The sequence below is a fragment of the Biomphalaria glabrata genome, chromosome 10, assembly GCF_947242115.1.
Source record: "Biomphalaria glabrata chromosome 10, xgBioGlab47.1, whole genome shotgun sequence".
Lineage (NCBI taxonomy): Eukaryota > Metazoa > Mollusca > Gastropoda > Planorbidae > Biomphalaria > Biomphalaria glabrata.
In genome coordinates this window covers 34,771,416-34,838,794 of record NC_074720.1, presented here as the reverse complement: position 1 = coordinate 34,838,794, position 67,379 = coordinate 34,771,416, and the positions used below count along the sequence as shown (strand labels likewise).

At 36.0% G+C, this 67,379-nt stretch overlaps 2 protein-coding genes across 5 annotated transcripts; both read right to left on the bottom strand.

Annotated features, from left to right (window-relative positions):
- Window positions 1–12,038: 12,038 nt before the first annotated feature.
- On the bottom strand, window positions 12,039–41,110 carry LOC129928724 (uncharacterized). 4 transcript variants are annotated; one of them, XM_056044425.1, is made up of 13 exons: window positions 40,884–41,105; window positions 39,582–39,719; window positions 37,943–38,147; window positions 36,633–36,721; window positions 34,642–34,760; window positions 34,373–34,520; window positions 32,320–32,435; window positions 23,153–23,290; window positions 22,432–22,683; window positions 20,632–20,764; window positions 16,533–16,675; window positions 14,183–14,311; window positions 12,039–13,894 (listed from the first exon to the last, which is right to left on the bottom strand). In XM_056044425.1, exons 1-8 carry the CDS (start codon window positions 40,924–40,926, stop codon window positions 23,180–23,182), a joined length of 969 nt encoding a protein of 322 aa, XP_055900400.1. In that variant the 5' UTR covers window positions 40,927–41,105; the 3' UTR covers window positions 12,039–13,894; window positions 14,183–14,311; window positions 16,533–16,675; window positions 20,632–20,764; window positions 22,432–22,683; window positions 23,153–23,179. The 4 variants fall into 4 exon arrangements, with proteins under 4 accessions (XP_055900400.1, XP_055900399.1, XP_055900402.1 ...); XM_056044424.1 differs by having other exon boundaries at window positions 23,143–23,290; window positions 40,884–41,104; XM_056044427.1 differs by lacking the exons at window positions 12,039–13,894; window positions 14,183–14,311; window positions 16,533–16,675 and adding an exon at window positions 16,738–17,075 and having other exon boundaries at window positions 23,143–23,290; window positions 40,884–41,104.
- Window positions 41,111–45,250: 4,140 nt separating this feature from the next.
- On the bottom strand, window positions 45,251–67,032 carry LOC106076201 (uncharacterized). The gene is made up of 13 exons (XM_056044535.1): window positions 66,860–67,032; window positions 66,057–66,194; window positions 64,996–65,191; window positions 62,142–62,230; window positions 59,316–59,431; window positions 57,260–57,407; window positions 55,182–55,291; window positions 54,907–55,045; window positions 53,878–54,123; window positions 50,585–50,717; window positions 50,077–50,219; window positions 48,860–48,988; window positions 45,251–46,357 (listed from the first exon to the last, which is right to left on the bottom strand). Exons 1-13 carry the CDS (start codon window positions 66,999–67,001, stop codon window positions 46,287–46,289), a joined length of 1,800 nt encoding a protein of 599 aa, XP_055900510.1. The 5' UTR covers window positions 67,002–67,032; the 3' UTR covers window positions 45,251–46,286.
- Window positions 67,033–67,379: the final 347 nt, after the last annotated feature.

Genomic DNA, 67,379 nt, shown 5'->3' with positions numbered 1-67,379 from the left:
TGTCCCTTTGAAAGCCCTGTTGCCTATTTGTCATAATTTGTGTTTTTTCGACACTGATTTGCATACTATAGTCTGCGGAATTCTTGTCAATGCGTATCGCCAAGTCAACCTTCTAGTTTTCTGTCCCTGTCAGACTATATGTCATCAGCAAAGAGTAAGTTAGTCATTAGTCTTCGTTATCTTATCTTATATAATACAGATGTTACTTCAAAAAAGAAGATGATTACGTCCTACGCGTCATGCATTTAGTCATGCATATTAACCAATGACTTAAATTCTGCTAAGTCACTGGTCTTCCTGGCTAGCTCAGGCAACCCATTCCATGCTCTAATAGCACTAGGGTGAAGGAGTATTTGTACTAATTTGTCCTAGCATACGGGACGAGGTATGTGCCTTTTTCTTTGTGTCTTTCAGAGTATTTTATTAAATTTTGTTTTTGTATTTGAAGATTATGGTTCAGTGTTTTATGTATAATTGCTACTTTACTTTTGAGTCTTCTGTCCTGAAGGCTTTCTAAATTTAGTGATTCTACTAAAGGTGTTACTCTGGTTAAATGTGAATATTCGTTTGTTATGAATCTCACTGCTCTATTTTGTGTCTGTTCCAGTTTTTTAAATTTTATCTTGAGTTGAGGGGTCCCGTACGGAGGATGCATATTCTATTATTGGCCTAACCAAGGTTAAATGACATTTTAGTTTTATGTTCTTATTTGATTTATAGAAATTTCTTTTAATAATGCTTTGTTTGATTTTTTTTATAGTTTCATCAATATGTGAATTCCATGACAGTTTTTCATTTATTATAACACCTAGATATTTTGCGTTTTTAGTCTGTGTTACTGGTTTGCCATGAATAAGATAAGTGGAATTAATTTGTTTAAGTTTTTTATATGCTTACTGTACCCTTTGTGACCTTTGAGAGCATGTTCCAATATCCTTTTAAGTAAGACATTAAAGTAGACAGCCTTGTTTCACTCCGAGGTGATTCTCCAGGCCACGGCGCTAGGAGCCATAAGTGAGAGATTTATGGGTTAGAAGTTTGTTATAGAGTGTGCCTGTGTATGTGTTTCTTTGGTAATGTTGAGAAGAATCTACGGATTGTTTGGTGTGAATGCAGTGTGAATCTTACAAGATAAGCGTCTTTGTTGTTAGCTGTCATGGGTAGGCCAGACGACTCTAGAATGCCAGAGTGAACAGACGTGTTTTTATTACATTTGTTCAAAATACCATTTTATATTATTACTGTCTATTACATTTATTTCATTTCCTCTCAAGTTAAATTTGTCTAAATTATAATAAAAGTTAGACTCCATGTTGCTCACAAAGAAGCTATTCAAGTTATTTAAAGTTAAACTATACTACGCCTACAGCGGTTTAGTTGTCTACCTGCAGTTTTGGTCTACAAGCCAACGACCGGCAAAAAAAAAAAAAAGAAGACTATTGTGGTTGTCCACCGAAAGGTGCATCATGCCGGACCATCAAAGGTACAACCCCTTTCCACTGCCCCCTGCTCATACAATGCAAATATTTAGTTTTTATTTATTTTTGTTGAAAGAAAATCTTACATGTCTAAAAAACGTTTGTACCTATGAACGCATAAATAATTGTCTTTTATAAATTTTATATTATTGCATTATTATTGTTTACACTTTTACTAATGACACCACACAGACCGAAAAAAAAAAGCATTCACAAAAGTATCATTGTAGGTGCACAGTCCAAACTTTTTATGCATGTATCTATTGCGGACATTTTTTAAGTAGCATTATTAGTTTGAATTCTCTTCTCGATTTTAAAAAGGTAGAAATTTTGTAAACGGATAGCATGTATTTCAAAAAATGGCTTCAATGATCTTCCAATAAATTGTACAGTTTATGTATATCTTGGGGGGAAGAAAAAGCTTATTGGCCATACAATGAAAACCTTATCAAAATATTATTTTGAAATTAAAGCCCTCTGGAGTAGAGGGTTTAAACTCAAGACCCTTCTTGCATACGCTCATAAAATTTTGAGTATGTAATTTGCTTTTTTTTTTATTGAAGAGGTATTTTTTAGTATCAAAATCCCGTTGGAGATGGTTTTAAACTCATCATCTGAAGGGGTTTTAAATTTAAAGCCCTCTGGAGGAGGGGGTTTACACTCAAAACCCTTTTGGCTACGCTCATAAAATTTTAAGTGTGGCATTTGCTTTTTTTATATTGAAGAGGTATTTTTTAGGTTCAAACCCCGCTGGAGAGGGGTTTTAATCACAAAACCCCTCTTGGCTACTCTCATAGAATCTGGTGACTGATGTACGCTTTAGTCTTATATTGAAGAGAGGATTTGATCGTAAATTAAATTCGGAGGGGGTGACTTCCCTTTTCGATATAAAATCTGAAACAAACTACAGTCACCTAATCTTTAGAGCGTAACCAAGAGATGTTACAAATATCTACCATTCGCTAGGCTCCATTAATAAAGTGCAGTGAAAAGTCATCTGCCGAAATTTTAAAAAGACTAAATGTGGCTCAACAAAGATGACTAAGACGGATTTTAGGAGACAGTTATAGAGATCGGGTCTCAATCAAGGAAATCCTAAACCGAACAGGAAGTCGACCCTTTAGTAAAGTTGTTGCAGATCTAAGCATAATGTTTTTGGGACATGTTCTCCGACAAAATGAATTACGCATACCCAGAGTTGCGATGACTCGGAGGCCATTACGAGGAAAGAGCAAACAGGGACATCCTAGTAAAACTTGCCATCACACTTTTATGAAGGTCCTCAGAGCAGGTGGACACCGGTGGGAAGTGGATTCACACATTGCCAGTGATAGATTTTTGAGGAGGCAGGTTGCCGCCATTGCACCGAAAGGCGCGGGAGGATCTAAGTCCTAAGTAAGTAAGAATAGCAGATTAGGTTTTTGAACTAAAAATTTTAATAGCAGAATAATGCAGTGTAGATACCTCAGAATATGCATTTTTTGGCTTTAAATACCGGAAATAATGCTTGGGGGCGGGGCTCTGCCCCGAACCCCGCAGGGGTAGCCTACACCACTCCCCCAGGCCCCCTTGCTGGCAAGGGCGAGGTGTCTACAATTTTCCACTAACTCCATGAGAACCTATTCTATGGTACAATAAACGCCTTTCGAAAAAATAAAGGGTCAAAATGTAATAAAAATCTGTTTTGTATATATATATATATATATATATATATATATATATATATATATATATATATACACACACACACACACACACACACACACACACACACAGAGACAGACAGAGAGATACATATATATATCTATATCTAAATCTATATCTCTCTTTCTCTCTCTCAATCTCTCTCTATATATATATAATAGATAGATAGATATAGATATATATAGATATTTCATTTAATATATATATATATATATATATATATATATATATATATATATATATATATATATATATATATATATATATATATATATGTGGCGGGGGGAGGGGGAGAGAAAAAAATCCTCAAGCTGGAAAGGGAAAAAAGATTTATTGCATTGTGCACCAATACAATAGCCCCACTTCAGCCTGTCAATGGCAAAATTAAAAAAGCTACGTTTACCGTTATTGCAAAGTTGTAGTAGGAACAGGCGTCAAGAATTTACGTCATGGAAACAGAGATAATGGAATAATTATTGACCTTGGATTAGCGTTCTTACATTCTATACAAACGTACAACGCTTTCCGCGTTGATAACAAAAATGTTTATACAGAAAAGGGATAAGCACACAGACGCACACACATACACACACACAACTCAGTATTGAATAAATATTTGAGGACTGATTTCAATGCAGTACTAACAACAGTCAAAGACAAAATTTGACTAGGAAAAAAAAAATTCATATGTGAGAAAATGTTCAACATCTTCGACTCTGTTAAACGGGCTCAAACCTGAAGTGCTATGTTAGTGAGACTTAGGAGGTGGAAAATAGTATTAATAATAATGAAATATGCATGTGTCTTGGTAATAAATCGCTTGGTTATCTACCCAATTAAGGCGGTTTCAGTTCGAATCTTTGAGGAGACGTTTTTTTAAAGATTATATCAACTGACTCTGTCTGTCTGTCTGTTTGTCTGTCTGGTCAGGGTCGTAACTAGGGATTTGGGGGCCCGGGGGGATTGACCTCTTTGGGGGCCCCTTGCATTTTGACATTCGACATATGACATGTGATAATGTACGCAAATATATATAAGCTCAAAATCAAATTGGTTCAGTATATCAGTAAACTTAACAAAAAATAATCATGAAGACTCTTTTAATGAATATTGCCGTTGTTTATTAGTTAAATAATGTACAAGTGACAACTCTCAATTGATATCGCTTCACGTCGTGCATTCTGTTCAGCAAAGACATCTATAACAACATCTACATCGATACTTTCTAGTATTTGTGACTTCACTGACATTAAAGCCATGATAAGCCTTTCTTGCGTCATTGTGCTCCTGAGATAGTTTTTGATGAACATAAGCTTTGAGAATGATCTCTCACATGATGTAATGGAAGTGGTCTGAGTTAGCGGTATTCGGAGGAGGTTGCAAAGTTTGAGCACACGTAATTACCATATGAAGCCTTTTTACCTAAATATGTCTATTGGTGATTGTATTACTGGTTTGTTCATGAAAAGTGCTCGTGCATCAATGACATCATTTAAAAAGCGATTTTCCATTTATTTCATCCTACAAACAGGAAAAGTAACACAGTTTGTCATAAGCGTGTCTTCATCTAACAGGTGTCTTGGTTCAAGACGAAACCCAAAGGTATCCATTTTCTTTCCAGCCTTTGGAATCTGCCCTTCATCTCCATATGAAATCTGTCCAGCACTTCTATCGCAACACGTTTGAATTGCAGTTCTATTGACAGTCCTACATTAGAACTCAACTTCCCATCAAGTCTTTTCTTTCTTTTGGTTGTTTTGATTACAGGGAATCCATAGTATTCACTACCTACTTTTGCTTTTTCGATGGATTGGGTTTTTGTCAGTTTCTCATCATTTTGCAGAAAGCATGAAAGGGTACTAATTTCTTTAGCAGCTTCCCGTATATGCAGTCCAGACTTTTGTAGTTTCTTCTGAACTATATTAATTGGGCGCAGAAGCTTTGACCAGAATTCAAGATATGCAAAAAATTCTTAATTTTCCACTGCATGAAGAAGATTCTGTGCTAATATTATATGGTATTACGTCATTGTTGGTTGTTTATGTTTTGTGCGAAAGCAAAAGGATTCAGAGCATACAAAAGTGGGAAATATCCATATCTCGTTATGCTCGAGTATAGAAATACTCCGATAAGCGGACTGCCGTATTCACCTTCACAACTGCTGACGAGTAGAAGACTCAGGGAATCATTCCAACTGATCCCAAACTATTGAAACCATCGGTAGCTGAAAATGCAGAGACATTACTCAACGAACGACAGATGAAAAGCAAAGTGAAATACGATGCAAAAGCTAGACTACCTAAAGATTATTCTGTCGGAGAGTTAGTCTAGGTCAAACATGGCAGAAAGCAGTTGTCATAAAAAAACATTCAGCACCCAGATCTTACATCATAAAGACAAACGATGGAAAAACATACAGAAGAAATCAACGCTTTTTGAATAAGAGTTTCGATGAAGACATCTCTGGGTACTATGAAACCGATGAAGACAATGAACTGCAAACTGTTGGAACAAACGAAACAGACAATTATAGACCAATGTCTTGAGAACTTGTTGTGCCAGTCAAGACAACCGGAAGTGGACGAATTGTTAAAGTTCCTAGTAGACAGGGCCGGCCTTAGGCCTCTGCAGCCTATGCGGTCGCAGTGGGCCCCGCGCTTTCATAGGCCCCGCGCTAATTCTAAGTATTAAATTAAACCATTATAACGTAAATAAATTAGCAGGGTTTTCCTGACCTCCTGATTTTCCAGGGCCTCCAGGAAATCCCATGAAAAGGCAAAATAAGCGATAAAGTCCTGAACTTTTTTGAATTTATTTAGATCTCCTGAAGAATAGACCAAATTGACATTTTGGGGTGCCAATAAATAAAAAGTGGCATTGGGAGCTTTAATTTGATAAAAATTTATTGCAAAAACGAAAGTAGGCCTATTTTCTAATTCAAAAAAAAAATTTTTGACATTATGCTTATCCTTACCCAGACAAGGCCCCGCGCGATCCGTTTCGCATAGGGCCTCGCAAATGCTAGGGCCGGCCCTGCTAGTAGATATCACTCTTAAGAACTTTAAAAGGAAGGATGTGATAATTACTTCAATAGGAAGGATGTGCTAATATTATATGATATTACGTCATTGTTTGTTGTTTATGTTTTGTGCGAAAGCAAAAGGATTAGATGGAAATAAAAAGGGAGTTTCTATTGAATGGAGGAAAGATTAATAGAGGGGTAATAACTCGAGTGTGAAGTTTAATTCTGAAATTATAGACGCCAAACCCGAATAATGGACTATTTTAGCATTGTTAAGAATAACTTTTAGATCTGTTATACTCGATTCTGTAAATTTTGCTTCAAGGTTAATTAGTGTAGCCATAAAATACTCGCCATTTAGATCTATTAGTAAAGGTAACAAGATACCTGGAATTCGCTGTATATCATGCAGTTTTATTCGTGGCAACAAAGTTTAAAATGTAAAATTAACTTTAAAAAAACCTTTGATCTCTGTGGGAAAAAATATTTTTAAAATGTCAACAAAGTCAACGTACTGATAGACCTAGATCTAGGTTTAGTCTTTGTGATAAATTTAATCCATAAATGTTGAAAAAAAAAGACACCTGTTGACACTATTTGTCTATCAAATATATTAATTTATGTATTTAAAAATTTAATTCTCCCCCCCCCCCACACCCCCCTTAGTTACGCCACTGTGTCTGGTACAATTTGTGTACATGTTGTTTCTCCCACTTACAATCCCGGATTACGTTGAAACTTGACATAATTATTTGTTGCAACTAGTTAAAACATGAATGATTCAAAAATTGATCAAATAATTATTGGTAATTAATTATTATGTTTTGTATCAAAAAAGGAGAATAAATGCTACTGTATATGTTAGGTTACTTTACTTAATACTTTTTGTTAAAAAAAAAATTCCCACTGCCCTTCTCGGATCAAGATGAAATTTCGTATTATTATTCACACTCAATGACAATACACGAATCAATTAAAAAAAACAAGTTAATTAATGAATTAGTGATAATTAATTTTGTTTTATATAGAAAAAGGCAGCTTATTTCTGCAGTACTGAGATATATGACATTGATTTTGCGGTTCTTCACCTTAGATAAGCTTTGTCCCAGGTACTTCCTCCACCCTGCTCCACGAGTCCTCTAGAGACTTTGCACCAGAGTGTACTTAGAATGCAAAAATAGCATTGACCTGTTGTTCCAAATGGCTGCGAGTTTGTATGACCTTCTTATTTTATATGTGTTTTTGCTAGAGATGGGAAACGAACCGAACCGAACTCGATCCTTACTTATGACCGAACCGAACCGAACCCGAACTTTGAAACTGCTTGGTACGAACCGAACCGAACGAACCCTCCTTATCTTAACCGAACTAATTTTGCAATTTGTACATCCTTTTTTTTAATTTTTAAAAAAAAAAAATAAAAATTACTTAAATATTTTATTTAAATTCTATTGATTCCATTATACTTTGAAAACTTTGGAGGGGGGGTATTTTGAAAACTTTAAAAAGAAAAAAAAAGCGGCGCGCTGGGGTTCCCATAGGTTTTTCCGTATGTGCCGGCTCCCCCCTGGCATTGAATTTTCGCGGGCTGTTTGCAATATTGGTTTTGAGTTGAATAGGCGCCCTCTAATTAGATCTAGATCTAGACTCTAGTTCCTAGTAAGTACAAAGTCAACATTAAAATATTGTCACTTTTATTTGAGATGGCTGTTAGTTGAGAAAAGAATAGTTTGGGCCAATTAGAGAGTGTAGATATAAATCTACAATAAGTTCATTTGTGTTCTAGTTTAAAATAAATTTTAATTATCTTCTATTAAGTGATTTATTTTTACAAAATTGTGAAGTATTCCATATTGGAATATTATCAGTGGCGTAGCAAGGGTGAGGGAGGGGGGGGGAATGGAAAATCTCCCCGGGCCCCCACTTGAGGGGGGCCTCAAATGACTGTTTTTTACAATATTCAATATTACGCAAAATGCAGGGGCCCCCAAAGAGGTCCAGCCCCTCCCGGGCTCCCAAATGATGAAAAATTCCTAGCAACGCCACTGAATATTTTTACTATTATTTTGTTTTGCATCATTGATCATCAGTATTTTTAATGCAGCGTTTCTCAAACTTTGGGTCCTCCCCCGTGGGTGGGGATGGCGAGTACCTTGAATTGGGGTATGGGGAGACGCAACTTCCTGACAAAAAGGGGTGTCATAGAGTGTGTGTGTGTGTGGTGTCTGGTGGCGATAAGAAGAGGTTAAGCGACTGATTTGTGTTTATGCATTGAGTATGATGAAATTAGCGTAATGCAAATGTGAAACGGCAGACAATCTTGAGACCTAGATTTCGTTTAAATATCAGTATATTTCATTAATATTACATCTCTATCAAAAGTTAAATATGTGAATATTGTAATAACAGTTAGGCTATATTGAGTTGTTCACATAAGAACTTTATTTTAAAGTTTATTAAGTTTATATGTTATTATAAGGCTTGTCTTCGAGTCCGAAGATTAGTGAGGAATGCAGTTTTTCCCATGGCTGCGCAGTCCCAGATGTGACCTATATGTTTTGCCACATCCAGAGCAAGCATAACCACTGTCCGCAGGTGGTCCATTTAGTTTTTCTTTTCGCGTCTGCGTTTGTCCTCGGCAGCGGATTTTCTTTTGGTCTCAAATGTGTATCCCGCGGCCTTCGGGAGTGAACTGCAACTGACTCGTTCTAAGGCCGCATGCAACCAGGTGCTCTCTTCTATGTCAGCTAAGCAAAGTTGACGCCTAAGCTGGTCTTTGAAGCGTTTCCGTGGGGCGCCTCTGTTATGGCGGCCACCTTTTAGCTCACAAAAAAAAAAGACTGTCTTTGGCATACGTTCGTCTCCCATACGGGATACGTGCCCTACCCAGCGTAACTGCCGGACCATAAGAAGTCCCTCTATACTATCCTTACCGGTAAAAATATAAAACGCCTATATTGGTTCAATTGTACTAGCTGTTCGTAAGCGACAAACCAACGACCAACTAACAAGGAGAGGGGGCATAGAAAAAAAAGTTTTATTTTCAGTGTAACTTATCTGAATATTAGTATAATTACATGTTTAAAAATTAAAATATATTAAGTAGGAGATGTCATTTTATCTTCTAATAAGACCTTGTCAACTGTAGATTGCTTTTTGCGAGGCGCGTATGCACAATATGGGTCAAAACGTTTTGAAGAAAACATTTTAAAACATCTCCGCTATTGAGATTCTTCTGCATTTTTTGTCTCAGAATAGTCGAATTTCTACCGTATATTGCAATTTATTATAGTGACGACTTATGTGTGAAAAAAAAATCCTCGATAGAGACGTCTTTACACGAAGAATATTTGTTTTTTTATTATGATGAATTGTGCGTTCTGAAAGAAAACACATCGATATTAGCCTTTAAAAAAAATATCTCTTCTTACTAAGAGAAAAAGGTAAGAATACGCTTAGCGCCGAGTCATGCCCCAAATTAAACCACTTGCCGACTTGAGCAAAAACCTGCCGCATCTTCAATTCTATCTCCATTAAGAATTTTTTACATTGCTTAAAATGTATGTAGGCAACATTATTTTGGAAAAAATATTGCCCATAGGCCTATTATATGTTGCAAAGTATTTGTTTTATGTAAAAATTAAACTTAAAGTGTTTTATCTGATAAATTGTATTAAACCTTATAACTTAATTTTGCTATTACATAATTTTATAACATCGAACCGAGCCGAACCCGAACTTTAGACCTGACCGAACCGAACCGAACCCAAACTATACTCGTCATCGAACCGAACCGAACTCGAACTTAAATCTGACCGAACCGAACCGAACCCGAACTTTAAAAGTTGGGTTCGATTCCCATCTCTAGTTTTTGCTCCATTATTTTAAACGTGGCTTATATCTGCTTTGCGCTTTGTTCCTAAAATATAGGTTTTTAGACATTTATATAAAATAAATATGTTTACCTTCTAGTTCACATTTTTTTGCAGCGCGGTGGGTAGGATTTAGGATTTAAATCTGGGACCATTTTAACCACACGCCAAGATAGCAGTTCCTAGAATTGATTATGTCAAGAAAAGATGTAATGGTGAACAATGGAATGAAACAAAGATCCTACCTTTTTGAACAGCCACCGGAATCTTAATTAACTTTAGTGAAAGACTTTTTATTTGTTTATCCTGCCGCCCCCTCCACTTTCCACCGATAGCCAGATAGTAAAACGACAGTTGGGAGAGTTCAAATCTTCAAATGATATTCCTTTTTTCTGAACTGATAAAGTCATTATAAGCTGATATCGCAGTGTATTTCAATACCACAATAGAATATCCTGTTTAGAGAAACAGTCGTTATTTCATTGGCCCGGACTGACAACAGTATTAAGGTCAATCTACTCGTTCCAGATAGGGGGAAAAACATGCATTACCATTTGATTGGCTTGTCAATTACAGCCATAGACATTACGTCCAGTAGACTCCATATCAAGGTCCCTGGTTCAAATCCTGGTGAAGACTGGGCGCCTCTGAGTCCACCCTGTTCTATAGAGTACCTGACATAAGTTGGTGAAAACTAAAGGCGGTTCGTCGTTGCGCTGGCCACATAACACCCTAGTTAACCGTGGGCTACAAAAACCAGTGACCTTTACATCATCTGCCCTATAGATCGCAAAGTCTGAAAAGTGGAACTTTACCTTACGCTAAGTGAAGCTTTGTGTCAAATGAAAAACATATGATACAGCATTTTATTAATGTTCATATCACTTCACTCTTACAAATTAAAAAAAAATGTGGTTTATATTGCATTGCCTGCTAAAGAATTAGATTAAACTAATCTAATCTAAACTAATCTAAACATATTTATTTAACAATAAAAATTCGGCTTGTCCGAAGATTTATGAGGAATGCAATATTTTCCGTGGATACGTTGCCCCATCTGCGACCTACATAATTTGTCACATCTAGCAGGGACTTAACCGTTGTCCACCGAGGGTCGATTTTGATTTTCTTTTCGCCGTCCTCGTCTGTCTTCGGCAGCGGATTTTCTTTTGGTCTCAAATGTGTATCCAGCGGCTTTCGTAAGTGACCTCCAAAGCGAACAACAATACACTGGCTTTTAGAATGTGCACTCAAGGTAACATTATTTAATCTAAATTGTTATTAGCATCTTCATTGCACGGTTTTGTTATCAAATTAAAAAAATATTTTGAGAGATGAGTTGAACTTTACGAAATTAAAACAACAAAGAAAAAATAAGACTACAAACATATTAAAAATAACTTTATTGCTAAACACACAAGTTGTTAAATTAAACCCATTAAAGCTCTATGTAAGTGGACTAATTGAAAGCCTATGCGTACATTTACATAGAGATCAAGCCTTTCACATATTTAACAAAGAGCAACGGTTGAACAAAATGGAGAGAATCGACAGTGTTTAAGCTTTTTGGGGCTGTCGAAAGATTTGTTTTTTCAAGCTCAAGTCCTGGTGTAGTGCATGTTAAAATATCTAGACTTATATCTTATGTGGTTTTGTAAAATGTTTTACATGTTTCGGATGTTCCTTCAGAGTTGAAGATAGTTTACTTCCTAGTCCAAACCTCCCGCAGAACGACGGGGGATGGGAGCGGGCAGGGTTTGAACCCTCGACCGTCCCGTCGATAAATCCGAACGACAGTCCAGCGTGCAAACCGCACGATCAGGCAGCCATCCATTGCCATTAGCCAAGGAAAATTTGTAAGCATTCGTTATTGCACAGTCTACACAATTTCTTCGTTGACAGTTGGACATCAAAAGAAAGAATTAAAAAAAAAATACTTCCAGATCTAGCAAATCTAGCTTAATTAATAAACATCAAAAAATATATATATCTATATTTGATGATGCATAGGATAGCATTTTTTGAGATCCGACCGGAGCTGGATTTTGCTGGATAGTAAAATAAGATATTCGGCCGAAGCCGGATACCGTACCTACATGTCTGGAGAATAGACTGTAGCTGGAGATACTATCCGTTGCAACCATAATCTATATAAATTATTAATTTTTCAATGCTGCAGTCTGCATAAAAAAATATTAAGCCGCCTGCATTCTAAGGTGTCTGTCTAGCACAACCTCCAACCACATTTACTTTTCTTGGCTAAGTTGAACTTTTTTTTAAAGTCCTGTCCACGTAGAAAGGTGAATAAATGTACAGTGTCTCCAACCAATTCGTAACCTTGGGGTAACTACAGTCCAGAGTTTAACTACTCAGTTCCTCTCACATTGTGTTGAAAACTGCTCAAAATAGCCTGGTTGAGATATGAGCTAGATCTAGGTCAGTGAAGTTATCTTTGCTTTAAGATATAAATATCAAAATCAAAATATCACAGAAAGAAAAAAAATTGATTTTGACATCTTAGATGATAGGACTCACTTTTTACCCCAGTCATAATATTTCAGTCTCACAAATTAAGCATAAAACACGCGTAGATAGATCTAGCTTTAAAATTAGTAATAATTGTCCATTATCGGTCAGTAATTTAGTTTACGTACAACAATAAAAATATTCGTATAATAACATTTGTAGCAGCATTCCTTATAAAATCATTTTTCTAAAAGTCGGTAATTCAAGTATACAAGTATATAATGAGAATGATAATAATAATAATACTAATAATAACTATAATAATAATATACGACATCAAAGAGCTGGGCCGACCTTAAGCTTAGGTAAACTTCTAGGGCCTCCAATTGGTGAAGGCCTTGCACATGAACAATTTTTTAGAAAAAGTTGTGAAACCTGTATCAAATCTCAATCATATCAGAGATATGTCTACTATCCTAGCTCGAGGTACCTACCAGGGTCGGTCCTAACAATTGCAGGGCCCTATGCGAAACGGATTTCAAGGGGCCCAGTCTGGGTAGGAATAATGATAATAATTGAAAATTAAGATTTTGTATTAGAAAATAAATTCGTCTTTGCATTTATTTATTCTTTACTAAGTACAATCTCACGATCAAATTAACTTTACGAGTCTTGCGTGTAGCGCAGTCATGCAGTATATCATCAAAATTCTGACAATTTTGTGTATTATCAGGAGATTTATATGATTTCAGGAGATTTCCATGAGCCAGTGGAAAATCAGGAGGCCGCGGGAAATATAATATGTAATATAAGTTATAATGGTTTAATTTAATACTTTAAAATTAGCGCGGGGTCTATGAAAGTGCGGAGCCCACTGCGGCCGCATAGGTTGCAGTGGCCAAAGACCGGCCCTGGTACCTACAATAGCTCGGGGTGAATAATAATATATTTTAATTAGACCAATGTCGCACATTGTTGCTTCCTATTGGTATATATATGAAAACGTCACTTTGAGTCTGGTGTATCTAATCGCAAAGGAAAAGCAGGGTATGCTTCAGGTGTTGTATTTAATTTCGTAACTCGTCAGCATTTATAGTGGTAACGAAAGAATTGTAATTGGGTTATTTTGTTTGTATGATGTTTATTTTATTTTTTCTATTTTATTTGGGGACAACTAATTCACTTTGACTAGGGCCTCCAATTACCTAAAGCCGGCCCTAAAGAGAAGTACAATAAAATGTAGATAAAAGAAATTCTATAATACTTTTATTTATCTTCAATCACGTTCTACACCAGTCTTTGAATAAGTGCCAGAACTATGATGACTGTGGAGCCGATGTTTGACATCACACCTATTAGGAATGAAATTTTAAATGTCGGATTAAACAAGACAAAAACTTATTAGCTTAATAATTATTTTCTTAACTTTTTTTTTTTTTTTGCAATTTAAAACATTTTTTCAATGTAGCTTTAGGGTATTGCATTTATTTTATAATTTGATTACTACTTTATCAAAGGTGCAGTTTTTTAAAAAATTACATTGAAACAAAGTTGTCCCTTGTGAATGAAATGGTTTTTGAAAAGCAGTGTTATTTAAAAATTGATTTAAGAAAAAAAAAGACATAATAGCCCCCACTTACCTGAGCATACCTCCCCCTTCTGTGAGTAACCATCAGAACATTCACACCTTTCATTGACGTCACATTTCCCTGTGTATCCCTTCCAAGGTAAAACACAGTTGCTGTCTTGATAACAATGTCTGCCAGGTTCTGGACAAAGACAATAGGACAAGATTCACCTCAGTTGTTAAATAGTTATCATTGCAAAATCTTTAGCTGTTTAGGCATGTCATATACATGATATAGAAATGGTCAATATTGAAATCAATTACTAAAGGTTAAGTAACGTTTATGTACAGGTGGAAAGATAGTAGAAAGCCGGAGCAAAAGGCAAGCCATACGAGTGACCGAACCCAAGAGTACAACTTTAACAACCCCCAAGAGTACAACTTTAACAGCCCCCAAGAGTACAACTTAACAACCCCCAAGAGTACAACTTTAACAGCCCCCAAGAGTACAACTTTAACAACCCCCAAGAGTACAACTTTAACAACCCCCAAGAGTACAACTTTAACAACCCCCAAGAGTACAACTTTAACAACCCCCAAGAGTACAACTTTAACAACCATCCATTTGAACTGAGTCGATAAGAAAAAGAAAAACGTAGTCGTTCCACTTTCCACAGTATCTGGATGTAATGAAACCTGATCCCAAAGCAATAGACATCAATGTTGCCTACTTTGGTTTGTAAATGTCAAGAGAGTTGTTTCGACGCTCTAGAGACTCTAAGCCAGTAGAAGCTCCCTTAGGCCGGCCTGACTGAACAATTTTTCTGTTTGGAACAAGTCCAAGCGGATGTCTATGTATCACATCTGTAATTTCAGAGAATCGGAACATAGGAAGCTCGGGTTAGAGACGAGGCCGAAGGCCATTTCCTTCACCACTAACCGTATGGGTGTCCACATTTATAAAACGGCCCCTTGAACGGCGTGTGGACTGTGACATGGTTGTTAGAGCTCTTTTTCAATCCCCGGGCGTTCAATGAACACGGTTCTTAAGCACTCAAAAGTCTTTGTTTACTCCCCAATTGGCCTCCTAGGACCAATTTCACCCGAACGCCAGTATGGGGCTGTGTAGCGTAGTCCGGGTGACTACTGCAAAACATCGCCTTAGCCCTAGACCGCACTACGTAGCGAGATATTGTGACAAGAAAGTTATGGACAGTGAAAGAGCCATTCTCTTCGTTATGGAAGAAACGCAAGCCAAATGAAAAATGGTTGACCAGGTGACACCTTTGTCTGTGCTGTATGTGAACAGCAGCTTGTCTCCATACTATGACCAATAGAGTCATGTGAAAAAGTTCTTTACCAGATAATCCATAAGCGTTCTACAACTGCACGAGGCCATGAAAAAATCAAACCAAAGCCAGCAACGAATTATTCGAATCGAACTAAACAAATATTATTACCAAGTTAAGTCGTGGTGGCCGAGTGGTAAAGCGCTTGGCTAACGAACCGAAGGATCCCGGGTTTGAATCTCGGAGAAGAATGCGATTTTTAATATCCGCATTTTAAGGGTGCCAGAGTCAATTCAACTCTAATGAGTACCTCTGACATTAGTTGGGAAAATAAAGTAGTTGGTCGTTGTGCTTGCCACATATCATGCATTCGTTATCCGTCGGCTATGGAACACCATCTGCCCTATAGATCGTAAGGTCTCAAAAAGGAAACTTTTTAAAGTCTAAAAATACTTTTTTTCTAAACGAATCACTCTGACCAATGTACACTTATATTTCTATTTCTCGCAGTTGTCCACCTTTAGAAAGCGCCAAATTATTAATTTCCTTTCGTTTCTTTAGTTCTAAATCGTTCACGACACACATACACACACACACACACATATGTGCACACACACACACACACCCATACACACACATATGTTGTTAGGCACTTAGTTTATATTTTAGTTATGTAGAGACGCACCATAGTAGACGTATATTGAACGGGACTAGTGACGTTTAGACTTAGTTGGGTTTGAGGCTTCTTAGAGACAGAAAATAATTTAGCGATAGGATTCTAAAGGGTAAAGGCGTGTTTTATTTACAGAGACTTAGACTGTGGCCTTTTCATGGATTAAACACTTGTTAAACTGTTCAAAGGATTTCAGACTCATCTCTCTACTTGTTAAATCGATGTTGTCCGTCTGTGTTATTAGTTCATAACACTAAAATACACCCGAACAAGAAACTCATACATCTGCTGAGTAATTTGTCATAATCTGACAGGCATCAACAGTTGACTACAATACAGACTGGCATTCATCACAATGTGCACACACACACATACAGACAAACTAGTTATTTCCCCACCAAGTCAAGATAACATCATAAAAATGTGCATTGTTCTAATGAACGAGATGTCAAGAGACTTACTTATGACAGTGACTTTTAGGGAATCACTTGCTTCACTAACCAAACCTTTGTACTTAGCCGTACACACATACTCTCCATTGTCACTGCTAGTCACAGATGTAAGCATGAAAAATTTTTTCGACACGGAAGAGCTTGAGCCATTACTGAAAAAAAAACAATAATTAAAAACTTCTATTCAAACAAAATAATGAAGTTTGAGTTACTCGGTGAATGATTAAACTGTTTGTGGTATACGATCTTGATTGTCATTCGGTGGTATCGATGGTCCAAAGTTCGAGACCTACCCACTGCCATCCCAAGTCGTCGATGCTGAGAAGTTTGGACTGGGATGAAATTTTCTGAGGACACCAATAGCTTGTTGCCACGTCACAGTTCTGAATGTGACTGAGATCAGCCCAGACCTACGGTTAAAGTAGGTCATAGCACTGACCCACGCAGCCTGTTTGCAATTTAGGCAAATAGCTCGTTGCCAATAATTCGGGTCTGACGACATCGCAGGTCAGTGTTGAAGCCTTCTATGACGATTTGTATCTGATCAGCGAACTGCAGGCGATAAAGTGTGAAGAACGAACTGCAGACGATAAAGTGTGAAGAACGAACTGCAGGCGATAAAGTGTGAAGAAAGAACTGCAGGCGATAAAGTGTGAAGAAAGAACTGCAGGCGATAAAGTGTGAAGAATGAACTGCAGGCGATAAAGTGTGAAGAAAGAACTGCAGGCGATAAAGTGTGAAGAATGAACTGCAGACGATTAAGTGTGAAGAATGAACTGCAGGCGATAAAGTGTGAAGAACGAACTGCAGACGATAAAGTGTGAAGAACGAACTGCAGGCGATAAAGTGTGAAGAAAGAACTGCAGGCGATAAAGTGTGAAGAATGAACTGCAGACGATTAAGTGTGAAGAATGAACTGCAGGCGATAAAGTGTGAAGAATGAACTGCCATTGGGCAAAGTACTCGTATGAACACCCAGAGTTTGTTGTCAAGTCCTTTGAGCTGGTAGTGTCTGTTTTCATGGGTGTAGTCAGGGGGTTTCGGGTTTATACTACTCAACTCTTGAAATGAAATATTCCCCCCCTCGGAAATATTTTACACAATAATGTGTTTTCCTACCAGTCGCTGGGCTCCATTGCTAAAACAAAATCTACAAGAATTCAACAAAAGGCTTAGGGGTCACGTGCTTGGCTTCCGAACCTGGGGTACTGGGTTTGAATCTCGGTGAAGACTGGAATTCTGTATTTCAGGATTTTTAGGGCCCCCTGAATTCACCCAACTCTAATGGGTAACTGACTTGTTGGGGAAAGTAAAAGTGGCTGGCCGTTGTGCTGGCCACATGACACTCTGATCGTTCACCATTGGCCAAAGAAACAGATAACCTTAACATCATCTGCCCCATAGATCGAAAGGTCTGAAAGGGGAAACAAATTTTACAACAGCCTGAGAAAAACTAAACTACATTCACCTAATTCCTGAAGGTGTGTGGGGGAGAGGGTTTAGGCTCACATTTACTTAAAAATATGTAAAGCAAAACCAAATTCCATGAACATAGACGAGGAGGGGGGCAGTTGATGTTTACCTTCTCCAAACACACATAATTATTAATATCAGGTGACCGAGCCTCGCTCGGATGAATAATTTGTTAAGGAAGGATATATACCCGAAGTCATTTTGAGAATATTTTTGTACCAGGTGGCCGAACCTCGCTCAGTTAAATAATTTCGGAAGGTTATATACCCGAAGTCATTTTGGGAATATTCTTGTAATTACGAAAATGAACGATCGGATAAAGACTACTAATCTGAAGAGTTGTTTTAGTGTTCTGTTAGTTCTAATTGTAGGCCTAATTGAACATGTCGATTAAATTTAAAGTCTTTTAAGTCCTCCTACAGTCTAGAAAAACTACAGCTCAAGTCCGTCTTAAAGTTTTGCAATCCATCTTTGGCGTAAAACTATTGTAGGCTTACTATTATTGGCTTGGAAGAAAGTCTTTGCAATGTAACTTCTCTACGTTATAGGGTAAAACATGCACTTAGTGACAAAGTAAAATGGCGCATTTTTTCTTATTAGACTTAAATCATGGCATTAGTTTTCTAAAGAAACGTTTCCGTGGGGCACCTCTGTTACGCCAAACAATATGCTCGTTACCCATACGGGATACGTGCCCTGCCCAGCCTGACAGTCGGACTATAGGAAGTTCATACCGGTTTTTGCCATCCATCCATCCTTGTGGTACTATGGCCTGCTTTTACACATCCATCCATTCAGATCTCTCCTGGCCCTAACTCCAAGCTTTTTACCGAGGTTTATAGTTAAATCAAAAGAGGCTGCAGTGTACTCAAACTCGTTGACCGCTAGATGGATATCATGTTTAGTGTGAGCAAGTAAGGCGTAGAGAAGCTGTGTTATGACCAGTTCCTTTGTTTTGGTACAGGAGAGGTAGACACTGAAGCATGAACACATGGTAATAATTCACCAGCAAAATAATAATAATAATAAGGCTTGTCTTAGAGTCCGAAAATTAATGAGGATTGCAGCTGTGACCTACATATCTTGCCACATCCAGGGCAAGCATAACCATTGTCCGCGATGCTCGATTAAGATTTTCTTTTAGCGTCTGCGTCTGTCCTCGGCAGCAAATTTTCTTTTGGTCTCAAATGTGTATCCGCGGCCTTTGTATAGAGGGAATTCTTTAAGTCCGACAGTTACGCTGGACAGAGCAGTATCCTATATGGGAGACGAATCTTAGACGAACGCATGCCAAAGGCAGTGTTTTTTTTGGTGAGCTAAAAAGTGGTTGACGTAACACCGAAACCCTTAAAAGACCAGCTTATGGCGCAAACTTGACTTAGCTGACATAGAAGAGAGCACATGGTTGCATGCAACCTCAGAACGAGACAGCTGGAGGTCACCAGCAAAATAAACAACAAAGTAAAAGGTATCTACACCGCTCTACACAATTAAAGTGTAAACAACTTATTAAGCACTTAAAACACAATAACTAATCATATATCGGCACATTTAATTTCATTACTTTTCTTTCATAGTTCTATAATAAATCAATCTACATTAAGATGGTGCGCAAATGTTTCATTAGGTCTATTGATTCTTTAGAACTCGTTATTGTTTGCAAAGAAATATTTTAGTGTACTGCGGTAAGCCTAGTGACGTAAGCAGCGTTTTTCCCGTTTACGTCATGGAAAATTTTCATTCATAAAACATTCTAGCCAAAACTAATTTTTCGATAATGAGGCATTTTCAAACCGATATAACGGTCGACCTCGAGTTTTCCCGATGTGGCCAATGAGTTGAGAATTTTTTTCTCACTATTATGCACATACCATGAACTTTTAAAGAAAATCGTTAGAGCCGTTTTCGAAATAAAATTTATATATATATATAAATATAAATATATATACATACATACATACATACATACAAGAATTGCTCGCTTAAGAGTATAGGATTTTAAAAAACTACAGCAAAACTACAATTACAAAATAATCAATTACTGTAACCAGGCTAAAATTCCTTCCCTCAAATAACAAACCCTGTGCTCAATTAATAAAGTGAATTTACCTCAATTAAACCTACATGAACAGAATAAAAGAGGCATCTTCATCCTAGTGTTAGGGGGGTGAGCGAGACTGATGCTCAAACATGGCTGATGATAAACCAAAATTAAATTTGATATTGTGTGCATAAAAGAGGAGTTGTGGTTATTATCAGTTTGTTATCCATAGTTTCTGATATGTCTCCTAAGACATTTTGTCAATCCAAATGTAAGCTTAGTTCCTTGAACTAACTGTTAGTACTAGGGACATACGCGAAGACTGATGAAGTTGTAGTATTTCACTTGGATAGCAAGACCCAGCTGCAACCTACACATTTTATCACGCCTAACGCAGACTATGCAGGATGGATTTAATTTTCTTTTTTTGACATCTTTCTCTGCATTAGGCTATAATTTCATTGTGATCTCAAAAGCGTGTCCTGCAACCTTTGTAAAAAATCTCTTTCGAAAACCATGTTCTGTCATATGTTCTCCTTGCCCAGGAGCTAAGGAATATGTGTAAGTGAGTTACATTGATAATAAGTTACTTACACTGTCCACTGATAAGTCATTCCATCTGTATCTGATTCAGTATAGCAAACAAGCCAATAGTTACCATATTCCCCAACCCTTGAATCGCAACCAGATTCCCCAATGGTCCGGATAGTCGGTTTGGGAATTGTAGCTAAATGAAAAAAAAAAAAGTATGATTAGACCTATAAAAAAATAGATACAAAATTATTTTCGAAAGTTCCAATGTCACTAGGTGTAATTGATCCGTTTAGAAACGATAGAACTTTAAACATGTCGGATACACGACAAGACGGCGCTAAACTAAATAGGGCGACCAAAAGTAGCGTGACTACACATGTATAATGAAGTATGTGTTACACCTGTGTGTTAATGTCTTGTCAGAATTCTAGATTGAAGAAAAGGATTAAATCCTTGAATCTCACTGTCGCGACGCAAGGGATGACGGGATTTAACATGTCACGTTTATTATCTCGATAATCATCATCATCATCATTTCCTTTTCGTTCCCAATGGAACATAAGCCCTCAGTAAAGACATTCCACTGTCCACAGTCTCTTTCTAGTTTTTACAAAGGTAATATCAACTCAATCTGTCTGTCTGTCTGTTTGTTTGTCTGGTAAAATGTTTGTACATTTTAATTCTGAGACACCCAATCTTGGATTTCGGAATTATTTCTTTTACCTGATAACATAAGAATCAATAAAGAAAGTTAATCAGCTATTGGTAATTAATTATTTTGTTTGGCATCTCGAACAAGGTAAAGAAATTGTACTTGAACCAATTTATTATTTAGGTCGTTCTTTTTTTTTAAATGCTATTAAAAAGCGATCACAGTAAAATCCACCCAGATAGCCCTTTCTTTCTACCATCCCCCTCCACACTTTTTTTCCCAACTGCTCCAGATAAGTGTTAGGATCCTAGTGTATTGAGAAAGCTAAAAGCATGAAATAACGCTAAACAAAAACATTTGGTAAAAAATAGAATAATTAATCGCACAGATGTATTGTTGTTGGTCTAGATCTATTACACATTTAATTACACGACTGATTCAAACTCATTGATTCAATTACTTTCGTATAGAGCACATTTTATGTTGTTCTTATTTTAACTAGTTTTAATAGTCAGTATGTGTTAATCATAATCGTTCATGTACTTTATGTTTAAGTCACATGATGTAATGCGTAAGTATTCCAGTCTTTATTAACTTGTTTACACCAGTCTACTGAAGAACAGAAGAAACACCATACACCCAACTCTAGAAACTGCCACAACCCATACGTACAAAATACCCTCTTTGAATGCCCAATCTAAATCACCCAGGACAGATCCTACTTCCACAACGTACTTAGACTTAGGTCCTTCCGCGCCGTTCGGCGCATTGGTCGGCAAGCTGTCCCCATTAAGATGTGTCACTGTCTGAAGCCTCGTCCCACCTGATGTTTACTGTTCTGACATCCTCCATAAAATTGTTGCGCCAAGCTATACGAGAACGTTCCACGGCATCGCACTTTTTGGAATGCGTAGATCCTTTTATCGGAGAACATGGCCCGCAAACAACAACCCGGCATAACAAACATTCTGTATAACAGTGGGAAATAGCTGAGCCATGGCAGGTTTTATAAAATATAACATTCAGCATAAAACTGCCTAGAAGATGGTCGTGTAATACCTTGGGGTAAATGAAGGCCAAGTTTCAGTATGATTAGTTCATCCTGGTTCAGTTAAAAGTTTGATACATTGGCCAGTTTATTATTCAATCATGAACTCTATAACTACGTACTAATTATTTGTACGATCATGCAATAAAAAAAAACTTACTTTGCACTTCAACTTTTACGCCCTTAAAAAAAGGCCCCAAATCACTGGCATCTATACCACACGAATAGATGCCGCTGTCTGTTGTATTGACGTTGTCCAATTGAAGCTTGCGGTCAAACTGTCGCTCTATTAATGCAGAATCCTTCAACCAAACATACTTGACTGTCTCCAGGAGAAATAAGTCTCCGCAAGTAATTATGACACGACCACCTTTTAATGGTTTAGATGTACTTGCTGTTGGTACTGTATTATCTATAAATAAAAAAAAATCTTTCAATATTAAAATAACCTTTTTTTATATAGATCTACATTTTTCTTCAACATGATGTTATTTGTCCAACCAACGCATCGGATATATATGGCCACTGAGAGGCAAAAATGTATGATACAATTTAGCGAATCTATCAACATGTGAAGACAGTGCTCCAATACCATAATGTTATTTTAACTATATTTAAGCTTATTCCATTTGTTAGAACAAATTCTTACAAGTGCTCCTTCTTCCCTAGTGCCATTAGAGTATGGAATGAGTTGCCTGAATCAGCCAGGAAAATAAAAGACTTAGAGTTTATGTCACTGATCAACATACGTGGATAGCTTTGACACATAAAATGAGTAAGACGTAATTATCTTCTTATTTAAGTAACATCTGTAATTTAAAAGAAGATGAGATGTATAAGAAATCACATTAATGATGAGGCTATTGCTTACAGGCACTCACTCTAAATCTATTACGTGAAGAGACCGCTTATTGGCCACTTAGCTGAGCTGTACATGTAACATCATACACTTCATAACCTCCATCATGTACTACGAGGTATGTTGCACTGGTTTCACTCGGTATTTCTTGACCATTTAACTGAAATGAAATTCAATTTTATATATACAATAGGATAGAATTGTTTATTAGACAATTTCTTAAATTCAGATAAAGAGAGTTTGTATTCATATAAGCTCAGAAGTAGTTAGAAGCAACGAAAAGCAAAACAAAATGCCGTAGATGATGGTCATGTATTTTGTATTGGACCATTTGCGATTCTCAAATCTTTAGCCAGAGTGATCATTTTCTGAACTTTCCACAAATCTACATTAGCTAGAAAATATAATTTATTTCTTCCAAAAATTGCAGAGGGAAGAGATTCTTAACATGCTGAGTTCGTATTCCATATGAAGGTATTCTCCTCGTCCCTCACATTGTAAAAATATATAAAAGCAGAGTGATAACTTTATGAATATCTCAATGTGTCTCATGCAAATTGTAAGCCGATATATTGAAAAGTTTTGCTATTAAACGCAGGAGTTCAGTTCTTCAACAAGCTCCCCCCCCCCAAAAAAAAAAAAAGACAAAGAAAAAACAAGCAAATAAAATAATCATAAAAAAAAACAAAGCTTATCTAAAGGGGAAGAACTCCATCTTTAAAACTATATCTACCAATAATGTACAAGTTATTTCCCTTATACGAGATTTTTAAAAAAATACCAATAATTAATTGACTTAATTGAGTATTTTTGTTTATTGATTCATGTTTTGTTAGGTACAATAAATAATTGTTTAAAGTATCAACTTGATCGGAAAATGCATGAGGGAGAAATAGCGTTAACAACCATTAAAGGGGACTAAACCCAACACATTTAGCCACATCTGTGAATACTGAAGTATTAGTTGTCCTTGTTGCTATTAAAATAAATTAATGAATTACCCGTAAATTGTTGTCTATAGTTACTTTTGTAAATTGATTCATGTCTTGCTATGTCTATGAATAATTGTGAGATGTTTCAGCTTGATCCGAGTCTGGGTGGGGGAGAAATAACGTGTACACACTTTTTACCAGACAGACAGACAGAGTGAGTTGATATACGCTTTGTAGTAAGAGAAAAGATAAGGGTCGTTCAAGAAGTTGATGTTTCCATGCGTCGCTTTCCCCAGTCGTCGCCCCACTAGAGATGGCACTTGTCTTTCGCAGTCATCATGTGTGTTTCGCAATCATCATGTTATCCAGTGTGTGGACATGTATGCGGTTTGCCTTGAGTAGGTTTAGATGGCATATATTTTAAAACAAAGTAATGAAAATCAAAGTATTTATAATAAGGACAGTATATTAATTTAAAACAAATATTTCTATCAGAGACTTAAGTTTATCAAGTTAAATGAAATACTAGGAACAGTGACGTAGCTGGGTGGTGAGGAAGGGGGAGAATTTGAAAATCCCCCAAATGAGTGTTCAAAATTGTTTTTACATTGAATATTAAATATTATGCAAAATCCAGGGCCCCAAAATTATGTCAAATTCCTAGCTACGCCACTGACTAGGAGAGGCTAAACATATGGTATGTGTGGACAACTTTGAACAGATAACATTCTCTAGTTCATACTGAGGAAAATGCAGAAAGATGATAGCATTATGATAACCCTATGCCTGAAAGGAAATGTTGGAGTCGTTCGTTTAGGTCAGAAATCGATAAAGTAAAGTGCCAAACTTGCCTTTGGATGTCATGTTAACCACCCGTAAACAACTGTCGTAAAGATGGTGATTGTAATTATACACAGGTATTGTTTACTTTACGACAAACACTCTATTTGAGAAACAGATACCTTATATAGGAATGCATTTCAAACATTGCGCGTATGATTGAACTACTTCAAACCTATGACTATGATTGGGCTCTACATTTATTTTACAAGTATTATCAAAGCGTTAGCTGTATAACTGTATAACTGTATAACTGGCTGAGGGCATGAGAAAGCGCTTGACTTCCGAACCGGGAGGGGGGGGAGGGTGACCTTGGATTTTGAGGTTCGTTACATCTGACACACCCATTAGGTCAACAAACTAAACTGAGTACCTGGCATAAGTTGGGGAAAAACAAAAGGGGTCGGTCGTGGCGCTGTCAACATGACACCTTCGTTAGCCACAGAAACAGATGATCTTAACATCATCTGCCCTAAAGATCGCAATTTCTGAAAGAGGGAATACTAAAACTGCATTTTTTGTTGTTCGTATGGTCAGTCTAGTTAAATATGCTAAGCATAGGTTGAGAAAGTAACTATGATTAAAGACAATTTGCTTTGGTAGCTGCAGCTGCTTGCATTAATAATAATAATAATAATAATAATCTTTTTTGCCCGCATGGAAATAATTCTTATATTTTGTGCAGTACACCAAACAAAAAAAAATTATAACTATAACTCACTCATACTTTACATGTGACAAAGTTGATATCAGATAGTTTCTATTTAATGATTTTATGGCGAGGATAACAAAAAGAATGTTTTGTGTCTGTTTGTCTTTGCTATCGGTGGCTTGTATCTCTTTTGTAACGGTAAAATCCTGACCCAAAGGGGGATTTTCTATTTCTAGAATATTATTTTCATTTCTAATAGGTAGGTTTTTTTTCTTGTTAGTATTTCTGAAGTAATCAAGTTAGTTTTGTATAAGAGGAGCACATTTGATATTAAATATTTTTGTTGTTTGTGTGTGTGTGTGTGTTTGTGTTGTTGTTTTTTACAAACTCTGTGTCTGGTAAAAAATGTGTACGCGTTCTTTCTCCCACACCCAATCTTGGAATCTGCAGCCATGAACCAATAGAAAAAATTAACCTATTAGTTAATTAACGTTTGAAAATTTATTATTTTAATCGGTATCTTGAACAAGAGAAAGAAACAGTATTAGTTGAATGAGTCCCTCTGAGGAGTCTTGAGTCCTGAGTGATAATTTTTTAATGCCTTTAAAAAACGATCATGTAAACATTCATCATGTTACCCCGTTCTTCCCTCCCCTTTCACGTCTGGTCCAGACACGTGATAGGTTCATGGCGTAGTGAGAAAGTTAAAAGCTAAAATCTAAACAAAAACAATCGGCACAGATTTATTATGTACAAACCCCACACACATTAGATCACATGGAACTAACAGTTTTTGTCTGTGTTTTTAGCAATGTAATCTTCTGAATAACAAAAATTTGGATGTTACACCCTAAGCATCATATTCTAGTGTAGTTTGATTGTCTCTATATAGTTGTCACAGATCACATTATAGAATTGTGTGTACATTTCTTATTTAAAAGAAATATAAGCCCTCGACATGAGTCTCGGGATTTAATCCTCAAATTTAGAAACTTGACATTTCAAGTCAGGATTTACCCAAGGGACGTAATTAGTATGTTTGAAATATATTGGTTGATTTGAATTTAAACAAAGACATTTTTGAAAAGAGTTAGCGCCAGAGAATTGGCGGTAGTAAGGAAGTAAAGTCAGTCGATAAAATAATGCCTTTGTAGACAGTCGTGTTTCTAAGAGCTCTATTTGAAAAGCCTTTGTAATATGCTCATTGATTTGTAATTTGTACATAACTGTACTTACGTTGTATTTAATAAAGTTCCAGAGTTTTGTTTTACCAAAGAATTGTCAATTGTGATTCTAGATCTTCATTTTTAGTTAACTATTGAATTTAAGTAAAATCCCCGGCATCACAACACATCGTGACATTATACCATCAGAATGTTGTGACATAATTGGCACTCTCCGACTAACAAAAGTTCATGGACAACTTTTAACGAAATTTATTCAAGATCTAGGACCAATTTCTAAACTCTTCAAAGGAACTTCATTCTTATTTAACGGAGGACAGAATTTCTGTGTTTAACAGGTCAGTTGGTTATCGATAATTCTTTTATAAAGATTTTCGTTAGAGTTACGTCTAACTCACGAAATCTATTATTATATGTAATTGGCAAAAGGAATAAGACCAATATACATAATAACTGGCATTATTAAAAGACCAGTTAAGCAAATAACTGGCATTATTAAAAGACCAGTAAAGCAAATAACTGGCAATATTAAAAGACCAGTAAAGCAAATAACTGGCAATATAAAAGACCAGTAAATCAAATAACTGGCATTATAAAGAAGACCAGTAAATAATCATTTGAGCAGCACAAAGTAAACAGAAGACCAGATTTAACCAACTGTTAAACCAGTAAAAAGTACATCGGCTCAATAGATCTATATATTCAATCATACGACTCCAGTAACTACAAGTCTACTGTCAAGAATTTATTAGCAAATTGAGGCTTCAAGAACTTTGTCACTAGATCTAGACCTATATCATTATTATATCTGAGATAAAGCCAAAATCCAGATATTGAACTTTTTGCTCCAATACAAGAAACTAACAAAAAATTAAATATGGCTTCCAGTTCTAGAACACAACGATTCTTCGAATTAATAGAATTTGCCAAAGAAAAGCAAATTTCAAAGCCAGACCAGTGGGCAGAGAAACAAGAAGAAAAAGAATATCAAGAGCAAGAATCTGAAAAACGCATACAATAAGAAGAAAAAAAATTACAAGAATCTGAAAAACGCATGCAATTAGAAGAAAAAAAATTACAAGAATCTGAAAAACGCATACAATTAGAAGAAAAAAAATTACAAGAATCTGAAAAACGCATGCAATTAGAAGAAAAAAAATTGCAAGACGCCGAAAAACAAAGGCAAGAAGCCGAGAAACAAAGGCAACATGAAAAAGAAAAAATGGAATTCGAAAGGCAAAATAAAGAAAATAAAGAAAGCATTCCAATTCAAGGTCACTCAAGTATGTTTGACAAATACAGATTAATGAACAAAATATCGGCTTTCAACGAAAACATTGACAATATGGACTCGTATCTCATAAGATTTGAAGAAATAGCTACAACATCCGGTCTACCTGAAGCACATTGGTCGAGCTCACTCCTCACCCTTTTGACTGGCAAAGCTGTCAACATTTGCTCACAACTGTCCATCAATGAACGCAGCACTTACTCTGATTTCAAGGAAGCTCTACTGCGCCAATACGGAGCAACTTCAGCCAACTATAGAAAGAAATTCTATAATGAAAGGCCACAGCAAAATGATGATCCTCAAATTTTTGTAGCTAATATGTCAATGTGGTTTGATAGATGGGTATCCATGGCAAAAATAGAAGAAAGTTACCAAGCTCTTCGTCAACATATTATTATCGACAACATCACCCATGCTCACTCAGAAGATATTCAATCCTACATTATAGAGAGAAATCCTACTGATATACAGACATTAACCAAGATCATCAGACAATATAGAGCAGCCTATCCAAACAAGTCAGTCAAACCATCTGTTGAAGAAAATTTTGTCTGCTTTGCTCAAGACAAAAATGCAAGATATAAGTCAGAGGACAAAGTCAAATGCAACAAATGTCATAAACTAGGGCATTTCACATCTCAATGCCGCAGCAGAACCACAGAATGTTCATATTGCCATAAAAAGGGTCACCAAACTCATGAATGTTGGAAAAAACAGGCAGTCTCCAAAAATCAAAATTTTGATAGACCCACATCACCAACTCAAAGATACAGCAATAGAGAGCAATACAATCTCAACAAAGCACCTGGAAACAATAAACCAGATAACAACAAACCTCGCTACAGAAGTCATTCACAGGACTCCAGACCACAATATATGCCAAACAGAAGCTCATATAACAGAAGCTATTACAATGAGCACTCAACTATGACAGTCATTGCAAAGTCCAATGGTCTCAAATTTTATCCAGGCTTTGTAGGAGACAAGAAGGTGGAAGTTCTTCGTGACACTGGAAGCACGTCCACATTAGTACATGAACGCTTCGTACACGCAAACCGTTTCACAGGCAACCACTTCCAAGTCACTGCATTCAACGGAACTGTCAGCAAGTTACCTGAAGCCATCATTTATGTTACTACACCATTCTTCAGTGGTCAAACAAAAGCATTAGTAACACCCAATCTACCAGTGGACCTAATCATTGGAAACATAGAAGGAGTTAAAGAATGCACTCCTCAAGAACTTGCTGAATGTACAAATGACATAGAGCAAGGTCAAAAATGTTTAGCAGTAATGACAAGATCCATGTCCAGACAACAAGAACATTTGGCACCTGAACAAGTTAGCCAAAATAATCACATGGCTACCTCAGTTACGCAAGTTATGCAGAATGCAACAGAACCAGTTACTAGTCCAGTAGCCAGCAACAATCAAGAACACTCAACATGGACACCCCCAGTTACATCAAGCCCATCCCTACCGGTCATAAGTCCACCTCCAATTCCCGAATGTCCATTGTTGAACTTTGAAGAACAAGACGACATGCCCAGAGTCTCTAGCAATGATACAAGAACTCTAACTGGTCAAACTGAAGTCCATCAAGACAAGTCATATTTCACACATGATGACTTCATACATCAAGACTTGAATAAGACTGCATCTGCATCAAATACTATGATATGCATTGAACATTTTTGCTACAATCAAGACAAGTCTCAAGAACCAGAAGCAGAAACTAAAGAAACTTATACTCAATCAACTTTGGCTATAACAGACAAAAGAAAAACTATGCAACTTGACTCTAACACTCATACAAGTATTCCTCATTTGAAAGAATGTGAGTCAACTCAAGAAGCCATTACAACCATGAACATTGGAAGTCAAAGAATATTACAGGAACACATGAAATCAAGACATTTTGCTCAAGGAGATCAAGTCAAATTACTGTTACCAGATTCCAGTAACAAACTGTTTTACAAATGGCAAGGTCCATTTACCATCACCAGAAAGATTTCCAACCTGCTTTATGAAATCAATGTCAACAAGTTTACCAGAGTATTTCATGTTCATATGTTTGAACATTACCATGAAACAGATAATGAAGACATCAAAGCAGAAGTTGAACATTTTACAAGCTTAGCAACTATTCCTGAGGAAGAAGAAGAAACATCATCAACATCCATTCCTGAGATAGATGTTTCATTACCAGCATCAAATAACATTGACATTCCCAAGTTCATCACTCTGGATGACATAGCACTACAGAAAGTGAAGGACACTAAAGTGTTTCCAGACCATGCAGATTTCTTTACCGGTGTTTCTGAAACATTCCCAGTACTGCAATTTGAAAACAACTCAGAGAGCAACAACATTGACAACACTAAGTTTCATCCTCCTTCTACTCAAGGGGCAACTTTTCTTCAGAAAGGAACAAATGAACTTCTTCAACATTGCTGTATTGACCGATTGAACTCAGACATGTTCAGTCATTGCTCTATTGAACATTCTAATGCAAAGCATTCTGCTACCATTGTTCTACAGCGTCTAAGTTCATCAACCAGAAAATTGAGTTTTGGTTTCGGACAGTTCTTATTTTCACCAAACTCAAACGCGGTTCAGTCAGACATTATCTGTGAGATCATTATGACATGGAGACAACAGCTTCATAAACTGAAAGACCTTTTCTTCAAGTTTAGAAAACGCACATGCACATCCATGTCGGCAATTCAGAAGGGTTCCGAACTTTACATTTCTACTCTACATATGTACTATAGCATATTTAGTGCCACTTGATCCATTATCATTCATACTCGTCAAGGAAGAACAGTATTCAGTTGTACTTAATCAATTAATTTGTTTACTCACTTTTTCCACAGGAGTTCTATATCAGATGTTGTATTTATTTCAGCACCAAGCAACCCACTGAGGAAGGTCACTCATTCAAGATACTTTTTTAATTATGTTTCAGCATCTTTGCATATGACATGCATCAGACATTTTAATTTTTAAATCATGAGCATTTTATTTCAGGTATTTTATTTCAGGTATATTATTATTGCATATATCCTATTATGATAGTACAGATACATGACAGACAATTGGAATTTTTCATGTTGAGATTTATATCACATTGAGTATTATTTTCTCAGAAGATTGTCATGTACTATCACAATTATTTTTTTCTATGTCAATTTTTCATATGCAATATATTTTTTTCCATGTACACATTTTCACAAATGAGTTATAATGTCATTTTTAATTTCATCATAAAGCTTCATAACTTATTCAATTCAAGATTTATGCTTTGTACAACTTTTGATATTGTTCATGACAAGCATTGTCTCATTTTCATAACCACTTGTATAGTGAAACAGGTGTTCAAAGTCATCAATAATTTTATTCACTGCATTGACATATTTTTTATCTCCAAGTTGACTTTATTTTGTCATATGTTACCTCAACCATTTTTCTATAATTTCATGTATGGTATTTTGTGTATATATAAATATTTTTAATACATATGAGCATTTCTATTACCATACAAATGCTAAATGGAGAGGGGGGTAATATGTCACAGATCACATTATAGAATTGTGTGTACATTTCTTATTTAAAAGAAATATAAGCCCTCGACATGAGTCTCGGGATTTAATCCTCAAATTTAGACACTTGACATTTCAAGTCAGGATTTACCCAAGGGACGTAATTAGTATGTTTGAAATATATTGGTTGATTTGAATTTAAACAAAGACATTTTTGAAAAGAGTTAGCGCCAGAGAATTGGCGGTAGTAAGGAAGTAAAGTCAGTCGATAAAATAATGCCTTTGTAGACAGTCGTGTTTCTAAGAGCTCTATTTGAAAAGCCTTTGTAATATGCTCATTGATTTGTAATTTGTACATAACTGTACTTACGTTGTATTTAATAAAGTTCCAGAGTTTTGTTTTACCAAAGAATTGTCAATTGTGATTCTAGATCTTCATTTTTAGTTAACTATTGAATTCAAGTAAAATCCCCGGCATCACAACACATCGTGACATCATACCATCAGAATGTTGTGACAATAGTCATAAAACTTCCGATGTTATTATTGATGAGTTTCGAAATAAGAAATTAACCTAGTTTTTTTTTATATATATTTTCGATGAATCAGGACAAAAAAAAGAAGTATTTTTATTTTGAATTCAAGTTCAATCATATCATAACGGCTTATCGTGAACAATCGAAAATTTGGTTCTTATCATTACATCTTATCTTTGGAATCAACATGCAAGAAACAATGAAAAACTGACCTTCCAAGTGTAAGTGATTGGAGAGGACTGAAGATAAATGGCGCTGGGTGTCAGGGCGCAAACAAGTCTCTGGGAAGTTCCAATTCCAACGACGACACTAACAGATGATATGCTTGCTGAAAACAAAAATTTTAACTGGACTTTGTATTAACAAAACAAACAAAAACTTTTAGACATCTTTGATTCTTTTTTTTTTTTTTTTGTTAAATCGAGACTCAATATGTCACGTTTTTTAATCAACTATTTTTTGTTACTTATTCTTTAAAAGTTCACTGACAAAGAATATACAGCCGCGTTTTAAGATATCTTGCATGATACATTCGAAAAGGGAATCGGAACTTCAATGGCATCCCAATCAAGCCGTTGACACTTGGGAAGAAATTCTCCCAACGGACAGGCGCGGATCAGGTCGTTCTTCTTCCCAAGTCCTTTCTGAAGGTCCCACGTTGACTGCGATCCTTACAGGTTTGGGTCGTGTCATATACGTAGCGCATGGCCTTCAGTTCAAATTCACACTTAAAGGCCGCGATTGGACCCCACGATGACCTGCTAACTTTCGTAAAAAAAAAAGCTAAAAATCTATGGCCAAATTACGAGGTCTTTGGGGCTTGCAAAGACCTTCCTTCAGGGAACAGTACCAGGAAAAAGAAGAAGAGGCAGACAGAGAAAGCGATGGGAAGAAAATATAAAAGAATGGACGGGCTTGCCATTGAAAGAGGCTCTATATAAGGCAAAAGACAGAGAGGAATAGAGAAAGACGGTCGACAAATCTAGCGTGGGGCCCCAACGGTCCAACAAAGGGATAGGCGGATAGGTAAAGGTAATGGTCTTCAGTTTACCTTCCACTCGTTATAAGCGGCCGAAGGAATTTCTTCACATTCCTAATCTGCTAGTACCACAAAACCATGTAAGGACCGCTAATTCAGATGCTACTGATGACGACCCTCACTGGCGTAACGAACTTTTTACAATGGATGCCAGGTCTGTGTTTCCATACTTTTCCTGGAGGAGATTAGAAAAAAATTGCTCAACAGAGGTAACCTGGTGGAGGCCATGTTCGCTACCCATTGTTCGTCAGCCTCCACTAGCAGAAGTTTCCACAAAGTCACCATGTTGAGGTCACGTGATCTGGAATTTTCGGAATGCACAATACAAAACTTGAGAACCACATCTAATGTGAAAACACCTTTTTTAAAAATCAGAAGTTATTTTGTTGAGTAAAGATTGTCTTTCTAAAGATTAAAGAGCAGCACTTTGATGTGATAAACATATTGTTCAGCATAGAAGAAAAATCGGTGTCAACGGGAAATAGATTTAAGTTCTCTTGGTCTGTTTTCGGCATTCGCTTTGGAAAGATGTGTAACATTACGGTATTGTCTAATGAAAGAATGTTCGTCAGGAAATCTGTAGTCACAGATATAAGAAACTAATTTATGTAAAAAAATGATTTTGAAACACAAATTTGAAGATTAATTTTATTATATAATGAAATCAATGGACCTTCTTTTGTATTTTCATGTGTCAAAGTAAAAAACTATCTGCGCAAAGTGTATTTCTTAAAATTATATCTAGATCTAAATCCTTTCGATCTTTTTTCATGTCAACATTGTAAACAAAGCCTAGATCCATAAATACTGTTTTGAGGGTCTTAAGTTTGTTTTAGGACCACTATACATACACTACGGTAGTACGGTCTAAGTTAGTACCAAAGGAACATTTCTGCCAAGTTTTATCAAGATTGGTCAAACGGTTTTGATTTCTATTCGTCACATACGTACATACATACATACATACATACATACATACATACATACATACATACATACATACATGCATACATACATTCATTCATACATACATACATACATACATACATACATACATACGCCTTACTTTCTACTTTATAAAGTAGATATGCATCTCCCTGGACTTCGTGACGAGTCTCAAGGTTTCTCTTTCTCAAGCTGCCTGCTGTCAAGTGCTCTCCTTTAGACCAGTTAAGGCAAGGTGGCGATTGATCAAAGATTGTACAATGTAGTTTGTATAGACTTACTGGTCAATCTAGGCAAATTGCCGACAGCACTTGTTGGTCTAGAATATGTCACGCCTGCGGATGGGCTGGTCAAGGTACAGGTAACATATTTGCCTGCGTTAGCACTCGTGATCACCACCGAAGAGTATGTCGTATTTACTCCGTTGACCTAAAATAGAAAACAACAACAAAACAAAACTATTTGCTAGTTTCATATAGCACACTAGCTACAAAGTGATAAGTAGACTATTTGATAAGCGTTAGAACTTCATTATTGCTTGATATCAAACCGTATAAATTATTGTGTCAGTGTATCCCATTGGTATATTGTTGCACTCGAGAATCACAGTGGAACCCCCAACTGCTGAGTTTGTAGGTACATAAATTGTTGGTCTTTCGTTGGATGTGGCTGAGATATTTAAAAGTAACCTTAGAGTTAGAATACATCGTATTGCAAGTCTTTACTTTTTTCTCAAAGTACATAATAAACTATGCAGAACTATACATTGTATTATGTAATGAAACTAAGAGCAAAAGTAATCTAGACAAGATCAGTAACAGATAAGAAATAAAGACAAAGCGATATGAAGACATGTGGATGCTAAAGAAAAATGTATACAATAAGAACAGAAATATTGGGTGAGGTTTTTAATAAATTGACAAACTAAGGATCAAGGACCTAATAATGAAAGATCAGAGTTGTCAATTCAGTAATAAAAAGCATAATAAAAAAAATACTTTAAATAAAAAAAAACAAAGCATATACAAAGTGTAATTGTATCAATTATTTTGGATCAGTCATGTAATTAAATGTGTAATAGATCTAGACTATCAATAATACATCTATATATTTTTACCAATTGTTTATTTAAGCGCAATTCCATGCTTCTCGCTTTATCAATCACGATATGATCCTATCACTTATCTGGACCAGTTGGAAAAGGAACGCTTTTTAAATGTATTTATATAAAGAAAAAAGGTTTTACGGTTATTTATAGTTATTTACAACTTTTCTTTCTACAAACAATAAAGGGGACTAATTCATCTTATATCACTTTATCAGCCAAGTAAAATTTCTTTCCCTTGTTCGTGATACAAAAGAAAATAATTAATTACCTATAGTTAATAAACTAATAGCTTAATTTTTTAAATTTAGTTTTGTGTTGGCATGTAAAAGAAATAATTGTGCAAAAATTTCAGAGAAACAACGTGTACAAACATTTTATCAGACATGACACACAGCGTGAGTTGATAAAAGCTTGGTAGAATTACTTAAAATACAAGTATAAAATTTTGGAGACATAATCGGCAATGCAGAAATGTAACATCCACTTATACGCTTATTTCAACACTTTGCTCACCTATATATTCTAAATATATTTCTTATTCTGTTTAACGGATACACCAACACGCTTGCTATATATAGAATTGCCATGTATTAAAATCTTAAAGAAAGAACTAGACAAAAGCCCATAGCCCAAGACATCACAAAACGAAAATGGAGCTGGATAGGACACACCCTGCGAAAACCAGCTACCAATGTTGCAAGGCAGGCACTTAACTGGAACCCACAAGGAAAGAGGAAAGTGGGCAGACCCAAGCAAACCTGGAAGAGGTCAGTCATCAGTGAAGCTGAGGGTACTGGAATGACATGAGAGCAGATGAAGAAAGCTGCTCCGAACCGAGTTCGGTGGAGAGGCGTGGTTGCGGCCCCATGTTCCCCTGGGAGTGCACAGGATTAAGTCAAGTAAGTCAAAATCTTAAATATATTATTTTCATAGCCTTTAATACCTTTAGTGATGAAGATTTAGCTAAGATCATAATGTTGTTTCGTTAGTGGCCCGAAAGATCTAATTCATTAAAACTTTGGTCGAATTGGGGGGGGGGGGAAATACAGAGCTGAAGGTGGTTATGGAATCCAATTATCGCTTTAAAAAGCCGGCCACATACATGGCGTGAGTTGGTTTAATCTCCTGTAGATATGCCTGCTTCTTTATTATGCCATATTTATTGTTTTATTTGATTTTATTTTCGGATCTAAGTTCTTTGCAGATGGCAGATCTCCTTGACTCATATCTTGAGACTCCGAGACTCACCACTTCACTTGACGAGGAGCGATCGAGAGCTAGCATTTACCATCAGTGAATGTTTTTAACACTCTTTAGGCCGACATTTAGGCAAAGGCGAGATTATTTGGGCACAAGACAACCCGGTTCATACCTCAGCTAAAATACTGTTGGCTTCAAACCTTTTTTGATAAACATGAACTTCAGCAACTTACCCTGTCCACTTGCTCCACCCAACTTGACCACTTCAAAGAAATAACTTAAAGGTGAGGTCAGAAGTCTAGCCGATGTTCTTACTCTGCAACTAAAACAAACAAACAAACAAAATATATCTATAAATCCTTAAAACAAAAACTAAGCTTATCAACGGGATATAACATTTATAATTTTCTTTCTCAATAATGTAGAAGTTATTTCCCTTATTCAATAACAAACAATATAATTAACTACAAATAATTAATTGACTAATTGGTTATTTTAAAAAATTGATTCCTGTTTTGTTAGCTACAATAAATAATTGTTTTAAGTTTTAACCTGATCCGTGATTTGGTGTGGGAAATATAACGTTTGCAAGTATCTAAGGGGACAAAACCCTACATATTTAGCCATTTCTTCAAATGCCGATGGATTAGTTTCCCGTGTTGATATCTAAAAATGAAAATAATTACCAGTAATTAATTGACCAATTAATTGTTTTTGTAATTCATGTTTCGTCTACGATAATGAACCATTGTGCAAAGTTTCAACTTGATCTGAGAATGTTTGTGGGAGAAACAACGTGTGCAAACTTTTTACCAGGCAGACAGAGTGAGCTAATATAAGCTTTGTAATAATGGATTCAATAAAGTTTTCATAATACATTCATTTCTCACTTGATCCATCTGTAATTGTGAACTAACATTTACTTCTACCTGATTGGCTATTGTTTACAGACTAGGTGTCCATGTACCAGAGATACATTGTCTTACAACCTGCTGTATAAAGAATGTTCTAGTTTCTAAAGAAAAGAATAGTTACAAGAGAAAAGTATTAGTCAGTAATTTAGGTCAGAACTAAAGACAAATATCCCCAGACTAAGAGACTAATCTCTCCAGAACTATACACAAAACTCTCCAGACTTAGAGAGAAATCTCTCCAGAACTATACACAAATCTCTCCAGACCTAAGGACAAATCTCTCCAGATCCTACTAACAATTTGTGAAAAGAAATGAATTTATCAATATCGGAGAATGGATATATACTAACAAAGTTAAAGTGAAGTAAGGATGAAAAGATGATAATGACTGAGTCAAGTCTTTTAATGAAAAGATTTCCTTGGTACAGTCTGCAAAAGAGCTCACAGCTCAACGGCAAAATGTTGGCTACAAGAAGAAGAAGAAATAAAAAGATCTAAATAATAAAAGAAAAGAAAATCAGCATAAAAGGAAAGAGATGGTACAGGTCAGAAACGTTAAGTTTTGTTTTCCTAGCCATCAGTTATTGGCCATATTTAAACAATGATGAAAAAAGTGAAAATGAACTTACGTAAACGAGCCAACAGTATTTTCATCTGCTACAGCTGTGTATGTGTTAGACCTTGTACTTAGTTTGGTCTCTCCCAGATACCACTCGAAGGTATAATAATCATTATATTTATCAAAATAACAGGACAGCTCAAAACTTTGACCTGATATGACTTGATTGGTTTTGCCTTGCTGAGCACTCACCACTGGCCTGTGTGTCATCTGCACTGTTGAAACATGATTCAGAGACAGATTAAGAGAAACAAGACTGTGGTGTCTCTTAGGTAGAGTCAAACAAAGATTTATAAGGAACTAAATTGACGAGAAATGGAATTTAACGTTCTTCCCTCTTAGTAATTATAAGATAAGATAAGATACGAATTTTTATTGGTCCAATCAAATGGAAATTCCGTTTCCCTGCAAGTAACCACACAATCGTAACTACATTAACATTAACAAAATAGATGCCAATACGCGAAAAGCACACACATACTGTCACATACATAACCAGCGCTTTATGAGTTATGACGACAAATGACCTTGTAACACCTGACCGACAATGGGGTGAAGGAGTTTTAAAATCTTTCTGCTTTAGTTCTAATGGAAAGGAGACGACCACTTCGTTCAGATCTTATGTAACAGTGGTTTAATGGGTGCAGGTTGTCTTTAAGAATCGTGCGTGTTTTTGGAAAGGCAGATTTCATGAAAAAAGTTCTTCAGAGATGTTAGAGTGATATATATATATATGCTTTTTTTTTAAATTAGTCTTTGTGCCAGTGAAATAATTTCAATTACAACAGAGACTCCGTTGTCTAAGAGGCAAGATTTTAATCTCTATAGAGTAGTGATACTCAATATACGATCCACGAGCCATATCCGATCAATCCATTCCACAGGACCACGATTTTTTTACTTCTGCGACCCATGACACATATTTGGAGTTTAGGTGGCCACTACAAAGTAGTGACATTACTTTTGTATTTTCTTTTTTACTTCCTACTAGGTCATTAGGTCTATTAGTTCTCAGACCTTTCCTCAAATCACTAAAATAATGATCAAAACTAGTCAAGAACTCAAAAACACATGTATAATAAACAAATATTAAGATGCTATTCAAAACAGAGGTGCCCCACGAAAACGCATTAAAGACCAGCTAAGGCACCAACCTGCTTTAACTGATATAGAAGAGAGCACCTGGTTGCAGGCGGCTTCAGAACGAGACAGCTGGAGGTCACTCACAAAGGCCGCGGGATACACATTTTGAGGCCAAAAGAAAATCTTCTGCCAAGGACAGACGTAGAAGGCGAAGAGAAAATTTAAATCGACCACCGGCGGACAATGGTTATGCCTGTGCTGAATGTGGCAAAGTATGTAGGTCACAGCTGGGGCTGCGTAGCCACGGGGAAATACTGCAATCCTCATTAATTTTCTGACTCGAAGACAAACCTTTTTTATAGGTTCAATAACCCTACTGGCTACTTTTATTTTTCAGTAACCACTAGCTTCATAAAATAGGAATGCATTTTTAATCGACTACTCGTTTCTTTATTTATACATCTAACTAAGATCGATAGATATCGTGTTTTATTTGTTTAAGTCGATTATTTTTATTGAAATCAAATGTACAACCCCTGGGTAACAGTTAGTCATATTTTACTTACATCCACATCCAGATCGAATGGGAACGAAACTCGAGTTAAAGCATTTACAGGTGCCACTGATACACAGGGGCAGAGTGAAGTCTGTCCACGCACAGGTAGATTTTGTAATGCATGTCGCTCCGTCAACACCTGGCAAACCTGGTACAAACAATCAAACTAGTGTTGAGTGATTCAAGTGAAATAAATGTGTATGTGTTAGAGGAAATTCAGGAAAGAAAGAAAACATATAATAGAGAGTCAGACTGTTTTAATCATTTCATGGTTCTCTGGGAAAGGCTTCGGGAGACAGCCCTGAGGAAAAATCAGGAGCTGGTGACTCTTAGGCAGACTGTTGCACACACTGCTACAGCATAGCAGAGCCTGCGGCGTTACATATCCCATACGGTATCGGATATTACGTTCCTTTGGTCACATCATTTGCGCGGCGAGGGGGGGGGAACTGCTGTGTGGGCGACATCGTTCCGACTATAAACAATGCCCAGGCTTTCATCTCGCTTGTTCGAGATGAACCAAAGTTGTTCTACGACTTAAGAAGGCCAACAATAACAATATAAATACACACATTTAAAAAAGCGTTGTGCTGTCAACACAATCATTAAAAAAAGAAAACGTCACATTTTCAGTGCTAAGCATCTAAAACTCTCTCAATGTTTATGTGTATGTCTCGGGGGAGATAAGCATTGTCCAAAACAAAAAGTAAAATGAGTTGGAAAAAAAAATCGATTCAATTTGTTTTGTTTTTTTACACACAAAAAGAATTATTTAATGTTAGTACCTCCAACAAAAATAAAGAGAAAAAAACAGATGAATGTGATCCAATGCGTATAATTTGTTTTGTCAAATGTTTTACCTTGCGTTTGTTGCTTTACAATCTAGCCCAAAACGTCCGCAGAAAGACGACGGATGTCAACTGGCAGGATTAGAACCAGGGACCATCAAGACCACCGAACGACAGTCCAAAGCGCATATCATACGGCCAGGCATGCAAGAGAATATCGTCTTAGTTTGTATATTTTCCAAGCTTCAAAAGTACCCTCAAAATTGAAGATTAGTACATGCTAGCTCAATGATAAAATTCCATTTCTTTGACAAAATATACTTACATCTTATTTTCTGATTGGGGAATAAACAATGTCCATCTATATTTACAATTTTGATAACATTGTCAAAATCACAAATACTAAAGCTTTTGAAGAAAAAAAAATATTTTCGGGGTCGCCGCTTTGATGGGAGTTGTTGAAAACAATATGTGGAGCTAAAAAGAACCACTTATTTAGATATTTGTAAAATAAAATTACTTACCGAAAAAGTTGAAAAATATTAAAAATATTAGTGCGAGAAACATTTTGTTTAAAACTGCTAAATTTTAATGTCAGAGTAACAATCAAATGTGACCTTAACATCGGCTTCCACTTAACTGTAATGCAACATTGATATCAGATTTCTTCTTTTATAGGCCGTGATTTTAATTAGTATACTAGACTATATGAAAGTAAATGTTATGGCAACAAGTTTGAAGGCCCCAATCGGTTGGAGATTAGAATATCGTTTGGCGGTGCGGGTAAATAAGTTTTTTCACCCTGCTACAGCGTATCTAAACTTGTGAAATGAAGTCCCTGAATAAACAGATCACAACGTGACTTCTGTTTCGGGCGAAGGTACTGGGAGGTTGGTCATTGTGTTGGCGACATCATGCCCATGTCAACCACTTAATTCACACAATAGGTAGACATTTTATTGTTAAATACCATTTATCTGGATTCTTAATAATAAATGTATCTAGCATAATCAGCGAAAATGCGAAGAGGAGCTCACTGTGAATATTGAGAACCCTTAAAGAAAGATCTTGAATTTTTTCAAGCAAGTTTGGTTCCTCCATTTTTCTTGAGTTCGTTTACGATATCTCTTGAATTTTTCCCAAAAAATGTATTGTAATTGTTTTTTTTTTTTTACATTTCTAAGCTATTTTATCTGATCGCTTTTTTTAGGAAATAAATGGCAACTATTACGCTCAGTTCCTTGTTCATCTAGTCATTTTAAAATACGATAAATGATCAACAAGCGCTTTACTCTGCCCCACCCAACTTCCCCCTATCCAAACTGAACAGCTCATGTCAGAGAAGATCTGGAAGTCATGTTTCCGTCTCTGGAGTTGGGGTCTAATGTGTGGTGCACTGAGAAATGTGTCGTGCACTGATACATGTGTGGTGCACTGATACATGTGTGGTGCACTGAGAAATGTGTGGTGCACTGAGAAATTGTGGTGCACTGATACATGTGTCGTGCACTGAGAAATGTGTGGTGCACTGAGAAATGTGTCGTGCACTGATACATGTGTCGTGCACTGAGAAATGTGTGGTGCACTGATACATGTGTGGTGCACTGATACATGTGTCGTGCACTGAAAAATGTGTGGTGCACTGATACATGTGTCGTGCACTGAGAAATGTGTGGTGCACTGATACATGCGTCGTGCCTGAACCTTGGATTGTGTGATGAGTAAACAAAAAGTATAGCTTCCTAATTTCAAACAACACTTCTTCATTTTAATTCAATATTAGAAATATCATCAAGGTAGCATGGTAGAGAAACTAAATTATTATTTTTCTTGTGTTTTAACGTATATTATTTATTAAAAAAAACACTATATAATATAAAAAAAACATATACGGATGTTTATTTGGCTTTAGTACTTTTTCCACGCGTATATAAATACCTAAGATACTTGAAGGACTGATAAAGACCTGATATAAAGGCAGAGATAGTTATAAAAAAACAACAATTGAGCTCTGTCCACCCCACTCAAACAAAAGATATCTTCTTTCCAACGGATCCTGTAACCATTCTGTTCAATATCCCTAAATGATTGTCTATTAAGGGTTAAGCTTGGGTCCCAATGATGACCCTTGATCAACGGGAAGGATTTTACCCAGAGGCCAGGAATAAGGCGTGTGTCTTCAAAGAGGATTCTGTCCCCATCAATTAGATAATTAATTTTCCGCTCTACGTCATCATGAGACATGACTCCTTTAGCCAGATCTGAGTTCTTCCTTCATATTGAGGCCGGAGACCGAGCCCACGGCGTGTATCCTATGTGTTCCTATTATGTACCCCTACCAGCCAGAAGCCGTGAGTGGGCCATAACCATCCAATGACCCCCTTGAATGCCGTGGTGGATGGTACGGGCTAGAGGAGCTTTTGTTTCGTCCTCTCCACGTACAATGCTCGTTCCCTAGAATGTGCTGTGGAAGCCACTAGATGCCGAGTTCTATCCCTGTAACCTATCTGTCTCCAGGTGCAGACGTTTCCAGGGGGTTGCAACGATGAGGAATGAATGTTATCCCCAGTTGATTTACATTCCCCCAGCACCTGGAGAACAATAAGTGGGCTCATCAGGCCAAGAAAGGGGAGTGTCCTAAGTCATAAGCCCTTGACAGGACAGGGAGATACTGGACAAAATAGGAATTTCGGTTGAAGCAAGTTAAATATTTTTAAAATGCATTAAAAAAAAACATCGCTTTAATTAAGTGAACTTGCTTCAATTATCTAAAATCTATCAAGTACTTAACTAATATTAGATTTAGACTAACAATAATACATTAGCGTGCTTGGGATTCTTTATATTTATAAATTTTGTTTAGCACAACTTTCATGTTTATAGCCTGGCTATGGTCAAACCAATCTGTCAACCAGTGGCAGGTGTGGAAGGGGAACCTGGACGAAGGTTTCAGTGCTGCCTTTTCCAAAGTCTGAATTTGAACTAAATTTCAAATGAATTTAAACTAAATTTGAACTGGAGCCTCCGTGATGCAAAACCGACGCGTTTGCCACTGAGATATTTAAGTACTTATATATAAACATAGAAAATTTGTTTAAACTCTATAATGAATATATTTAGAAACTTCCGATGGCTTTGTTCAAGATATAGATCTCCAGACCAAATTTAACAAGAGTTTTACCTAAATAGTCAATTAGCTAGATCCTTTTTTTTACCTTTACCTGTCCATTAGTCTGTTGGACCGTTGGGGCACCATGCAAGATTCGTCAACCGTCTTTCTCCATTCATCTCTGTCTTTTGCCTTAGAACTACTTACAATTGCCGTCCATTCTTTTATGTTGTCCTCCCATCGCTTTCTCTGTCTGCCTCTTCTTTTTTTTCCCGGTACTGTTCCCTGAATGAAGGTCTTTGAGACACCCCCCCCCCCCGAAGATCTTGTAATATGGCCATAGATTTTTAGCTTGAGTTGTTTTTACGATAGTTAGCAGGTCTTCATGGGGTCCAATCGCTGTAGTAACCCTGTCTCTAATCTCTTGGTTTGTGATGCGGTCTTTGGATGTGATGCCTAGCTAGAAAATTTTTCCCAAAGATGTACATAAACTGTGAAATCGCTGAGAAAATCTTTTACTGTCCGCCCACCCATCAGACGTTTGCAAGGTAAAGTGAAGGACCCCTTTCAGAGCTTGTGATCTATGAGGCAATGATGTAAAGGTCATCTGTTAACAATGGTGTCATGTGGCCAGCACAACGACCGACCGCTTTTACTTTTACCCAACTAATGCGAGGTACCCATTATAGCTTGGTGGAATCAGAGGCACCCAAAATATATCGAATTCAAAATGCAAGTGTTCATCGAGATTCTAACCTAGATCCCCAGGTTCGGAAGGCAAGCGCTTGACCACTCAGCCACCTCGCCCCCTTTGCAGTTAGGTGCTGTGATAATTATTGTATTGATTGCGTAGTGTCTTGATGATTGCGGTAGTTTTGTTTATTATTTATTATTGTTAATAAGGTTATAAGAAGCGTTGTAAACATATGTGTCCGACTTTTAGACCTATCGTTGGCATTTATAGTCTAATAGAAACATAAACATTCCACCTATTGTACTAATTGTTTTTCAATTTATTTTACAATTAGTTTAATATCATTTTGCTGCACACACATTTATTGATCTCACTTATTATGTCATTCAAGTTTTTAATCTTTATTCGTTTCTTTTTTAATCGTATGCCAACAAAATAAAAAAAAATACATGCCTTATAGCTAGTGATTAAGAAAGACTAACAGGAATAGCCAGTTTCCCAGGAAAAAAAAATACAAGTATTAACAAATTGTAACTAGTCTTAACAAGCTTGCAGAAGGAGCGACCTTATAACTGATAACCTTCTCTGGAAAATTGTATCTGTAATTTTTGACAATTCCCTCATTAGTATGGTTAAGACATATATATTACTATAAAGTTGCAAGTTAAATTCTTGTGTAGTGTAACAGACCTACAGTGAAGGGATGCGCTGAAAAGTACGGACTAGGAGAGAGACGTTCAATGTGACGCTTTAAGAATAGGGGCTACAATAGGAACATGAAATCAACTGTTTCTGCCAAGCCTTCTCAAGGTGAACACCATTGCTGCGGACAGCCCAGACTTCATGCAACATAGTGTGCATTTAGTAGTGTTGAACATAGATGCTGGATCTATTGTTTTATTATCACTTAAAGGTTTTTCAGATCTGCACGTGACAACAGAAGGACGGACAGATGAAAACAGTACCAAAGTTCAAGGTCGTTTAGGTAATACTATTCCCTTATGCGTGGAATGTAAAAAAAAAAAATCAACATTATCAGCTGTATATAAATGATTTAATAAAAATAGAACATAAAACATCTTCTTTAACGAGTTATTATTAGGATAGCACTTGTCTTTAAATGTTTGATAGTGTATAGCACGATATGGAAGATACACAGATTATATATCACCCATTGCCATTCACCATATAATACCTTTAAAAATAAAAGCATTATCGCACAGTGCACCATGCAGAATTGCATTGGTCCACTTCAGACTGTCAGTGGCAAGATAAGACAACTTGTTTCCTGTTATTGCAAAAGTGTAGTACAATAAGACGTCAAGAATTTACGTCACAGAAATAAAGATATGGAACAAAAAGTGACCTCGGATTATCACTCTTGTGTTTTATACACATGTACAATAGTTTCTTGTTCATACACATGTTTATACAGACCCAAAAGTAACATTTACAAATTGAGTTGTAAAATTAACATTCGAGGATTGAATTTAAAATCGGAAACACACGAAGTCAAGATGGATTGGAGAAGACAAAAGCTCCAATCTGAGACAATGTACATCTTCAATGTGTGTCTCTTGTGTAATCGGTATCCTCTACTGGCACGCGTCATTCCATAGACGATAATAGTAATTAAGCGAACAAGTAAACTATTTAAAAAATATGAAAACAAAGCTTATTTAATGATAACAAACACGTTTGTCATATCTCTAAATGCTGCGAGATGTATCTCCCTTTTTATTAAAATTAACAATAACTACTTAACTTACTGTATTTTTCAAATTGATTCATGGTTTGTCATCTACAATGGGTAACTGTGTAAAATTTCAACTTTATTCAAGAAGGGGAAATGGGAGAATTAACGTGTACAATTTTTTATTTTCAGGTAATGAAACTTAAAAAATACTTTCTTTGATTAAATCAGTTTCTTTTTAGCCTTCCAATAAATAACGATATCAGTAGATTAAGTAGATTATGCCAGCCTTAAAACAATAGTGAACAAATAGTTATATACAAGAATATAAAATAAGAAGATAGTGAAAAATAAAACGACTTTAAAAAGTAATATTAACAATGGATCATTTATGCATTAAAAAAATCTAGATCTAAGTATCTTCTCCCTCTCTAAATAAGTCTGGAGTGAAGAAGGGCGACCACTGAGACGAGGGCGATGCTGATATTGTACAGGACACCGTCTGTTGGAGACATAACAAAATAAAATTATCGTTAGACATTAAGTGAAGTACTGTGTTTTTCGTTGTTCAAATAGAGTCTATATATAAATCCATTAGTTCTGATCTACTTGTGTAGTAGTTCTGTCAGTATACATTCAACAAATGTATACATTGTATGCTTTGTATGTGTAGTGTAACTGAACCGTTCATTCCTGCGTGTGTCCAGTGTGTCAGAAGGTCATGTCTGTTGTGTGTCCAGTGTGTCAGAAGGTTATGTCTGTTGTGTGTCCAGTGTGTTAGAAGGTTATGTCTGTTGTGTGTCCAGTGTGTCAGAAGGTCATGTCTGTTGTGTGTCCAGTGTGTTAGAAGGTTATGTCTGTTGTGTGTCCAGTGTGTCAGAAGGTCATGACTGTTGTGTGTCCAGTGTGTCAGAAGGTTATGTCTGTTGTGTGTCCAGTGTGTCAGAAGGTTATGTCTGTTGTGTGTCCAGTGTGTCAGAAGGTCATGTCTGTTGTGTGTCCAGTATGTCAGAAGGTTATGTCTGTTGTGTGTCCAGTGTGTCAGAAGGTTATGTCTGTTGTGTGTCCAGTGTGTTAGAAGGTCATGTCTGTTGTGTGTCCAGTGTGTCAGAAGGTCATGTCTGTTGTGTGTCCAGTGTGTCAGAAGGTCATGTCTGTTGTGTGTCCAGTGTGTTAGAAGGTTATGTCTGTTGTGTGTCCAGTGTGTTAGAAGGTTATGTCTGTTGTGTGTCCAGTGTGTTAGAAGGTTATGTCTGTTGTGTGTCCAGTGTGTCAGAAGGTCATGTCTGTTGTGTGTCCAGTGTGTTAGAAGGTTATGTCTGTTGTGTCCAGTGTGTCAGAAGGTCATGTCTGTTGTGTGTCCAGTGTGTCAGAAGTTTATGTCTGTTGTGTGTCCAGTGTGTTAGAAGGTTATGTCTGTTGTGTGTCCAGTGTGTCAGAAGGTCATGTCTGTTGTGTGTCCAGAGTGTTAGAAGGTTATGTCTGTTGTGTGTCCAGTGTGTCAGAAGGTCATGTCTGTTGTGTGTCCAGTGTGTTAGAAGGTTATGTCTGTTGTGTGTCCAGTGTGTCAGAAGGTCATGTCTGTTGTGTGTCCAGTGTGTCAGAAGGTAATGTCTGTTGTGTGTCGATAGAACGATGAGTCAAGTGAATTTACTGTTTATATTCTTATCTTATATAATATAATCGTTACTTCAAAAAAGAAGATGATTACGTCCTACGCGTCATGTATCTAGTCATGCATGTTAATCAATGATTTTGATTCTGCCAAGTCACTGATTTCCTGGCTGGCTCAGGCTACCCATTCCATGCTCTAATAATTTGTTCTAGCATAAGGAACGAGAAAGACGCAGTGGCTGAGCGGTTAAGCTTGGCTTCCGAGCCGGGGTCCGGAGTTCGAAGACTGGGAATTTTAATTGCGGGATCTTCGGGCGCCTCTGAGTCCACCCAGCTCTATTGGGTACCTGACGTTAGTTGGGAAAAAGTAAAGGTGGTTGGTCGTTGTGGTGGCCACATGACACCCTCGTTAACCCGTAGGCCACAGAAACATCATCTGCCCTATAGACCACAAGGTCTGAAAGGAAAACTTTTTTTTTAATATGGAACGAGGAATGTGATCTTGTTGAATCAAGCCTACGACTAGTTGAGTTATTGTATTACAGTATGTAGTCTTATGTAGGCATTTAACAAGTGTGCATATTGTTACAACATTTAAAGGAGGCAACTCAACGAGGTATGGGAACAAAGATAATACAAAGTTTAATCAACATAGATCATAAAAAAAACAAGACCCGTTTCAATCTCAATCTTTTCGCACTTCCTCTTCCTCTCTCCCCGTTCATTTAGTCCATCCTCGTGCGTTGGTGCGCAACCATAGAGTCACTACAGAACATGGTCATTACAATATATTAGTGTAATTTAATTACTATCTATTATCTATCTATTATCTATCTATTATCTATCTATTATCTATCTATTATCTATATGGTGGCGGGGTTCCCAGGTTCGAATCTTAATGAGATGCTATAAAGGGATCCTGGTTATCGCCTGCAAAGACCCCGCATCACATATGAGAAGTTTAGAAACAGGGTCACAAAGGTAATTAAACTCACACAAACCTTCCTCCAGGGTACAGTACCAGGAAAAAAAAAGAAACAGAGAAAGCAATGGTAGGAAAACATCAAAGAATGTACGGGCTTTAAATGAAGGAGGCTGAGTGGTAAAGCGCTTGGTTTCTGAACCGGTTTTCCCTGTTTCGAATCCAGGTAAAGACTTGGATTTTTAATTCCGGGATTTTTAGGGTGCTGAGTCCATCCAGCTCTACTGGGTACGTGATATTAGTTCAGGAAAAATAAAGGCGGCTGGTGGTTGTGCTGGCCACATGACACCCTTGTTAGTCCTGGGCAACTTAAACACATGACCTTTATATCATCTGTCCCATAGACCGTAATAGAATAGACGATACATATTTGTAAAACTACGATTGATAAGATCTATAAATGCTTACTCGAGCAAACCTCTCCTTTTTGTGAGTAACCATCTGAGCATTCACACCTGTCATTGACGTCACACTGACCTGTGTAGCCATCATAAGGTAGGACGCACATGTTGTCATAATAACACAGCTTACCAGGTTCTAGAGCGACATAATATAACAATTTGAAATCAAATAATAAACACTTCAACAAAGAGAGATTCATAATGGTCGTACATGACGAGACATTGCCAGTGAGTTGCTAGGAAAGGATGCCAAACTAAAACTTGCTGAAGAGAAGAAGCCAGAGCCTTATTTCGGGCCAAATCGTGTGGAATATAGACCTAAGCTTGTTTTCCAACAATTAATTTTACTCGCAAACAGCATCAGTAAAAAGTTGTACCAGTTTCGGAATTAAACTTTTGATTACAATGTGGCTTGAATCATAGCAAACAAGCAATGAAGTTATTAGAACTGTCCCTTTGGGGAAATGCGTGAGGTGCAAAGGACATCTAGCGTTAAGCATGCTCGGGTTTTCAAACTATTATTCATTCTAAATTCCACGGAACTTAAGCACAGAGTCTCAATGCTAACATAATTGTTGAAGCGACTTTGATTTAATAGCGATTATCAACATGTATCACCCACTTGAAAGCAATGATTTTGGACGACTTCCAGATACCAAAGTAATTAATGACAACTGTATCTCCCAACGACAATAGATGGGTGCGGTTGCATTTCTTCTCTGTTCAAGTCGTATCTAGCGGGACGTTAGAAAACATGCCTGCGAAGAACAGTATTATGCTCTTTTGAAACCCTATGATGTGCTGTAACAGATGCGCAGCGGTAATTTTCCTAAAGACCAAGTCTTCTCACAGATTTGGTCTGTCTTGGTATCGATACCGATTATGCTAATTGAGTTTCTTCCATATGAACCATGAACCGTACATCTCTTTCCATATGTTTCTTGATTCTCTTTTATGTGTTCTTACACTCTTTTGGAAATGTTTCTTGTTGATCTTCCACATGTTCCTTGACTTCCATATGTGTCTTGACTCTCTTCTATATGTTCCTTAATGTTCCTCTATAAGTTCATTGATCTCCTATATTTTCATTGAGTCTCTTTTTGTGTTACTTATTTTTCTGACCCCCCACCCCCACCCCGACCTCTTTTGCAAACTCTCATAATATACTTTTTTTTTCTCGAATATTTCTTAAAACTAATTTTAGATTTCTTGTGCCAGACTTACTCGTAACAGTGACGGTTCTGGGGTCACTGCTTTCACTGATCAGGTTTTTAAACATGGCCTTACAAACATAGACACCGTTCTTACTGCTGGCGATAGACCGTAAGGGGTAGAATTTATCTGTTACTGAGGCTTTCACACCATTGCTAAGAAAAGTATAAATAAGATCAAGAATAATGATAATAAAGTAATTCAAATTATAAATAAACATTAAAATATTGAAATCTTCAGTATGCAAAAAATTGTATAACTACATGAATATTGAACTTTGTTAAAAGCACATAAGGCATATGTTCTTATCATAGAGACACCCACTTAAAAAAAATCATTTTTTTTAAAGTACTTCTGTTTCCTAAATAATGATTCGTGAGTACTGCAGAATAAATTAAAGATATTGGTTAGCGACATTTACTCCACATGTAATATTCAGCATCTATGTGTTTATTTAATCGGAAATTTGATCTTTTATTTAAAAAAAATTAGTGATTTGACGGTTCTAAAAGTAACTCACATTGTCCATTCAAAAGTCATACTATCAACTCCTGAATCAGTAGTACACACTAGCCAGTAGTCCCCCGTCTCACCAAATCTTGTTGCACCTCCAGAAGATCCAATGATCTCAATAACTGGCTTGGAAATAGTTGCTGTGAAATTGTGTGAAAAGAAATACTTATTACGTTTATAAGTACAAATGTTGTTTTTTTTTATGGTTTTATTAATTCTTTATTTGTTTGGCTTATTTCAACCAACGAAAAGATTCGCCTTCACCACTTCCACCTATCCCTTAGTCTGTTGGATCGTTGGGGCACCACACAAGATTTGGCCATCGTGTTTCTCCATTCCTCTCTTTCTTTTGCCTTGGATAGAACCTCTTTCAATGACAGGCCCGTTCATTCTTTTATGTTGTCTTCCCATCGCTTTCTCTGTCTTCCTTTCCTTTCCTGGTATTGTTCCCTTAAAGAGGATCTTTGTGAACCCCGAAGAGATTGTAATATGTCCATAGAGCTTTAGTTTCCTTTTTGTTTTGTTTTTTGTTGTTTTTTTTTAACTAGTTGGCAGGTTATTGTCTTCGTTTGTGACGCGGTCTTTGAATGTGATACCAAGGATCCTTCTGTAGCATCTCAATTCCATTGCTAGGATCCTGCTCTCTAGCTCTGCAGTCAACGTCCAATACTCGCATAAAAGCATATAAGAATGTGGCCATGACCAGGGAGCGCATCAGTCTGATATTGGTGTCGAGGACTATCCTTTTGTCTTTCCATATTATTTTGAGTTTTGTCAGAGCTGCTGTGGACTGTACAATTCTGGCCAGTAGTTCAGTTTTGTTTCCCTCATCTGATGTGATAGCTCCAAGGTATTTAAAACTACTGACTCTTGTCAGCTTTTCACCTCCTATACTGTTTGTTGTATCGAACCACCAAGTAGACTACCTCTGGACCACATTGTTTTTGCTTATCAATATATGTCCCATATTTTAACCATTGGTTTTGGTAATGGCTATAAATATCGTAATAACTGAAGGGAGGCAACTCAACGAGACACAGATGTTTATTTCCAGGACATCACAAATACATGTAGAACAACAAGTCTTGAGCACAGCATCTTTACATCAGCTCTCACTTGGGCGGAAATCGTTCTCTCTCTCATGTCAACATCCGACTCAGTCTTGTCACTAATAGTGCGAACCTTTTTTCTGCACTAGCATGGATTGCGGTGCTCATGGCAGAGTTATAACAATATATTAAGAGATTTATTTTACTTAAGATATCTGTGTCTAAATACGTCATTTCGGTAAATTGTTCAATTAAAATATTTAATATCCGTATGTCAAACAAAAACTATTTCTTTGTTACTTAACATTTAGCTATTAATCTCTGTTCTAAGATTGATTCGTATAGGTCAGAAACACAATATAGTAAAAATATATTAAATGCTAATAAATTGTATTACATCATTTTAAAAAATGCAATAATGTCATTTATAACTTTTTATAACTTTTTTGTACATCATTTATAAAATTCCTTTACGTCATTAGTAAATTTAACACGTCATGTATCAATTATTTTCATGTCATTTATAAATTAGAAATACCATATTCAAAGACTCGATTTTAACAGTTAAGGAATGGTATATACGATGTAATGTATGTAATGCAATGTCATAAAACTGTCAGGCAGAGTTGAGCCTTCGGGTCTTGAAATTCTAGACTGGCAAAAGTGAACAAGAGCTTCCTTTCACCGTTATGTCTGTTGGGGGGGGGGGGTCAAACTCGCGACCAGGGACCGCCATTTTCTTTTCTATACCAGGCAAATCGTGCAGGACACGCCATTTATGGAACGGCCCTTTTAGGAACGGCACCTGGATTGTGACAATGTTGTGGGAGCTTTTTTACAACTCCGCACAGTGGAATGAAGATGCCCTCGCACCCCCTTAGGCACCCTCATGGGAGTCCTGTTTCGCTACCCCTTAGCCTAATCGCTTTCACCTACGGTCGTCTCAACCCTGGCGCCACTATGAGGCAGGGTAGCATGCCCAGGATACAAGCTTACAGACTTAAGGAACACTTCACAGTCTGGTATTGATCATTGACAAAATGAAATAAAGATTTGGATTTTTACTTTCGGTCTTAAAATTCTATTAAACCAAGTGAGTAAAAACTAAACTAAAAAGTATCCTAGCTTGTCTTAAAGCCTTGCCTCTAGATGCACACACAATATGCCAGCAGTTTAACATATAAAATGGCCCTGTAAGTGAACAGTAGACTTGTTTCCCAGATGATAGAGGCCTACACTATCTCTTGTTCTCCAGAACTATTGTTCTAGCATGCAATAAAGAATATTTCCTCTATACTTCTATCATATACATAAGGATTTTTAACATTTATTTTTGTTAATGTGCATGTGATAAAAGATATCTTTGTATTTGATTTAATCTAGATATTTGGTTCCGATATCAAACGTCTATTGTCCGGGTGTCTTATCGCGTAGATTTTTATAAAACATATATTACAGTTACCTCTTTTGCGAACTCCACTCGTAAAACAAGCAAATACTTTTTAAAACAAAAAAGCTTATATTAATGTGTTTTAATTAGTTTGGATCAGTCATGTCATTAAATATGTAATAGATCTAGACTAACAATAATACATTAGTGGGATATATTTGTACGAACAGTTTTTGTAACACGCAATTTCATGCTCTTAGCTTTCTCAATATCACTCAATATCTGGGTGATCTGTTTTTAAATGGGTTTTTTTTTTTAAAGAAGGGAACGACCTGAATTCGGATTTGTGAGCTGAAGTCTTATCAGGCATCTCAAGCCAACGCGGTAACCACTTTGCTAGCGAAGAGTCTATGAACATGGAAGATTGTAGAGTTATCTATTGTTTCTAATTCCTGTTTATGTTCACCAAGCCTGAGTCGGCAGTTTAATATAAAGGGGACTAATTCTGCTTATACCAACCCCTTCAGCCAATTAGTAAATCTTTCTCTTGTTTGAGATACCACTAAGTAATTTATTACCAATAGTTAAACAACTTATTGGTTAATTTTTTTTAAATTGATTCTTATGTTCTCAAAAATAATTGGCAAAATTTCAGCTTGATCCGAGATTGGGTTTCGGAGAAATAACGTGTACACACTTTTGACCAGACAGTGTTGATATAAGCTTAAAAAATCACACATTTCCTGATTGATTGATTCATAGTAGCACTAAAAAAGGGAAATGTTTCTACTGACAACAGGTATCCATTTACATGTTTTTTAGTCACCAGCCAAAGTGTCTGAAGAGTTTAAGGTTACTTACTCAATACTTCTATGCTTGTTGAAAATATCTTTTGAACTCTGTTTTCGTGCCTACATACGTATACGCCGTTGTCTTGTGCACTGACGTTGTCGAGCTGAAGTTTCCTGTCATACTGTCCGACTATGTCGTATTTTCCTTTTCCCCATTGGTATCTGTGTTGGTCTGAAGTACGTCCGCCGCAAACCAGTATCACGCGACCACCTTGTAGGGGTTTTGTTGCGCTGGCTATAAGTCCAGTGTCATCAACTGATTTCGAACAAGAATAACATTTGTAAAAAGTGTATTCGAAGTGTAATTCTATCAATTAGTTTGGATCAATCATGTAATAAAGGAGACTAATTCAACTTATACCGCCACATCTGTCTAGTACAATTTCTTTTCCTTGTTTCATACCAAAACAAAATAATTAATTACTATAATTAATTTGCTAACTGCTTTATTTTCTTTAAAATTAATTCTTGCTATGTCGGGTACATGAAATAATTGTGGAAAATTTCTACTTAATCCAAGATTTAAATGGGAGAAATAAGGTGTACAAAATTTATACCAGACAGAGTGAGTTATATAGGCTTTGTAAAAAGTAGATGAAGATCATAAACTATCTTTTTTTTTTTGTCATTTTGTTTCCTTTTGAATCGAATAGTGCAGAAAGATCCTAGGTATCACATACAAAGACCACATCACAAACGAAGAGATTAGAGAAAAGATTAGTTCAGCGATATGACCCCACGGTGACCTGCTAAGTACTGTTAAAAAACGCAAACTGAAACTCTATGGCTACATTACAAGGTCCTCAGGACTTGCAAAAACCTTCCTTCAGCGAACATTACCAAGAAGAGGCAGACAGAGAAAGCGATTGTAAGACAACATCTAAGAATGGATTGTCTTGTCATTCAAAGAGATTCTATCAAAGGCCAAAGACAGAGAGGAATGGACAAAGGCCGTCAACAGATCTTGAGTGGTGGCATAACAGTCCAACAGACTAGTCGAAAGTGAAGGTGAAGAGTAGGGACTAATACCTCTACCTACCAATGTTCACTCTAAATTTATTGATCGAAGGAACAACTGTTTGATTATCCATTTGTACGGCGCATGTGACGTCATAGGAACCCACAACTGAAGGAAAAAATATAGGGCTTGATTCGTTGTTTATAGTTTTGCCGTCCATCTGAAAGGTAATCAAAATCGGAAGAATGTTAACATCACTGGCTCCGGGACTTTAAATAAAAGACTTTAGGGATTTCGTTTGTTTTGTTTTGTTCCTTTTTTTTTTTTTTTATAAAAAAATATTTATTCTGACTTACCTGCCAAGTAAAAATAAATGTTCTTGAACCATATTCTTTCATAGAAGGAATAAAGGAACATTCCAGAAACGCTTTATTTGTGTTCAGGACAGTGACATTCAAGATGTTTGCTAAAAAAAGAAATGAAAATGTTATTGAAATTTTAAGAAATAGGTTGATTTAAGTACGCAAATATAAGATTCCTAGGATCTTTCTGTACTATTCTTACTGCTTTATTTATGCCATTTTGGCGCAAGGAGATCTGTCAAAGTTTAAAACACATTACATTTTGAAATAAATTTTTTATACAAAGAAAGGCCTGAATATTTTTAAAAAATTTTAACTTCAATTTATTTAAAAATAAAAACAACAGAAGACAGAGTTTAAACTATTTAACAAATTAATAACGCGAGTAATAATGTTAAATTTGTGTATAAATTGACAAACTCCCCACCCCGCCCCCGGATAAATTTCAGGTTTCGTCTTTAGGTAGAGAACCAATGTGCTCCCACCCTGCACTTTCACACCGGCAAGTTGGTAGCAACTTTGCCAGGCCTAGGGCCATGTGGGTTGGTGAATGTAAGATTTCTCATTCGCAAAGAAGTCTTTCTCTTAGGTACATGGTCCGATAAGTCTGTCTGTTTGAATACAGAACCTGTGTTTTTAGTATATGTGATTGGACCAAAGCGCTCTGAGCATTCTATAAGCATGAAAGTAGCGCTATATGAAAGCTATAATAATAATAAGAGACAATAAAATAAAATGATAATGTTATAAGTAAAGCGAATGCGTGAATGTAAAAATAGTATAAATAGTGCTATTAAAATAGCTAATCGACCTAAATCCATTTTTGTTACAAAAAGATTTCCTTGCATATACTTTGAGATCTAGATCTAGAGTCTAATATAGTTTTTGACCTACATTAAACTAGAGTCATTTGTTTAAATTAAGTAAAATACATCTACTTTTACATGTTAGGCTTGCGGTACATATGAATGGAACTATTAAAATGTAATGTCAACACGGCTTCGCAGCTATAGCAAACGAATGTATGTAAAAATGCTTTAGAAAAAAAAAATTTGGAAGTTAATTTTATCAAAATATGAAATGAATGACAATATTTATTATGTTCATGTGTTAAAGTATAAAACTATATTTGCGAATAGAAGTTTTATCATCTTAGAGTTTAATTAGACCTAGGAATAGAGTTGAATAGAGAGATGTGTAACATTATAGTCTTGTCTAATATAAAAATGTACAAATTTAAAGCTTAATTTTATTAAATAATGAAACCAATAGACTATATTTTGTTATTTTCATGTGTCAAAGTAAAAGACTATCTGTGCAAAGTGTAGTTCTTAAAATTATATCTAGATCTAGATCCTTTCGATCTTCTCCAATGTAAATATTGTAAACATGGCCTAGATCCATAAAATAGCAACACTTTCATAGAGTTGGGCAATTTTTTGGAGGGTCTTAAGTTTGTTTTCGGGCTACTATACATATTTCACGGTTCCAGTTAGTACCCAAGGAATATTTCTGCCAAATTTTAACAAGATTGGTCAAAATGGTTTTGATTTCTATGCGGGACATATATACATACGCCTTGCTTTTTACATTATAGTATAGATAAAATATTCATACATTAATGTTTTAAAATATCTATCGCCTTGGCTATTACAGTGAAGAAACCTATACTTCATTTGGTTAAAACAGGATCATGTTGAAGGAATCTGGACTTCATAAACTTTATAAAGATTCGGCACATACCTGTAACAATCAATCTTTTCAAAGGCGAATTTAAAAAAAAATAATAATATATAATATTTATTTAAAAAGAAATAGGGATGTGATCTAGATCGGTACAACACAAAGTTAGGGGCCTATGATGCAGCTCTTGCCTCTAAATGAATTATATCACTGTAGCAGTTTGTTTATCTGTATAAATTGTATCATTGCATACGAGACAAGCTTTTATACCTCTACAACTAAATATTATGTCAGTTCGGAGTACCACCTGTAAAAGATACCAGCGAAGAGCAGTCTGGAAGAAGAAAATATCATCTTCTTTTTTTCTAGTTATATCAAATAATACTTACTAACTAATATTGGCAGTTTTGTGACAGCACTTGTTGGATTAGAAAAAGTGACTCCAGAAGATGGAGATGTCAATGAGCACGTGACATCTTGACCTGCGTTGGTACTGTCTATAGTCACACCGGAATCTCTAGTATCCACTCCGTTCAACTTGACGTGTAAGTAAACAATTCAAGTTATTAGATCTAAATGATATGTCAGGATTTGCTAAGAGGTTATAATGTTTCGGGATGTTGTTTCTCAACTCAAAGGTAAAGTTTTCTTTTTTGCTACATTATTAGAAAGCTTTTATCAACTTACTTTGTCTGTCTGTCTATCTGATTTGCAAAAAAGTTTGAACATGTTTTTTTCTACCGTTTCCCATTCTCGGATCAAGTTAAAACTTTGCACAATTATTCATTAAAATTAAATGAATGAATTTAAAAAATAACCAATTAATACATTAATTTTTGTTGATAAATTATTTTGTTTGATTCGAAATAAAGGAAATAAAAGCTACCTAATGAGAGATGTGGATATATATATATATATATATATATATATATATATATGGATCAAGTCCGCTTTATTACACTGTAACACATATTGCGTTTCACTTCCCATTACTGGATCAAGTAGAAATTTTGCATTATTATTTATATTTGATAACAATACACGAGTCAATCCAAAAATTAACCAATTAGTTAATCCTTTAGTACTAATTAATTTATTGTATTTTATATAGCCTAAATTTTAAGATACATGGAAGTACTTGGCTGTTCCTTCCCTTAGATAAGCCATGTGTGTTTTTTTTATATATTTTTTTCTAATGATTGTGTTGTTTAATTTAAAGATTTTTTTGTAAGGCCAATGGCTAAATAGGACAAGAGCAACATGTGGCCATCAAAACAACCAACCACGTTCAGGTAGTTTGAAGAGCTTCAAGAAAGTCAAGAATCTCTGCCTGGGGTTCCTTTTGGGGCATAGGCCACCAGCCAGCTTCCTCTAGGTGTGTTTGTTATACACGAGTCTCTCCAATAGTCTCTACGTCTTCCCCATCTGCCTTGCAACTGCTTCCAAAGGAAGGAACTCAATGACGTTTAATATTTAATATTAATATTCTAATACATTCTTAAAGCCTGATGTAAACTTCCATTAGTTTCAGATCAGAAAGAGCTACTCCTCCCTTTGTGTTTTGGCAAGAAACTGGTAAACTTCTGGGTTGTTGTGGAGGTCGTCGTTAGGGGGGTTGTATCACTGTGAAGTACATCTAAGCCCTAGTTCATCTTTCAACGACAGGAACATCTTAACATGTATTTATTGGAGCATTAACATTCTCCAAAGAGAGTTATGTTAATGCTCCACTAAAAACATAGTATAGTCATGGTATAGTTAATAAAAAAAACAACTTATTCCACTATATATGACATCAGCGCAACAGATTACTTCAACCAAAATACATCGCTCACCATGGACTATCTACGAACGGACAAACTTTCCTACTCTCCCAACTCTCGACTAATAACTTCAGTCTCTGACTCCTATAATATCCCACTCTCCCTCTCCTAGACCCAAGTCACCAACTAACTTTAAATCAAACATCTCATCAACCCCTTAACTACATTCGTATGTATCTCTTGATCATATTGTCACCATCTCGTGCAAGCCATGGTATATATAGTGAAACTATAAGTTGATCCCTACCATTACAACAAATAAACACGGTTTGTAACAGCCTTCGAGCTACTTACCCCCTTAACCCTTGGGGATGGGGACACACGTTCAAGATATGTGACACTATTTCCAGTAACGGGACTCATAATTAGGATGGGGCCGGGCAAAGGATGCACTAACAGGACAGTGTTCTATACCAACAGCGCAATTTAGATTGTTCCCTAGCCGCCACTATGAATCGTCGAGATGCAATTGATGCTTAAGTTACCAATAGTTTTTAATCAATTGCAATTAATAATAGAGCTGATTTATTTGTTACAAAACGTATCAAGAGAGACAGCTAGAGAAAAGAGAGAAACAGAGACGTTATGATGAAAAATAGACTTTACAGACTTCCAAACCAACCGTATACGTTATATCTCTGTATCCCATTGGCGTGTTTTGACAGTAGATAAATTCATAAGAACCGTTGAAGGCCGCAGTCGTTCTCATTTCTACCGTAGGCCGTACATTTGATGCAGCTGAAACAAAATAAAGTCTAAATTCATAGATTGCACAAAGTGGATGTGTGGAAAGTTGTAAGCTTCTCACCTTTATATATATATTATCTCTCTGTTCTTTTAGCTTACTCTATGCAGACCAGCTAGCAAACAGATAAAACATTAGGCTCAATTAGCTATGTGGTATCGAAATAGGGATTTAATATTACGATTTCTGTTTAAAAATCTAAATAATACAAATGGAATCCCTGTTATTTTGACCCAGCTCTAAAATCCCTCTTACTTAATCCCCTGGTCATTAAATCCCCAAGTCCTTTGCCCCCCCCCCCCAAATCTTAAAAATAATATTGATTTGATAAATAATGGTTCAATGGCGTTGTTCAAGCTTTGGCTTTTAATACTCATTTAATCTTAAAACAGTGTCAGGTTCGACTTCACATAGCGGCTTAATCGCTGCCCCATCTATCATTAAATAACATTAATTCCCTTAATCTCAACACCAAGCAAATAATTAATTAACAATAATTATTGAATTAAATAATTAATTTATTTTTTCCTAATGTTTTGTCAGTTACTCTGAATTATTGTGCAAAGTTTCAACTTGATCCAAGAATGGGGAAAAGGAGAAAAAATAAGTTCAAACTGTTGACCAGACAGGCAGAGTGAGTTGATAGAAGCTTTGTACAAAAAAAAACAAAAAAAAAACTAGAAATTAGTACTCTTAGGATTTGCATTTGCTGCTCATACACATTGAGCTGCACATAAATACTATCTCATCAAGTTTTTTTTTTACATTTTCATTTCATTTTTTAAACACAATAGACCATAAAATCATATTTTGTCGCATTTGGGTGTGCGTAGTCCGGTAAAACATTGCACTCATTCTTAATCTTTGGAATCGAATATAATGAAGCGCCGATGGTCGACCATTGTCAAGGTATACTGTTGTATGCAAACGTGACATGAAGCTCTTCAAAATCGGCACTATAAGCTGGGAAAAAGTGGCACTGTTATGGAGAGTGAGCATAAAGGAAAGGTCCCAGATTGCAGATGCTATACACAACAGTAGTAGAATGAAGGGTGAAAGTACAACAGACTAAAGGAAATTGAAAGAAGTTAAATCATTTGATTACATTATCATCAAGGACCATGGTATTGACATCTTTGATGGATAAGAAGAATTAGAAGAATCATGATCATGCCTCAGATAACTAATTCCTTGACTATCGTCTTTCCAATTATCTTCATTTGTCAATCGCTTTCCATATCAGTCTTGGTTTTCTGAATATGTGAGCGTGATTTTACCATTGAGATTTAAAATAAAATGAAATATAATAAAACTTTCTATATTTCAATGAATGCCAAATTCAAGCACCCTGTGGTGCGCAATCATATCGCTATATGTTTTAGTTTCCACACTGGAAATTCAGATACTCGAGGTATCAGTTCTATAGGCACTGAACAACCTCTAAAGAGGAAATATGCAAGAGTCACCATGAAGGAGTATTACTATCTTGCAGGAGAGATTGGAGACTATAGATTGTTTTCTTTTAGCACATAACTACTAGCTTGGATGTCTTATTCATGCACAGTATTCATAGCATTCATAGACATATTAAAATAATTTGTATATTAAATAGAAGCTAAGTAACTATATATTTAATGACAATGAATTTTATTTTTATTTAATATATCACATATTAGAAGAGAACTATTTGAAATATTTCTGATTTCTTACTTTACTAAGTTTAACTTTCTTAGATAAAAATATCAGATAATTAAATGACAAGGTGATAAAGTGGCTGTGAATTTAAATAAAAAAGATTGGGGATTAAATGATAATGCCTGGTCACCATCCTAAAGATGTCAATGATGAGGTATAAGCAAAAAAAAAAAAAAGTAGAAAACGTTTGTACCCGTTCCCAGAAGGATATATAATGATAAACTATATTTGAAACAATATGATAACAAAATAAAATAAAATGTCAAAAAAGAAAACGCACTGAATTGATTTATATTACTTCATATTACTCCAAGTATTGGCAGTACTAGCAACAGTAGTCGATGGCATTGCAACGCTCACACTCACAAGTAAGCTTGTAAAAATTGGTCAGTTAGCTACCATATTATAAAGTGATCTACTACAAGGCACTTTATTCCTAAATGCTTAACTGATTTAATTTTTAAAAATTCAAAATCTATATTTTTCTTAAACTTTTATGTTTTTACGCCAGCGAGTCTGTGTGCCTTATACTACACATATTAAACAAATTAAACATATATACCGTCATCGACAGCTTTGAAAAGAATTGTTTGGCCTATTAAGTTTCTTCAGTCTATGATGACCATTTTTCAAATGTTTAAGTCCGTGTAAATTGAAAGTTGTTCACAGTACACATTTACAGACAAAATCTTTTTTCTTTTGTTGGTTTGACATGTTTCGGATGTTCCTTTAGATAATTTACTTCCTAGTCCGAACCTTCCACAAGACGAAGGGGGATGATAGAGGGCGGGACAACCGATCAACAGTCCATCGCGCATGCCGCATGACCAGGCAGCCATCCGCAGAATTTGAAGTAGAATTTAGTGACTTAGAAAAAAATATTTTTTGTTAAGATCTTGGGCTAATTCGATATCAGGGCAAATGGACAAAGAAAGTTAGTCAGATGCGATGCCTACCAGGCTACTTTAAGGCATGCCAGTTTGTCATAGCAAGTAAAATTTAACTTACTTAATCCACCAGGTCCACCTAACATCTCTACTATGAAAGCATCACTTAGTGGAGAAGTCACAACAGTTTCTTTCGATAGCCCTCTGCATCTGAAAATAGAGTATAAATATTATAGACCGTCATGGAAATTTGACATTTTTTTTTATGTGACAATAATGTAGTGTACACAGTGGATAAGAATGTCGGGAAACAAATATATACTTAAACTCATAGATATTTTCAATAATATTATAATTGAGAAAATAGATAATAATCGACCCCAGCTCCAGAAACAGTGTCTCTGCATTCGTCACATCTCGTCTGTCTCTACACTTTTATCGTAAGGGTGATGTGACTGTTCACCTAAGTCCATCCACTCTTTCCGGCCAGCAGTTTTTTTAAGCAGGAAATGAATAGGCTGATCAATTCTTCCCCCCCCCCCTTTTTTTTTTTACAAAACTTATTTCAACACTTCGCCGTCCATCTGTGTATATCTGGCCAAAAGTTTGTACATGTTATTTCTCCGACACCGAATCTCGGATCAAGCTGAAATTTTACACAATTATTTCTTTTACTTGACAACACAATAATCATTTTTATTTTTTAAAAATTAACCAATTAATCAATAAACTATTAGTAATAAAATATTTTGTTTGATGTCTCAAACAAGTGAAAGAAATTGAAGAACAAATGAAGTGGTGGATTTAGCTGAATTAGTCTCCTGTATAGTTCGCCTCTCTAAATTGAAAGAAACTATGCAAACTTCTTTAGTCATAAGTACCTCACTAGCAAGGTAGTTAGCACGTCGCATGGAAGAGGCGTGTGCCACGAGTTCAATGTCGGGTCGTTCCTTTTTTTTTTTTGTAACTTATAACTGAACCAGATCAGCTTTCGCCTTTTCATAATTTTAAAATTGTCCCCTTTAATTGCCAACTATACACTTCTTAAAGTACAAACGCATTGGTTGTTTTTTTTTCTGGTATCTAATTGTACTAATACCATGTTGAATTTTCTTTCAAAGGCTTGAATTCTACTTTTAACCTCAGTTTCAGCTTCCACCTTTCGCCATCATATAGGAATTGATGTATCACTAACGAAGTGTACATTTTCAATTTTAATTTGAAGCTGATGTTACTCTTCCAGATTTTCCACAGTTGGCTCATAACGACGTATTCCAAAGTATATTTGACATTAGATATTTAGATTTTGTCTAATGCTTGGCTAAAAAAATGTGTGCGACATCTCGTAGTATGTCCACCACAAATTAGTACTTTACTTTAACAGCACTAGTTTCAATACCAACTACTCTAGCTGCAACATTCAGAATTGAAGTAAGACCTTGTACCTAGTCTGCATTTTTCTATAATCATCTGCCTTCCATTGTTTCCATTATAGCATGTTCTAGCAATATGTTAAAAAGAGCTGTAAGAAGAATGAATCCTTGCCGCACACCTATGGATGTCCTCAACCTTTCTCAAATTTGTTGAAGTTGTGTACCAGTTTCTTTTGGTGTTGAGTACATGTTATATTTAACAGTCTGATGTTAAATATTTGTTCAACTTTGCATTGGGAATTGCCAAACATGGCGGATAACTTTAAATAGCTTCCTATTTTTGGTGTAACTGGTGTGAATATAATATATATATATTAGTGTAATGTAGGCCTCCTTCAGTGGTAAAGCGAGTATTGTTCATCTCGAACACTTTTTCATGTGGCTGTGAATCCCTATTATGGAGAGACACTCCCGTCCACAAATAGGTTAAGCCGGCTTTCGCTTTGGTGGTAGAGAAGCTCGCCATATTTCGCATGGCACGCTTTTCTTCCAGAGCTGAGACCCATGTTTTTTCGTTGTCCATAACTTTCTTGGTCACTGTCTCTCTCCATCTATTGAGGTCTAGAGCAATTTCTTCTCAATAATCAGTATCGATGTTCACTGATTCGATGTCCCATTTTAATACATCGATGTATCGGAGGTGGGGGCGATCAGTTTTCCTTGAGCCAGTCGCGAGTTTTCGGTATAGAATGACTTTCGGGATGCGATTGTCCTCTATTCGGCGAACATGTCCGAGCCAGCGCAGGCGGCGTTGTCTGAGGGCTGTAAGGATGCTGGGAATAGCTGTTCGCGCAAGGATCTCAGTATTGCACACTTTCTCTTGCCATGGGATTTTCAAGATCCTTTGGATTCAGTACAGCGTGAATAAATATGTGTATGTATGTATGTATGTATGTATGTATGTAAGTATGTATGTATGTATGTATGTATGTATGTGTGTGTATGTGTGTGTGCGTGTGTGTGTACACACAGACGTTTTGACACTGCGGAGTCTGATGTTTCTTTGGCTATTAATACTTTATTTTTCTTTATTAAGTTAGCAACTGTGATCCCTTAATATGGTGGCCTTGACATATTCTACTTTGTCCATTTATAAATAAAAAAATATGTAACAATCTTTCTCTTTTTATTTTCTTTTATTGTTGTTTAAGCTACCACATCCATCCAGAGCGCTTTCTCTTCTTTTACAATGATACTGTTAGTGAGGCTATAAAATGAATCTTTAAAATCACAAATGTACCCGAGAACATATTTTTGTGTTCAAAATTGAACACACTAATCCCCATTGAAAGTGTTGTTTTAACTTATTTCAATATATTCATTTTCAATATATAGTTAGGGATTTAAAAGTGTTAAAAATAAAAAAAAAGAACTTAGACCAACTTTAACTTTTTTAAAGCTAAAATAATGGACTTAAAAAGAAATCGATTTAGAAAGAACAAAATATGCACCTTTTCTGATTACTATGGAAATTATTCATTATTATTAAAGAAACCTTTTCTTTAAATAAATTTAAATTGCAATATGGTTGTTTCAACGTACCTAATTGATCCAACATTAGAAGCTGATGCTATGGCGGAGTATGTGTAAGTAGTAGTATTTAGTTTGGTCGTACCAAGATACCATTCATAGGTTTCTGCTCCATATGTTCCATCACAGTACAGTGTGATAGGTCCGCCGTAAAAGACTTGATTGGAACTAGCCATGTCAGTCTTTATAACAGGCTTATACATCTGTACTGTTCCAAAACCAAGAAATAGTATATATTCAAATATTGCTTCAAAAACAACACTACTCTAGATCTCTAATTACCAGTGGCGTCACTAGGGGATGTGGGGGTGCGGTCCGCATCGGTTGACATCCGTTATGGGGGTGACACCCAAGAAAAAAAAAGGTATTTTGCACTAATTGACTTTTTTAAATTAAGAGTCAGTGTCTAAATATCAGATGTTATGTACAATTAATATATAGATCGATATTCATTTAGTTTTATTTCGGCTAAACACATTTGAATTTTTATTGAAATTCCATCAAAATGTCCAAAGCATAACATCATATTTTATATCACAAGCAAAATGTGAAACGTGTGAAATAAAATGAGGCGACGCCAGCATGAGAGCATCTACATTAGATTTCGCACCGACGGCAGAGTATTTAACATACGGCGTCTGCTCTCCCGAACAAAATAAAGAGATGATTGCTACCGAGTTGCTCTTCGCAAAAAAAATTGGAGAACATGCTTCAGAAGTCCTCAATTGGAACTAATCCAGATCCACAAGTCAATGTCAATGGCAATATCCTTAATTAAATTGCACAAATGTGAATTCTGTCTTTCTTAAACCATAGTTTATTTCATTTTTTCTAAATATGAACTAGCTACATGAATACGTGTGTTTCTATATATATATATATTGTATATATATACAGTTATAAAAACAAAAAATGAAATTTATGTATGACTTTCTTATGTGTTGCTAATGGCCTATGTGAGAGAGCATTATGACGTGAGAGGTATACGCTTGATGCTGTTGGCTTGGACGTAATAATCATCATTTCTGAAGAAGTTCTGATATTTGTAAAACAAAACATAAAAAGATACTTACAAGCACATCCAGAACGTATAGGTACAAACGATGAGTTGAGACAAGCACAGGTCCCGCTGACACACAATGGTAGTGTGTAGTCTGTCCTCTCACAAGTAGGTTTAGTAACACATGTTGCTCCAAACACACCAGAAAGAACTGAGTAAATATTTTAGTTCAAATATTTTAAACGTCTCAATATATAAAGCAAAATTAATTGCAATAAAGATCTAAATTTCTCTTCATAAAAGCAAACATAAGTATTTCTGTAAAAAGCAATATATTTTATTTCAAAAATTTTTATTTAGGAAAAAAAAGAATTATTACAATCTAATTATATAGATATTTAACGTCTGTATTTTATAAGATTATCTATCTATCTATCTATCTCTATCTATCTATCTATCTATCTATCTATCTATCCATCTATCTATCTATCTGGTGATTACAAATACTCAACATATGATCGATGGTTTTTATCAAGAATCGGTCTCTTTAGTCAAATAAGAAGTTAGAAAAGAAAAGAATTGAATAATTGAAGAGACAGACAAACAGACTGACTGGCTGAATGAATGACTGAATAAGAGAAACATTGAGTCAGGGAGAGGGCAGAAGAAAGAGAGAACAATCTGCCTGCTTGAGTGATATGTGCTTCGTACTGGCGAATCCTGCCCGCTGCCATCCTGATGTTTGTTCGGACCAGGGAGTATTAATCCTCACTTCTGATAGTCCCAAACTTGCAAAAGAAAACTAACAAATATTAACTTCGAAGATATTATATCTTTTTTTTTTTAGAGAAAAATGAAACAAAGAATTTCGCACACCTGTAATACTGGCAAACAATACCATTAAAAGTTGTCCTAACATTGTGTTGTTGTTTGTTTTTTTTTGTTTCAAGAGATCTTGAAAGTGTTTGTAACAATTGTTGTTGTTTTTGTTTTGTTTTTTTGTAACAATCTTTAACATTAACTTTAACTTCAGTTATACACTATTAGATCCCTGGCTAGAAAAAAAATGTCTCTGTATTCCATTTCTCGTTTTAAATAAGTTACAACCTCTTCTAAGATCATACAAGTGCCTTGCTAATATTTGCTATAGTGACAACTAGACAAATGCTTCCATTGGTTGCGATAAGGCTACACTGCCGAATGGTAGTGACAATAATACATGAAATAATGTTAGTAATATTACTTACGTAAGTCAGAAAATAAAACGTGGTATCTACAAAGGTGTTTAATATATGACCTTTACGACAGAGTTCAAACAGTTTCGTTTTTGTTTTTTTTATTTTACCCAAAGATAAAGTTAACCTTTTACCGGGGGCGTGACCTTTGAAAGTGATTT

What these genes read in the sequence shown, in the direction of transcription:
- LOC129928724 (XM_056044425.1), bottom strand. Translation starts at nt 40,926, where the DNA reads ATGTTTCTCGCACTAATATTTTTAATATTTTTCAACTTTTTCG. An exon ending in CTGACACAATAATTTATACG is followed by an intron (nt 34,521 to 34,641) that starts GTTTGATATCAA and finishes TTTCTATTTTAG; the next exon opens with GTCAACGGAGTAAATACGAC. An exon ending in CAATCACTTACACTTGGAAG is followed by an intron (nt 23,291 to 32,319) that starts GTCAGTTTTTCA and finishes ATTTCATTTCAG; the next exon opens with TTAAATGGTCAAGAAATACC.
- LOC106076201 (XM_056044535.1), bottom strand. Translation starts at nt 67,001, where the DNA reads ATGTTAAAGATTGTTACAAAAAAACAAAACAAAAACAACAACAATTGT. An exon ending in TCTAATGTTGGATCAATTAG is followed by an intron (nt 62,231 to 64,995) that starts GTACGTTGAAAC and finishes CTCTATTTTCAG; the next exon opens with ATGCAGAGGGCTATCGAAAG. An exon ending in ACAGAGATATAACGTATACG is followed by an intron (nt 57,408 to 59,315) that starts GTTGGTTTGGAA and finishes TTACACGTCAAG; the next exon opens with TTGAACGGAGTGGATACTAG.